The 72,089-nt window shown below is 45.0% G+C and overlaps 1 protein-coding gene across 1 annotated transcript; it reads right to left on the reverse strand.

Annotated features, from left to right (window-relative positions):
• Positions 1-11,878: 11,878 nt before the first annotated feature.
• On the reverse strand, positions 11,879-47,863 carry LOC126106714 (cuticle protein 79-like). Its single transcript, XM_049913095.1, has 4 exons — positions 47,809-47,863; positions 19,842-20,088; positions 18,168-18,559; positions 11,879-11,972 (listed from the first exon to the last, which is right to left on the reverse strand). The coding sequence occupies exons 1-3, from the start codon at positions 47,818-47,820 to the stop codon at positions 18,177-18,179; spliced, it is 642 nt and encodes a 213-aa protein (XP_049769052.1). The 5' UTR covers positions 47,821-47,863; the 3' UTR covers positions 11,879-11,972; positions 18,168-18,176.
• Between the last annotated feature and the right edge of the window lie 24,226 nt (positions 47,864-72,089).

Genomic DNA, 72,089 nt, shown 5'->3' on the forward strand with positions numbered 1-72,089 from the left:
TGGTTGTTGTCTTGCAAACGTCCCCATCCATTGACTCAGGGATCGAGACGTGGCGGATAAGATGCCTGTCATCTCGACTGCTAGTGATACGAGGCCGTTGGGATCCAGCACGGCGTTCAGTATTACCCTCCTGAACCCACCGATTCCATATTCTGCTAACAGTCATTGGATCTCGACCAACGCGAGCAGCAATGTCGCGATACGATAAACTGCAGTCGCCATAGGCTACAATCCGACTTTATCAAAGTCGGAAACGTGATGGTACGCATTTCTCCTCGTTACACGAAGCATCACATCATTTCACCAGGCAACGCCGGTCAACTGCTGTTTGTGTATGAGAAATCGGTAGGAAATTTTCCTCATGTCAGCACGTTGTAGGTGTCGCCATCGGCGCCAACCTTGTGTGAATGCTGTGAAAAGCTAATCATTTGCATATCACAGCATGTTCTTCCTGTCGGCTAAATTTCGCGTCTGTAGCACGTCATCTTCGTGGTGTAGCAATTTTAATGGCCAGTAGTGTATGTATACTAATCGGTCTAACACATACATTAAAACTGTGTTACGAACGCACAGCTTCTATTCTTATGATTTAGAATGGATTGAACGTAGAGAAGCAGATGAAGGCAGTGGATTAACAGCAAGATACCAAGTAATCCTGCTGATACTTTTTACTGATGCGGACACTTTCAGTCGCTGCTGGCACCCGTGGCTTTGTGGAGGCACATTCTCAAGAACACTTCACTTCTCTGTGAGTGACTGGTGTGCTGTGATAGTTGTTTCGCTTGCTTTGTTAACGTATCGACTTGTAGAGCCTAATTGTACAGACTGAGTTGAAAACCAGCTTGCCGCATTTTTGTAAGAGGTTCCTTTAGCTACGAATGTTGAGTACTTCCCTCCAGTATGGCGGAGCCCCTGCACATTCGAGTCATCATGTCGCAGATCGTCTAAACGGGACGTTCCCTGGCAAATGGATGTTCCTGGGCTGCTCCTGTAGATTCGAACATGTGGAAATGGTTGAAAGGCGAAGTCTACAAGAAGAACCAAACAGACGAGAGTAACTGATCGGTCGTGGATAGTGCCGCCGTCATAAGAGAACGCCAAGAGGAACGCAGAAGCTGCGCGTGGTGTCTTCAAGACAACTCGGAATTCAGACAATAAGAAATTCAGCCTTCAGTTGCAAGGTAAAATTTTTTAGTTTACCTAGGTTTCTATGCCAATAACGGTATCTTCTTCAGAACATATAAATTAACCAAACGCACATATATTAAACATTGAAATACATCATCAGTCTAAAGATTTCATAATAAGGAAAATCGTGATACAAAAATTAAATTATTTTTAGTGCCGAACGTTGGCCATGTTGAAACATCCCCTTATAAAAATTAATGAATTACTGTGGTGATTATTTGATTTTCAAACAGCTGAGCAGAACTGAACCTACTCAGACATTTCTCTCTTTACTTATTCCGATCAACACTAAAGTGACACACAATATTTTTAGCGCAAAGCAATCTGACTTTTAATAATCCCTACAAAAGAATGGCCCTTTCATGAACCACTTACCTCAAAAAAATCTTCGTTACTCGAACTACTGCAATACAGCGAGCGCCAATACTGCCAGCTGAATAAAAGATTCTAACTACTGAAGGCACTAACTACTGATCGGTATAGTCGGCAAATGAAAGATTTTGATAGAGAACAAACAATGTATTTACCTTAATAATGTTCAAAAGTCATCATATATACAGGGTGTCCCAGCTATCTTGTCCACCCAAAATATCTCTGGAACAATAACAGCTATTAGAAAACGACTTTCACCGGTATCAATGTAGGGCTGGGGCCCATGAACGTACATATTTTGAAACACTCTAAAACGAAAGCATATGTCTTTTTAACACAAACATGTTTTTTTTAAATGGACCTCCTATATTTTTTCTTCAGCAATCCATAGCATGACAAAGCACATACACAATGGCGTTGATTGCATCGCAATATTCCCATTACATCCCGAGATATTGAGACGCGAAGTTGACGCTTGAAACACCCGACATGCGCTGCTAGCGCACGTCCTGAGGCTCAGGCGTGAACCCCATGCTGCCCGTAATCGCTATGTAATTGACATGCGTAATCACACTTCCATACTGTTGTATGCATGTTTACTCATAAGCTATTTCTGGCATATCTAATCACGACACAGATCGATTCTAACCCCATTGAAAATATCAGACATGTCCTGCCATCTGTGAGTAAGATATAGAACTTTTTGCATTCCGTAAGAATCGTGCCATCGCAGACTAGAATGAATTGTGAAAGAATCGTGAACGAATCGTAGGAATCGATTCGCAATGTGAGATTGAATCGTAGGAATCGAATCGGGAAAAAGAATCGTGTTGCCCAACTCTACTACGCAACGCTACACGCTGTTCTCATCCAGCTGCCCAACACTACAACAGCGAATATTACAACAATGCAAACCAGCCACAGACTGCACCAGTGTTGCCAATTTAGCGACTTTGTCGCTAGAAATGGCGACTTTTGCCTTCGTCTTAGCGACCAAAAAAAATTTTTAGCGACAAAAATTATTTAGCGACTTATTTGGCGACGTTTGGAGTACTGACGACTTTTGAAGTACGAATCAAAACTATTTTGGGCCAGTATTTTCATCAACAAAACTAAGATTTTAACTATAGAATGGGTACTACACTGACTTTGTTCTAGATTTACTAAGTTAAATTAAGTTCTTAGCAGATCATGTAGCATTGTTCAGCATTTAGCACATTTGTGACGACTCAAATCATCTTTACATGTGTTACCTTAAACATGCTTTAAAAGACGTACAAATAGCAATAAAAGCTTATGAAGGAGAAGACAATGACACCACTAAATTACTAGATACACTTCTATTTCTCCTGCAGTTACTCGGACAAAACATAGTTTTTCCAACTGTTGATTTGTTGACAAGCGAATGTATGTTCACAAATCCGAACCTTGGTTTTACGTTTGAACAGAAATTGTCCGAGTCAAGTTTGTCTGAAGAAAATAAAGTTTATTTGAAGAAGAGATGCATTCAGTTTAGTCTGAAACTCATAAAAGAAATTCAACAAAGACTGCCAAGTAACGCTACGATCCTGAAAAAAAGTCAATGCTGGATGTTGAAGAAACACTACAAGTGAATAAAAATAATGCTGTAGCGGATGTAGCCAAAGAATTGGGTTTTAGCGGCGATTTCATAGACGGTATGCTGCAAGAATGGCATAATACCAACTTCATTGTGTGGAATAACACTACTAACACTGTTCGATTTTGGAGTGAGGTTTTGCAGTATAAAAATGCCGCAGGAGAGAATCCTTTTTCTTTGATTTCACAGCTAGCAATGACAGTTGTATGCCTACCGCATTCAAATGCAGAAGTGGAAAGAATATTCAGTTCCATGAACATTATAAAAACTAAACAACGTAACAGATTATCGTTAAAGTCAATTAATGCTTTGATCATATTGAGAGACCAGATGAAGAAACAAAATAAAGATTGTGCATCTTTTGACATATCGTCAGACGTATTGGAGCTTATTGGAACAAAGAAAAGTTACTCTTTTGCGACAAAACCAGTCGAACTGCAACATCACCTTTTGAGCGATGTTCAACACTCTACATCAACTACAATTCTGTTAGAGCATGAAGCAGAAGAGTTATTCGATCTTCTGAGTGACAACGATGAATAGTTCACATACTGGTATGTGTATATTTTGTAACCTAATTTGAGTTCTTGCTTTCTTTTATTGCAAATATAGTTGTATATTTCTAGTATATTTGACTACTGTGATTGAAACAACAATTTATGTGTTGCGTCAATTATGATAACATGTTTAATTAAATGTTAGCGTATTTTATATGTATGTTCTTGCAAGCGATGCGTCATTTAATTAAGACAACTCCCGCTCTCCCCCATCCGTCCCCCCCCCCCCCCCCCCCACACACACTGGCTTACTGCGCCATTCACAGCACGAAATTTTCAGTACACCCATAGTAAAATCAGTTTTAGCGACTTTCTAGCGACTTTTGATATTGAATCTAGCGACTCGGGTTTTTTCGAGTTGGCAACACTGGACTGCACACAGCACAGTCAGTGATTTTCATACAGAGCGCTACGTGGCGTTACCAACATAAAACCTATACAGTCTACTTACAATGTTACAGAATAAAGACGCATAATCATAAGATTATGTCTGTCGATACTAAAAACTATAAGAAAATCGTAGACGGAGGCACGCCGGGCCAGAAATAAGGGTCACACGTAAGCAACAGGGAAACTAGGTGTCGCGAGCAGATAGTTTCGCGGCAAGGCTCGGCTAGCGACCAAGCGTATGCGCGAGCTCAAGCGCAAGCGACAAGCTGTCTCAAAATTACTTAGAGCAAACGTAAATAATAAACAAAATGTGACAGGAACAGTCCTGCAAAGGGACAGCTGCCTACCTAGTGGTACAGTACGTTAACGAATATTCCTAAGAACTGGCTACTAAGTCAAGGCAAGAAAATTTACATTCATATATTATAATCAGAGGGCAAAACTCCACTACAGTAACTAATAAATTAGTATGGGAGACACAGGCGCGCGAAGCATAAAAGGCAAATTAAGAACCACCTCTGCAACTGGTGTCATTACCAGTATAATGTATATAAAGACAAAATGTACAAAGGCACTATAAAAAGAGACAAAGCAGATAGGAAACAGCATCGGCCATTCGAAGCGGACCGTGGGTCAACTTCACTGGAGTAAAGGTTGAAATCCGACATAATTTCTATTTCTTTGTTGCAGGCGATCATTAAGTAAATTTTCTCAATCAGTAATAAGATGTTTAAAAATTTTCAGTTCTTCAAGGGTGTCTAACTTACATCCTTTGACTTCATTATGCAAAAGTTCTGCAACTTTTAGAGGCTTGGTGTATATAAGATCACTTGTGCTGAATGTCCCTGTTCTTACATTGGCCAGACAGGAAGGGCCCTGTCTGTTAGGTTTGAAGAGCATCTGCCGACTAGAAACGGTGATGGAACACGTGGATCTACATTTGCTGAACATCTTGTCCAAATGGCCCATTCTCCCAAGCCTCTGACAGATACGGAACTTTTGTTTAATGAAGTCAAAGGATGTAAGATAGACACTCCTGAAGATTTGAAAATTTTTAAACATCTCATTACTGATAGAGAAAATTTACTTAATGATCAGCTGCAACTAAGAAATAGAAATTATTTCGGATTTCGACCTTTACTCCAGTGGAATCGACTCACGGTCCGCTTCGAATGGCCGATGCTGTTTCCTATCTGCTTTTTCCCTTTTTTATAGTGCCTTTGTACATTTTGTCTCTTTATATTTTGTATTATACTGGTAATGACACCATCGTTCCCAAGACAATGGAAATGTTTGCGAACTGAGGCAATGATTTCATCTAGGAAGGCAAAAGGCATCTGTATAACGGTAATGGTTCCCGGGTTCGATTCCCGGCGGGGTCAGGGATTTTCTCTGCCTCGTGATGACAGGGTGTTGTGTGCTGCCCTTAGGTTAGTTAGGTTTAAGTAGTTCTAAGTTCTAGGGGACTGATGACCATAGATGTTAAGTCCCATAGTGCTCAGAGCCATTTTTTTTATAACGGTAATGGAGACACAATTTTTACTGTAAAGACACTGGACAAGTGCGAGGCAGTTCATCTGTAAGTTTTGATGGGTGAATTTGCGGGGATCAAAACGTGTGACATATATTGATTGTGAGGCACTTAATTTGGCACAAAACAGACAAAAAGGAAATCCATCTTTCGATAAACAGCTTATAACAACAGATAGCCGATATATATGTGTAATATCGGGGGTGAATGCCAATATAATGGAAAAATATTGAATTTCCTTCCATCTACTTCACCACGCTTTCTGCCAGAATTGATATAAACTCTTCACACGCTTGAACAGAAAAATACGATGTGCTCCCTTTTCCTCTGTCTCCATAAAGTTCCGTATGTTTAGTTACGAAACGATCTAATTCTGCTATTAGCTGCAGTGCCATCTCGAAATTTCCGCAATGTGTTGACCTAAACCCATAATTGTGATCTCTGCAAGACAGGCTTCCTATGAACAAGTTTCTGAACACGGCAACAACTCATTTCAAAAAGTGCCTCCAAGATTTTACTTCATTCTCAAGTTGTGATGTTAGTTTCTTATCTATCCTCCCCGTGATTAGCCCTCTAACTTTTAAATTTAGCACACATTTCCTATTTTCAGCTGAAATTTCGTGGTAAGTATTTCGGGACTGATCGTTTTTTCAGTCATTAAATCAGTTTGGATTCCGGAGCAATGTAGGAACACGCGATGCAAGATCATAGATGATAGGTTAAGAGAGGCAAATCTCCATTTATAGCATTTGTAGACTTAGAATAAGCTCCTGACAATGTTGACTGGAATATTCTCTTTGAAATTCTGAGGGTAGCAGGGGTAAAATGCAGGGAGCGAAAGGCTGTTTACAGCTTATACGAAAACCAGATGGCAGTTATTAAGAGTTGAGGGGCACGAAAGGGAAGCAGTGTTTGATAAGCGAGTGAGACAAGGTTGTAGCCTATCCCCGATGTTATCCAATCTTTACATTGAGCAAGCAAAAGAAAAATTTGGAGTGGGAATTAAAGTGCCGCGAGAAGAGATAAAAACTTTGAGTTTTGCCCTTGACACTATATATCTGCCAGACAGGAAATAACTTGGAGGAGCTGTTGAACGCAAAGCTCAGTATCTTGAAAGGAGGATATAAGATGAACATCAACAGAAACAAAATGAGGATAATGGAATGAAGTCGATGCTGAGGGAATTAGATTAGGTAGTGAAACACTTAAAGTGCTAGATGTTTTGCTATTTGGACAGCAAACTAAGTCATGATGGTCGAAGTAGAGAAGCCCGCATCTCGTGGTCGTGCGGTAGCGTTCTCGCTTCCCACGCCCGGGTTCCCGGGTTCGATTCCCGGCGGGGTCAGGGATTTTCTCTGCCTCGTGATGGCTGGGTGTTGTGTGCTGTCCTTAGGTTAGCTAGGTTTAAGTAGTTCTAAGTTCTAGGGGACTTAGGACCACAACAGTTGAGTCCCATAGTGCTCAGAGCCATTTGAACCATTTTTTTTTTTTTTTGAAGTAGAGAAGATACGAAATGTAGACTGGCAATGGCAGAGGAAATTGTAAATTTGTGGTGAAATCTTATGAGACCAAACTGCTGAGGTCATCGGTCCCTAAGCTTACACACTACTTAACCTAACTTACACTAAGGACAACACACACAGTCATGCCCGAGGGAGGACTCGAACCTCCGACGGGGAGCGCCGCGCGAACCGTGACAAGGCGAACTAGACCTCACGGCTACCCGCGGCGATGCCAATGGCAAGAATAGCATTTCTGAAGAAATGAAATTTGTTAACATCGAATGTAGATTTCAGTCTTGCTAAGAAGTCTTTTTCTTAAGGTGTTCATCTGGAGTGTAACGTAGACGATAAACAGCTTAGACAAGAACAGAAGAGAAGCTTTTGAAATGTGGTGCTACAGAAGAATGCTGAAGATTAGATAGGTCGATCATGTAACTAATGTGGAGGTACTGGATAGAATTGGGGAGAAGAGGACTTTGTGGCACAACTTGATTAGTAGAAGGGATCGGTTGGTAGGACATGTTCTGAGGCATCAAGGGATCACAAATTTAGTTCTGGAGGGAAGCGTGGAGGGTAAAAATCGTAGAGGGAGACCAAGAGATGAATACACTAAGCAGATTCAGAAGGATGTAGGTTGCAGTAAGTACTGGGAGATGAAGAAGCTTGCTCAGGATAGAGTAGTATGAAGACTTGCATCAAACTAGTCTTCGGACAGAAGATGTTCCTCTAAACAGTAAACACGGGACACAAAAGATACTTCCCTTACTTTGAGAGTATACCAAATATAGCTTTTGTTGTTTATAGCCACGCCTCATAGTTCTGAAAAACAAACCTTTATTTACGTACCACCGAAAGTCATTACATTAACTTTATGAACTGCAGAAGGCCGAATTCTGTGCCGTAGACCTTGTTTAGGGATATGATCGAGAAAGAATGAATTTATTATCCATATCGCACGATCGTCAGAAACTATATCACTATCATCGTTCACATTATATACGTCATTTGAGCCAACTGAAATGATTTCTTGCGCGCCGTTACTATTGTTTCCTATAGCGTAAACGCTTGACTAAGATAAATCACTCGCTGCACTATTTTCGATACTTATTTTTAGATTTATAGAAGGCTTTCGACACAGTTCCTCACAAGCGTGCCTATGGAATACCGCCTCAGTTGTACGACTGGATTCGTGATTTCCTGTCAGAAAGGTCACAGTTCGTAGTAATAGACGGAAAGTCATCGACTGAAACAAAAGTAATATCCGGCTTTCCCCAAAGGAAGTGTCCTAGGCTATCTATTTTTCGTGATCTATATTAACAACATAGGAGACAATCTGAGTAGCCGTCTTAGATTGTTTGCAGACGATGCTGTCATTTACCATCTTGTAATGTCATCAGATGACCAAAACGAATTGCAAAATGATTTACATAATATATCTGTATGGTGCGAAAAGTGGCAATTGACCATGAATAAAGAAAAGTGTGAAGTTATTCACATGAGTACTAGAAGAAATCCGCTAACTTTCGATTACGCGATAAATCACACAAATCTGAAGGCTGCAAATTCAACTAAACAGAGATTACAATTACAAATAACCTAAATTGTAACGATCGCATCGATAATGTTGTGGATAGAGCAAACCAAAGACTGCGATTCATTGGCAGAACATTTAGAAGGTGCAACAGGTTTGCTAAAGAGACTGCATATACCACGCTTGTCCGCCCTATTCTGGAGTATTGCTGTGCTGTGTGGGATCCGCATCAGGTGGAACTGACAGATGACGTCGAAAAATTTCAAAGAATGGCAGCTCTTTTAGTTTTATCGCGAAATAGATCAGATAGTGCCACACACATGATACGTGAATGGGAGTTGTTGTTTTTTCTTCAGTCCTGAGACTGGTTTGATGCAGCTCTCCATGCTACTCTATCCTGTGCAAGCTTCTTCATCTCCCAGTACTTACTGCAATCTACATCCTTCTGAATCTACTTAGCGCATGCATCTCTTGGTCTCCCTCTACGATTTTTACCCTCCACGCTGCCCTCCAATACTAAATTGGTGATCCCTTGATGCCTCAGAACATGTCCTACCAACCGGTCCCTTCTTCTTGTCAAGTTGTGGCACAAACTCCTCTTCTCCCCAATTCTATTCAATACTTCCTCACTAGCACTAGTTATGTAATCTATGCATCTAATCTTCAGCATTATTCTCTAGCACCACATTTCAAAAGCTTCTATTCTCTTCTTGTCCAAACTATTTATCGTTCATGTTTCACTTCCATACATGGCTACCCTCCATACAAATACTTTCAGAAACGACTTCCCGACACTTAAATCTATACTCGATGTCGACAAATTTCTCTTCTTCAGAAACGCTTTCCTTGCCATTGCCAGTCTACATTTTATATCCTCTCTACTTCGACCATCATAAGTTATTTTGCTCCCCAAATAGCAAAACTCCTTTACTACTTTAAGTGTCTCATTTCATAATCTAATTCCCTCAGCGTCACCCGACTTAATTCGACTACATTCCATTATCCATGGGAGTAGCAGTCATTAAAACAAAGGCGTTGTTCGTTGCGACGGTATCTTCTCATGAAATTTCAATCACCAGTTTTCCCCTCCGACTGCGAGAAGATTCTGTTGGCACCCACCTACATAGGGAGAAATGATCATGACGATAAAATAAGAGAAACCAGTGCTAGCACAGAATAATTTAAGCGCTCATCTTTCCCGCGTGCCGTTCGAGAGTGGAAGGGTAGAGAGACAGCTTGAAGGTGGTTCATTGAACCCTCTGCCAGGCACTTTATTGTGAATAGCAGAGTAATCACGTAGATGTAGATATGATTAGTACTAACACCAGACAACTGCACAATTTACAGTTCAAACAGAACTGCCAGCCAATGGCTGGCTATTTGAATGAGTGGCGGTATTTTCTCTGGATTTCAAGTTTGGAAGGGAATTGCTGAGTGTCTGAACTGGCTACTCCTATGACAGTATTGGTGGCCTCTCCTATCACGAAGGAACGAGATTCCATCGTATGCCATATAAGTACGCACGATACTGAATAACGGTCACACTTTCACGACCTAACGTCATGTCAAAAACAGACGCTGTCCTTTTTCCGTTGCTTGACCAGATCGTTCATGAAATTTGAGCTGATTGTTGCCAGTGTTATTCATATTCATTTCGTTGCAAGTAAAGTCTTGTCAAGAGCTATGAATAAAATGTTTTGAAATAATAGTAACAGCTTATAAATCATCCCTTAAAATAAGCCGCCCCTTAAATTCCTCTGTTCTAGGCAGCTCCCTAGACTGCAGTGACCTAAATACGCCTCTGCCAGCGAGTAAACAATAGAGCTCTCTTTCTCTCCCTCTCTTTCTCTCACTCTCTCTCTCTCTCTCACACACACACACAGACACACACACACACACACACACACACACACACACACACACACACACACACGCTGACGCAACCTTTAGTTCACATTTTTTTGAATATCCAAGATAGTGGGCACGTAGTCCATATTACTCGCATAGGTTGCAGATTACCTGATACGTTCGTAATAGACTCCGGAAGGTTTTCAATTGTTACTTCTGTACGTGTGTTCCTCGTATAAGGCACACAAATTATAATTCTCATTAAAGTGATAGTGAAGTATTATTTTCTCTCCACACCATTCCATACGCTGATACCGACATGTCTCACGATTCACATCGGATCGATAGTGAAGTATTATTTTCTCTCCGCACCATTCCATACGCTGATACCGACATGTCTCACGATGCACATCGGATCGATAGTGAAGTATTATTTTCTCTCCGCACCATTCCATACGCTGATACCGACATGTCTCACGATGCACATCGGATCGATAGTGAAGTATTATTTTCTCTCCGCACCATTCCATACGCTGATACCGACATGTCGCACGATGCACATCGGATCGATAGTGAAGTATTATCTTCTCTCCACACCATTCCATACGCTGATACCGACATTTCTCACTATGCACATCGGATCGATAGTGAAGTATTATTTTCTCTCCACACCATTCCATACGCTGATACCGACATGTCTCACGATGCACATCGGATCGATAGTGAAGTATTATTTTCTCTCCACACCATTCCATACGCTGATACCGACATGTCTCACGATGCACATCGGATCGATAGTGAAGTATTATTTTCTCTCCACACCATTCCATACGCTGATACCGACATGTCTCACGATGCACATCGGATCGATAGTGAAGTATTATTTTCTCTCCACACCATTGCATACGCTGATACCGACATGTCTCACGATGCACATCGGATCGATAGTGAAGTATTATTTTCTCTCCGCACCATTCCATACGCTGATACCGACGTTTCTCACGATGCACATCGGATCGATAGTGAAGTATTATTTTCTCTCCGCACCATTCCATACGCTGATACCGACATTTCTCACTATGCACATCGGATCGATAGCAGCACGATAAGTGCCGAAACAAGAATACCAGTTGTATCGTAAAGTGAGACACTGATGGTACGTAACGCTCTTCAAATTGGTCTAATAAACTCCTAAGAACATTGCTTTAAAGGGTACCAAAGTACAAAGAAGTGAAATAAAAACAGTGGGAATATGTTTTGGAATTAATTATTATTATAAAAAAATGTCATCAACGAGCAACAATACTGTACACAAACATAACGATTGATAACAAGATGATGGGAGGAGTATTCCCTGAGAGATGGCTGTGCGACGGATGGGGTGCAGAGGCGCAGATGTGGCGAATGTCAGTCAGTCGGACCTCTTTGAAGTGACCTGCGAACAGAAGACAGACAGTAGCTGGTAAAATCAGCCGAAAGCCAGTAAACAGATACTGTACAACAGTGCGCTGCATTCCTACAAAAGCCGTTAATTTAGTGACATTTATACTCGTATCAATGTTAAGCAAATGGGTTGAACTGTGTATTTGTGATCCTGGCACAGTACACAGCAAGAGAACATTGTGCTGGATAATGGCGTGAAAGCTGAAATCTAGATTGTACAGAAGAAAAATACAGTAACACACAAATGGCGGTGTGTATTCTTTCAAAAAATAGTGTACGAATGTCGTTCAGCACCATCGAAAACATTTTAAGCTTCTAGGACTTAACAAGAACAGGAAGTATAACAGCAGAACTTGTAAGTTTAAACGCTACATTTGACTTTGTATGTAACCGTACTGAACATGTGTTATTTCTTACAACGAAACTGCATTTGTTCAGTTGCACATAGATATAATCCGAAAATCAAGAACGAAGTATTTATCACCTGTTGAACATTCTGAGTGCCATTGGGCCATAGAGCAAACACAATGTTCACATGAGAATATTCTAAATGGTAATCAAAGTCACGGACAAACTCAGGAGATAAATCTGTGGCCCACGTAGATACAATGAATTTTTTAAGTACTATTTGTGCCTTGTTTTTAACTATAGTTGATACATCATTTCAAATTTGCAATTAGGTTCAACTCCCTGGCCAGATAAACTGCGCAGAGAAAGGGTCTTCCACGTTCAGCCCAGTGTGCACTGCCTTCAGATTCCTTGCCAGATGAAAACTGTGTGGCAGACTGGGACTCGAACCTGGAACCTTTCATGGGCATCTGCACTGGAGAAGGTGGTTCCATTGGCCATCGACGCGAAACAATTGCATGAATGTGATGTGTCCGTTCCTTCACGCTGTGCATCCATATAATACACTACTGGCCATTAAACTTGTTACACCACGAAGATGACGTGTTACAGACGCGAAATTTAACCGACAGGAAGAAGATACTGTGATATGCCAGTGATTAGCTTTTCAGAGCATTCACACAATGTTGGCGTCGGTGGCGACACCTACATCGTGCTGACATGAGGAAAGTTTCCAACCAATGTCTCATACACAAACAGTAGTTGACCGGCGTTGCCTGGTGAAACGTTGTTGTGATGCCTTGTGTAAGGAGGAGAAACGCGTACCATCACGTTTCCGACTTTGATAAAGGTCGGATTGTAGCCTATCGCGATTGCGGTTCATCGTGTCGCGACATTGCTGCTCGCGTTGGTCGAGATCCAATGACTGTTAGCAGAATATGGAATAGGTGGGTTCAGGAGGGTAATACGGAACGCGGTGCTGGATCCCAACGGCCTCGTATCACTAGCAGTCGAGATGACAGGCATCTTATCCGCATGGCTGTAACGTATCGTGCAGCCACGTCTCGATCCCTGAGTCAATGGATGGGGACGTTTGCAAGACAACAACCATCTACACGAACAGTTCGACAACGTTTGCAGCAGCATGGTCTATCAACTCGGAGACCGTAGCTGCGGTTACCGCTGACGCTGCATCACAGACAGGAGCGCCTACGATGGTGTACTCAACGACGAACCTGGGTGCACGAATGGCAAAACGTCATTTTTCGGATGAATCCGGGTTCTAGAATGAGATTTTCACTCTGCAGCGGAGTGTGCGCTGATATGAAACTTCCTGGCAGATTAAAACTGTGTGCCGGACCGAGACTCGAACTCGGGACCCTTTCCTATGGCGGGCAAGTGCTCTACCAACTGAGCTACCCAAATACGACTCACGCCGTGTCCTCACAGCTTTACTTTTGGCAGTACCTCGTGTCCTACCTTCCAAACTTAACAGAAGCTCTTCTGCGAACATGGACGGGGCGTGAGTCGTGCTTGGGTAGCTCAGTTGGTAGAGCACTTGCCCGCGAGAGGCAAAGGTCCCGAGTTCGAGTCTCGTTCCGGCACACAGTTTTAATCTGCCAGGAAGTTTTTATCCAGGTTCTGTTTACTGCATCATGATGGTCGCATCCGTGTTTGGCGACATCGCGGTGAAGGCCCATTGGAAGCGTGTATTCGTCATCGCCTTACTGGCGTATCACCCGGTGTAATGGTATGGGATCACGTCTCGGTCACCTCTCGTTCCCGTTGACGGCACTTTGAACAGTGGACGTTACATTTCAGATGTGTTACGACCCGTGGCACTACCCTTCATTTGATCCCTGCGAAAGCCTACATTTCAGCAGGATAATGCACGACCGCATGTTGCAGGTCCTGTCTGGGCCTTTCTGGATACAGAAAATGTTCGACTGCTGCCCTGGCGAGCACATTCTCCGGATCTCTCACCAACTGAAAACGGCTGGTCAATGGTAGCCGAGCAACTGGTTCGTCACAATGCGCCATTCACTACTCACTATGAACTGTGGTATCGTGTTGAAGCTGCATGGGCAGCTGTACCTGTACTCGCCATCCAAGCTCTGTTTGACTCAATGCCCCTGTGTATCAAGGCCGTTATTACGGGCAGAGGTTCTAGGCGCCCAGTCCGGAACTGCGCGACTGCTACGGTGGCAGGTTTGACTCCTGCCTCGGGCATGGATGTTTGTGATGTGGTTAGGTTTAAGTAGTTCTATGTTCTAGGGGACTGATGACATCAGAACTTAAGTCCCATAGTACTGAGAGCCATTTATGCCATTACGGCCAGAGGTGGTTGAAAATGGCTCTGAGCACTATGGGACTTAACTTCTGAGGTCATCAGTGCCCTAGAAGTTAAAACTACTTAAACCTAAGTAACCTAAGAACATCACACACATCCATGCCCGAGAAAGAATTCGAACCTGCGACCGTAGCGGAAGCGCTGTTGCAGATTGTAGCTCCTAGAACCGCTCGGCTACCCCGGCCGGCCAGAGGCGGTTGTTCTGGATACTTATTTCTCAGGATCTATGCACACAAATTGAGTGAAAATGTAATCACATGTCAGTTCTAGTATCATATATTTGTCCAATGAGTACCTGTCTGTCATCTGCATTTCTTCTTGGTGTAGCAATTTAAATGGCCAAGCAGAAGGAGGGAAAAATACCTTTGCATAAAAAAGGGGATAGATCTGAAGTCAACAATTACCGTCCAATCTCCCTTCTAACAGATTTATCCAAAATTGTTGAGAACGTAATGTATTCAAGAGTAGCTTCACATATCTGTAAAAATGAAGTACTAAAAATATGTCAGTTTGGTTTCTAGAAAGATTTTTCAACGGAAAATGCCATATATGCTTTCACCAATCAAATTTTGAATGATATGAATAACCGAACACCACCCATTGGGATTTTATGTGATCTCTCAAAGGCTTTTGATTGTGTAAATCATGAAATTCTGCTACACAAGCTCAAATATTGTGGCATGAGTGGGACAGTGCACAAATGGTTTAATTCGTACCTAACTGGAAGAATGCAGAAAGTTGAAATAAGCAGTTCTCATAATATGCAAAGATCAGCACGTTCCTCAAACTGGGGAACTATCAAGAATGGGGTTCCACAAGGGTCGGTCTTGGGTCCTTTGTTGTTCTTAATATATATTAATTACTTGCCATTCTATGTTCATGAAGAGGCAAAGTTAGTTCTCTTTGCTGATGATACAAGTATAGTAATCACACCTGACAAACAAGAATTAACTGATGAAATTGTCAATAATGTCTTTCAGAAAATTACTAAGTGGTTCGTTGTAAACGGACTCTCACTGAGTTTTGATAAGACACAGTACATACAGTTCTGTACAGTAAATGGTATGACGCCATTAATAAATATAGACCTTAATCAGAAGCATATAGCTAAAATAGAATATTCAAACTTTTTAGGTGTGTCGATTGATGAGAGATTAAATTGGAAGAAACACATTGATGATCTGCTGAAACGTTTGAGTTCAGCTACTTATGCAATAAGGGTCATTGCAAATTTTGGTGATAAACACCTTACAAGGAAACCTCCCCATCGCACCCCCCTCAGATTTAGTTATACGTTGGCACAATGGATAGGCCTTGAAAAACTGAACAAAGATCAATCGAGAAAAGAGGAAGAAGTTGTGTGGAACTATGAAAAAATAAGAAAAATATACAAAGTGAATAGTCCATGCGAAGATAAGCAACATCAAGGATAGCGTGAGCTCAGGAGCGCCGTGGTCCCGTGGTTAGCGTGAGCAACTGCGGAACGACAGGTCCTTGGTTGAAGTCTTCCCTTGAGTGAAAAGTTTACTTTCTTTATTTTCGCAAAGTTATGATCTGTCCGTTCGTTCATTGACGTCTCTGTTCACTGTAATAAGTTTGGTGTCTGTGTTTTGCGACCGCACCGCAGAACCGTGCGATTAGTAGACGAAAGGACGTGCCTCTGCAATGGGAACCGAAAACATTTGATCGGAAGGTCATAGGTCAACCGATTCCTCCACAGGAAAAGACGTATGATAGATGCTATACGACACTGGTGACGGCATGTGCGTCACATGACAGGAATATGTTGTCAACCCACCTAACTTGTACACTTGGCGAATGGGTAAACAGATTCTTCTACCTTGCCCGAGTTAGGTTTTCATGTGGATGTGATAATCACTCCCAAAAAAGTGATGAAAACGTAAGAGTTTGTCACATAAACTGCAACAAATGAAGGCAACAGTTCCACAGTCGCACAGTTTTCCCTGTGCTCTGTCAAAACATATACTTTTAACGCTTTCAAATTTTTCCGTGTGTAGACCGTCAAATCCTGCATATGTCCAAGCAAATCTGAACATGTCCTGGAATTTTGGAGAGCGAAGTTGATTATGTGTGAGTACCTGAACTTTGATAATTGTCTGAAAATAAAAAATAAAACTTTTCGCTCAAGGGAAGATTTGAACCAAGGATCTCTCGCTCCGCAGCCGCTCAGGCTAACCACGGGACCACGGCGATCCTAACCTTCCGTACTCCTTGATGTTGCCTTTCTTTGCATGGACTACTCAGTCGGTATACAGGGTGATTCAAAAAGAATACCACAACTTTAGGAATTTAAAACTCTGCAACGACAAAAGGCAGAGCTAAGCACTATCTGTCGGCGAATTAAGGGAGCTATAAAGTTTCATTTAGTTGTACATTTGTTCGCTTGAGGCGCTGTTGACTAGGCGTCAGCGTCAGTTGATGCAAAGATGGCGACCGCTCAACAGAAAGCTTTTTGTGTTATTGAGTACGGCAGAAGTGAATCGACGAGAATCCGCAGGAAACAACTCAGTATGAACATGACTCGCCTAAGGTGAACGTTTTCTGTGCCATTTCAGCCAATAAAGTTTTTGGTCCCTTTTTCTTCGAAGGTGCTACTGCAACTGGACTACAGTATCTGGAGATGTTAGAGAATTGGCTGTTCCCTCAGCTCGAACAAGAAGCACAACAATTCATATTTCAGCAGGATGGAGCGCCACCACATTGGCACTTATCTGTCCGTAACTACCTGAACGTCAACTACCCGAGGCGATGGATCGGCCGCCAGGCAGCCCGTGACAGAGCACTTCATCACTGGCCTCCAAGAAGCCCTGATCTTACCCCCTGCGATTTTTTCTTATGGGGGTATGTTAAGGATATGGTGTTTTGGCCACCTCTCCCAGCCACCATTGATGATTTGAAACGAGAAATAACAGCAGCTATCCAAACCGTTACGCCTGATATGCTACAGAGAGTGTGGAACGGGTTGGAGTATCGGGTTGATATTGCTCGAGTGTCTGGAAGGGGCCATATTGAACATCTCTGAACTTGTTTCTGAGTGAAAAAAACTTTTTTAAATACTCTTTGTAATGGTGTATAACAGAAGGTTATATTATGTTTCTTTCATTAAATACACATTTTTAAAGTTGTGGTATTCTTTTTGAATCACCCTGTATTTTGCTTATTTTTTCACAATTCCACACAACTTCTCCCTGTTTTCTCGACTGATCTGTGTTCAGTTTTTCAAGGCCTATCCACTGTGCGAGCTTATAACTAAATCTGAGGGGGGGTGCGATGGGGAGGTTCCCTTGTTAGCAAATTAGCTTACTACGCCTATTTTCACTCATTGCTTGCATATGGCATCGTATTTTGGGGTAATTCATGACTGAGGAATACAGTATGTATTGCACAAAAGCGTGTGATCAGAATAATAGCTGCTTCAGTGGCGGTCCCGCCCACAGTCGGGCTCAGCCGGGGAAGTGGTGGACGTACCTGTTGTGCTCAGTGCCAGCCGCCGTGCTTGACGTAGTGGTGGATGTGCTTGACGACGGGGATGGTGACGGCGTACGGCCGGGGCACGGGCACGGGCACGTGCTTCTCGATGTGGACGGGGTAGGGCCGCTCCACGGGGACCGGGACGGGGCGCTCCACGGGGACCGCCACCGGCCGCTCCACGGGGATGGCCACGGTGCGCACGACGGGCACCGCGATGGGCTGCGGCACCTCCACGGGCACGGGGTACGGCTGGGGCACGGCCACCGCCACCGGGTGGGGGACGGCCACGGGCACTGGCTGGGGGACCCTCACCTCCACCTGCTTCACCACCGGCACCGCCACCGGCCGCTCCACCTCCACGTGCTCCGAGATGGGGACCGCGCCGGCCGCTGCAACAGACACGCCACCGGGCATCAGCGCACACTCGCTTCGGAACAGTCAGCGGGTGGCAAACCCAGATGCTCTGGGCTGGGCTCTGTACCTGCTGCTGAAACGTCACCACCACCTAACCTCAATACACCACTCGACATACTTTGGTACCCCTCCGTGTTCTTCGACAGCTGCACTGCACCTGCCACTAGAACTAAACGTCAGAGCTCATTACACAACTCAACACACTCCAAGAATCTGAATCATTCTGGCTGATGGCACAAAGAGAAGAGAAGAGGTTTCCATTCTGAAGGAATGGGGCACAGCAGGAAAGCCCTACCGAGAAGAAAATATCAGACTTCTGGTTAAACCTCTGTGCCCTGCACACCTTCTGCAAGCTCCTGCAATCCTCTCACATGGCCAGTATACCTTTTCACTATGTGCATAAAGTGTTGCATTCAGATCAGTGGTTAAGTTCAAATCGTTCAAATGGCTCTGAGCACTATGGGACTTGCCGGCCGCGGTGGTCTCGCGGTTCTAGGCGCTCAGTCGGAACCGCGCGACTGCAACGGTCGCAGGTTCGAATCCTGTCCTTGGGTTAGTTAGCTTTAAGTAGTTCTAAGTTCTAGGGGACTGATGACATCAGAAGTTAAGTCCCATAGTGGTTGAAATGGCTCTGAGCACTATGGGACTTAACATCTGTGGTCATCAGTCCCCTAGAACTTAGAACTACTTAAAGCTAACTAACCCAAGGACATCACACACATCCAAGCCCGAGGCAGGATTCGAACCTGCGACCGTTGCAGTCGCGCGGTTCCGACTGAGCGCCTACAACCGCGAGACCACCGCGGCCGGCAAGTCCCATAGTGCTCAGAGCCATTTGAACGATTTGAACTTAACCACTGATCTGAATGCAACACTTTACGCACATAGTGAAAAGGTTTCCGACGTGATTGTGGCCCCACGACGGGAATTAACAAACTTCGACCGCGGAACGGTAGTTGGAGTCAGACGGATGGGACATTCCAGTCCGACTATCGTCCGGCAAGTAAATATTCCGAGATTTACAGCGTCAAGACTGTGCCAGGAAGGCAAAATTCCAGACATTACCTCTCGCAGAGGCCACCAGGCTTCACTTCACGGCCCAGAGTCGCGGCGTTTTCGTAGCGTTGTCAGTGCTAACAGACAAGCAACACTGCACGAAACAACCATAGAAATCGCTATGGGACGTACTGCCAACGTATCTGTCAGTCAGAATACGGATAAAAAAAAATCACGTAGACGTGTCAAAGGGTGACGTACCATATCCACCTCCGTATCCGCCGCCGTATCCGCCGCCATATCCACCGCCATACCCAGCGCCGTCCAGCCCAACGCCCTGGCCGCCGTCGTGAATGACGCCTCGCTTCTTGACCACGTGGTGGACCTCCACCGGCTCGAACTCCACGTGCAGGTCGTACTCTGGAACCGGACCGGACTCCTGAGACAGGCAGCTGCCCGGCACCAGCGACAGCACCAACGCCGCCATCAGCACGGAGTTGTACAGCACCTGTCGTGGGAAAAAGAGAGGACGCGTGTCATGCCGAGGTCCACAAGACGCAGCAAGGGCTACGTCCACCTGCGTCAACACAACGCAAATACACTGGAGCGCCAAAGAAACTGCTATAGGCATTGTAATGTTGATGCATTAATTTGTTCTGAAAGTGGTGCTGATATTCAAGACAATAAAAGCGGGTTACGAGCTGTGAGCTATCTGGGGAAGTTAACCTTGCATTACTGAGCAACTGTTTCACCAGGTATCCAGTCTAGCTTACCAAATTCCCAACCAGACTAACATTAATTATAATCTTTTAATAGTTATCTTACGACAACCGGTGATGTATATACACTCCTGGAAATGGAAAAAACAACACATTGACACCGGTGTGTCAGACCCACCATACTTGCTCCGGACACTGCGAGAGGGCTGTACAAGCAATGATCACACGCACGGCACAGCGGACACACCAGGAATCGCGGTGTTGGCCGTCGAATGGCGCTAGCTGCGCAGCATTTGTGCACCGCCGCCGTCAGTGTCAGCCAGTTTGCCGTGGCATACGGAGCTCCATCGCAGTCTTTAACACTGGTAGCATGCCGTGACAGCGTGGACGTGAACCGTATGTGCAGTTGACGGACTTTGAGCGAGGGCGTATAGTGGGCATGCGGGAGGCCCGGTGGACGTACCGCCGAATTGCACAACACGTGGGGCGTGAGGTCTCCACAGTACATCGATGTTGTCGCCAGTGGTCGGCGGAAAGTGCACGTGCCCGTCGACCTGGGACCGGACCGCAGCGACGCACGGATGCACGCCAAGACCGTAGGATCCTACGCAGTGCCGTAGGGGACCGCACCGCCACTTCCCAGCAAATTAGGGACACTGTTGCTCCTGGGGTATCGGCGAGGACCATTCGCAACCGTCTCCATGAAGCTGGGCTACGGTCTCGCACACCGTTAGGCCGTCTTCCGCTCACGCCCCAACATCGTGCAGCCCGCCTCCAGTGGTGTCGCGACAGGCGTGAATGGAGGGACGAATGGAGACGTGTCGTCTTCAGCGATAAGAGTCGCTTCTGCCTTGGTGCCAATGATGGTCGTATGCGTGTTTTGCGCCGTGCAGGTGAGCGCCACAATCAGGACTGCATACGACCGAGGCACACAGGGCCAACACCCGGCATCATGGTGTGGGTAGCGATCTCCTACACTGGCTGTACACCACTGGTGATCGTCGAGGGGACACTGAATAGTGCACGGTACATCCAAACCGTCATCGAACCCATCGTTCTACCATTCCTAGACCGGCAAGGGAACTTGCTGTTCCAACAGGACAATGCACGTCCGCATCTATCCCGTGCCACCCAACGTGCTCTAGAAGGTGTAAGTCAACTACCCTGGCCAGCAAGATCTCCGGATCTGTCCCCCATTGAGCATGTTTGGGACTGGATGAAGCGTCGTCTCACGCAGTCTGCACGTCCAGCACGAACGCTGGTCCAACTGAGGCGCCAGGTGGAAATGGCATGGCAAGCCGTTCCACAGGACTACATCCAGCATCTCTACGATCGTCTCCATGGGAGAATAGCAGCCTGCATTGCTGCGAAAGGTGGATATACACTGTACTAGTGCCGACATTGTGCATGCTCTGTTGCCTGTGTCTATGTGCCTGTGGTTCTGTCAGTGTGATCATGTGATGTATCTGACCCCAGGAATGTGTCAATAAAGTTTCCCCTTCCTGGGACAATGAATTCACGGTGTTCTTATTTCAATTTCCAGGAGTGTATATATATATATATATAGAATTTAAATAAAAAGAAATAAATCAGTTTATATTTAGACATTTATTTTAACGTTGATCATTGTCCCGTTAAAATTTCAGCATATTAAACTTGATTCATAACTAAACTGGTGCCTTATTTAGGATTGTGAAAATGTGAGTTTGTAATCTTACGGAACACATCAAATATGGAGCCAAGATTGGGACACTGCATACAACACTGCATTCATATAATAACGCACGAAGAATGTTGAAACATATCCAAGAGGAAATTAACCACAACCAACCGATTCAATTTTCACCCAAAGAAGTTACGTTCGTAGCGCAATCCTGTCTGTCGTGAAATTACCACACACTGGTATACTAAATTCGTACTAACTCTCTGTGAAATCTTCCCGAAAAGAATAGCTGAGGGCTACTTTGATGATTACACCACATGCTTCACGGGGTCAAGTTGCTTTACACAAAGAGTTTAGCTCCACAATAATTTTGATAATTAAAATAAATTACATCGAAACGCAAAAGAAAAACCTCGAACTGGTTACTATTGACTTACTATTAACCCAATGGTCAAACAACTGTATAAGCACGTGGTACTGGTCTCACAAAGTACACCCCACGTGGGTTGAACATAAAGAAAAGTTGCTATATTGGAAAATATTGTGAAGACGAGACGTTATAATCTCACACACATTCGCATTTGAGATAGATGATTTTAGTTAGAGTTACGGATCCTCAACACGTGGTTCCACTTTACTCACAAAGTAGTGACAAAGCAACTACTGGAAGATATTCTGAACTTCACACTCGAATTACACTGCGTTGCAATTTAAGATAACATTAGAAATTTTAGAGCTAAACCTGAAATAAAGGTGATTAAATTTTCAGTTAGGCTGAACTTAACAAATCCATTGTCCTACTGACTTAGCAGAGACGCGCTTAGCCGGAGATCTTACCACTTCAGACGCTCGCCGCGGACTGACTGGCGTGGGCCTCTACCGAGGGTGCTTCACAGATACAAACGGAAGTGACCAGAGAGGCAGCTTCCTATACCAACATGACAAGGGATGGACAGGACCATACTAAGAATAGAAACCTCTTTGCTTTTAGAAAGCGTAGCTACCTGTTCCGACGTTGGTCCTACTGTTCTCTAGCAGACCGGCTTGTCTGCTACCATCGAGCATGCAACTAGAAATGCATTTGCTCATTCATCCTTTCACACAGAAGGGAAGGGGGATGACAGTATCTTATCATATACAGTATATAAAAGAAAGCACATGTAGGTTCGGTATGAGACTGTGTGACATGAATTACATATAAACTGTGTTTTAAAATGTAGTAGTGTGACAGATCGTTCTTGTTTATGTGTAAAGGTAACACGTTCCACTGCTCAGTCTCCTCCCAGACAGAGTCAGAAACAGCACAGTAAATTTAGAAGTGGAATGTATGCCGTAAATGACATCAGTTTTAAAAAATTAACATGAAAAGAATCCAACAGAGACCTTTCATAATGCGTATCCAAATACAGAGATATGTAAACAGGCAGAATACGGCGCTGCGGTCGGCAACACCTATATAAACAACAAGTCTCTGGCGCCGCTGTTAGATCGGTTACTGCGCTACAATGGCGTGTTATCAAGATTTAAATGAGTTTCAAAGGCGTCTTATAGTCGGCGCACGAGCGATGGGACACAGCATCTCCGAGGTAGCGATGAAGTGGAGATTTTCCCGTACGACCATTTCACGAGTGTACCGTGAATATCAGGAATCCGGCAAAACATCAAATCTCCGACCTCGCTGCGGCCGGAAAAACCTCGTGCAAGAAAGGACCAACGACAACTGAATAGTATCATGCAATTTGACATAAGCGCACCCCTTCCGCAAACTGCGGCAGATTCCAGTGCTGGGGCATCAACAAGTCTCAGGGTGCAAACCATTCAACGAAACATCATCGATATGGGTTTTCAGAGCCGAAGGCCCACTCATAACCCTTGATGACTGCACGACACAAAGCTTTACGCCTCGCCTGGGCCCTTCAACACCGACATTGGACTCTTTATTTTATTTTATTTACACGTCAAGTTCCGTAGGACCAAATTGAGGAGCGAATCTCCAAGGTCATGGAACTTGTCAGTACATGAACTTACAACATAAAAGTAATAACAGATAAAAATAAATGTTCATGAACCTGAGAAAAAGTCAGACCATAAGTTTAAGTAAACGCTATCAGCAATACAATAAGAATCAGCTTAATTTTTCAAGGAACTCCTCGACAGAATAGAAGGAGTGACCCATGAGGAAACTCTTCAGTTTCGATTTGAAAGCGCGTGGATTACTGCTAAGTTTTTTGAAGTCTAGTGGCAGCTTATTGCAAATGGATGCAGCAGTATACTGCACACCTTTTTGCACAAGAGTTACGCAACTCCGATCCAAATGGAGGTTTGATTTCTGCCGAGTATTAACCGAGTGAAAGCTGCTTTGAAAATAAACTAATAATGGTAACAAGAAACGACAATGAGGAATATAGATATTGAGAGACCAATGTCAAAATACCCAGACTCGTGAACAGAGGTCGACAAGAGGTTCGTGAACTCACACCACCTATTGCCCGAACCGCCCGTTTCTGAGCCAAAAATATCCTTCTAGAACGGGGAAGAGTTACCCCAAAACATAATACCATACGACATAAGTGAATTAAAATAAGCAAAGTAGACTAATTTACGGGTCGAAGTATAACTCACTTTTGATACCGTTCGAATAGTGAAAATGGCAGTATTAAGTCTTTGAACAAGATCCTGCACCTGGCCTTTCCACGACAGCTTACTATCTATCTGAACACCTAGAAATTTGAAATGTTCAGTTTCACGAATCATATACCCGTTCTGTGAGATTAAACCGTCAGGTTTTGTTGAATTGTGTGTTAGAAACTGTAAAAAGTGAGTCTTACTGTGATTCAACGTTAGTGTATTATCTACAAGCCATGAAGTGAGGTCATTTACTGCACTACGTGAAACCAAGTCAGTGTTGCACACAACATCCTTTACTACGAAGCTAGTGTCATCAGGAAACAGAAATATTTTAGAGATTTTAGAGTTACCCATAATACTAGAGGGCATATCATTTATATAAATAAGGAACAGGAGCGGCCCCAACAGTGATTCCTAGGGCACTCCTCCCCCACCCCCCACTTGACAGTATCCCACTGAGATCCCACATCACAGCAGTTATCAAAATTGTGAATAATGACCTTTTTGCTGCCTGTTGCTAAAGTAAGAGGTGAACCAATTGCGAGGTACTCCCTTTATTCCGTAATGGTCCAACTTCTGGAGCAATATTGTGAGATCAACACAGTCAAATGCCTTTGTTAAATCGAAAAATACGCCAAGCGTTCGAAACTTTTTGTTTAGCCCATCCAGTACCTCACAGAGAAAAGAGAATATAGCATTTTCAGTTGTCAAACGACTTCTAAAGTCGTTATATATATATATATATATATATATATATATATATATATATATATATATATATATATATATATATATATATAAGATAAGTCGTAGGGTAAGTATTGCCTCACGTGTTCCAACATTTCTACGTCGGCTTCTATCAGTTTTTCCATTTGCCTGTAAAGAATTCGCGTTAGTATTTTGCAGCTGTGACTTATTAAACTGACAGTTCGGTAATTTTCACATCTGTCAACACTTGCTTTCTTTGGGATTGGAATTATTATATTCTTCTTGAAGTCTGAGGGTATTACGCCTGTCTCATACATCTTGCTCGCCAGATGGTAGAGTTTCGTCAGGACTGGCTCTCCCAAGGCTGTCAGTAGTTCTAATGGAATGTTGTCTACTCCCAGGGCCTTGTTTCGACTCAGGTCTTTCAGTGCTCTGTCAAACTCTTCACGCAGTATCGTATCTCCCATTTCATCTTCATCTATATCGTCTTCCATTTCCATAATATTGTCGTCAAGTACATCGCCCTTGTATAGGCCCTCTATGTACTCCTTCCACCTTTCTGCTTTCCCTTCTTTGGTTAGAACAGGGTTTCGATCTGAGCTCTTGATATTCATGCAAGTGGTTCTCCTTTCTCCAAAGGTCTCTTTAATTTTCCTGTAGGCAGTATCTACCTTACCCCTAGTGAGATAAGCCTCTACATCCTTACATTTGTTCTCTAGCCATCCCTGCTTAGCCATTTTGCACTCTCCTGTCGATATCCACACCATATCGAGTACGAAAGTCAAGATGAACAGTTATTACTGACACACACTGCGCAAAACGTAGAACGCCTTCTGTTGTCCCGACGCCATTTTCACTAGAACTGGGGTGGGCACACACTGCTGCTATCTACCGGGAACTATGTAAAAGTCGAGAGTTTGCTCTTTCCAGCAGTACGTTGTTAACGTACATATCTCAAATAAGATAGTAGTTATGTATCGAAGGTTCTCGGGCGTCCAGGCGGATCCGATCGTCGAATTTCCACGATATTTCGGCGAATATGGAATGCACCACCTGATGATGGCGGAACGGTTATTCGCCGAAATATCGTGGGACTTCGACGATCGTATCCGGCTGGACGCCCGAGAACCTTGGATGCAGCACATTCGCCGGGAAAGCCACAGATCACAATTATAGTAGTTACGATTTTTTTTTAATCGGATTTGTGGTGATCGGAAATGGTGCTGGAGAGGAGAAAGTGCCCACTCGCTTCACGGAGCAACTGGAAAGGTGCGTTCAATCAGTCGGTCGGCAGCTCGGGGGAGCGCGCCGGTGGATTTCTCACGCCCCGGAGAAAGTGTCCGGAGATGGAGGGGTCTGGCTGGCGGCAGGTCCGCCTTTCACGGGCGGCAAGAGCGGCCGTTTATCCGGCCACGGCCGCCGCCGCCGCCGCCGCCGCCGCCTCGGACACGGGCCGGCTCTTCTCGGTGTTTTTGCTTTTTTTCCCGGCCGAGCAGCGAAAGTGGTCGCGCCGGCGGTCAAGGTGAGACCTGGCCTGGGCTGGGTTGGGCCGCCCGCTCTCCTTTCACCGTCACTCGGCTGACCGAACACCTCGGCGGGCCTCGCTCTCTCACACGCGGCGTCTGACGCCTCCTCCGCCGTGTGGGCAAAAGCCTTGCGTCATGCCTTCAACAGGGCGCCGACCTCGGCGATGAAATTTCGGGAATGCGGCCGCCACCTGCTGCTCTGCTCCACCGCAAACCACAGGTCAACACTTGATCCGTTGCCTCAAGGGTCGAGTTGGATAACGTTGACGTTGCGCTCGGTGATTTTTGCGGCGTCACTTCCCGCTGTTTCACGATGAGGAACCACTTTGTCATGTGAAATACAAAATAAGTTCCACGTGAATTAAAACAAACAAGAAGCAACTGTGTATGGGACCGGGACTAAAGCAGGAACTACACTACTGGCCATTAAAATTGCTACACCAAGAAGAAATGCAGATGATAAACGGCTATTCATTGGACAAATATATTATACTAGAACTGACATCTGATTACATTTTCTCGCAATTTGGGTGAATAGATCCTGATAAATCAGGACCGTAATAACAGCCTTGATGCGCCTTGACATTGAGGCAAACAGAGATTGGATGGCGTGTACAGGTACAGCTGCCCATGCAGCTTCAACACGATACCACAGTTCATCAAGAGTAGTGACTGGCGTATTGTGATGAGCCAGTTGCTCGGCCACCATTGACCAGACGTTTTCAATTGGAGAGAGATCTGGAGAATGTGCTGGCCAGGGCAGCAGTCGAACATTTTTTCTATCCAGAAAGGCCCGCACAGGACCTGCAACACGCGGTCGTGCATTATCCTGCTGAAATGTAGGCTTCTGCAGCGATCGAATGAAGGGTAGAGCCACGGGTCGTAACACATCTGAAATGTAATGTCCACTGTTCAAAGTGCCGTCAATGCGAACAAGAGATGACCGAGACGTGTAACCAATGGCACCCCATACCATCACGCCGGGTGATACGCCAGTATGGCGATGACGAATACACGCTTCCAATGTGCGTTCACCGCGATGTCGCCAAATACGGATGCGACCATCGTGATGCTGTAAACAGAACCTGGATTCATGCGAAAAAAAGACGTTTTGCCATTCGTGCACCCAGGTTCGTCGTTGAGTACACCATCGCAGGCGCTCCTGTCTGTGATGCAGCGTCAAGGGTAACAGCAGCCATGGTCTCCGAGCTGATAGTCCATGCTGCTGCAAACGTCGTCGAACTGTTCGTGCAGATGGTTGTTGTCTTGCAAACGTCCCCATCTGTTGATTCAGGGATCGAGGCCAGGCTGCACGATCTGGTAAAGCCACGTGAATAAGATGCCTGTCACCTCGATTGCTAGTGATACGAGGCCGTTGGAGTCCAGCACGGGGTTAACGGCAGAACTTGCGAGACGCCAAATTGTACGAGGGGTGATCAATGAATAACGCAACACACTTTTTTTTCTGAAAGCAGGTTGGTTCCATTCGGGGTTCCAGTGCATCAAATTATCCCCAACTCTTCTGGTTACAAAACGTTGTTTTTGAACATAATCTCTGTTCAATGCGACAGCCTTATGCCAGCTTACTCGGGGGGGGGGGGGTGGCTCTACTACTCTAATGGTCGACATCAGAGGCAACGTCTTGCTGCATCAGTAACCTCCCCATCATCTATGTAACGCCTCCTACAGACGGCACCGTTCATTGAACCATACACATGGAAGGTTCGAGGTCCAGGCTGCAGTGTGGATGAGGAAGAACAGTTTTGTGAGCTGCCCTCTGCTCTTCAGACCTCTGTGAGGCATTTCCTCGAATCAGAGTGTCCTCACGTTCCAACAATGCAGGAGTCACAGCTGTGTGCGGCTGGCTGGTAAGCGAGAGATGAAACAGGTTTGCGTGGGATGGTGACAGACGCCTCGCACAACGACTCACTGTGCTTTTGTTCACTGCCAAGTCTCTGTAGACATTAAGCAAGCGCCTATTAGTGTCTCGCTGTCATGGAAGAGGAGAAGTTCATTCGCATTTTTGAGGCGAGCAGCTCGAATGAGAGTGTCCAGACGTTCCAGCACTGCAGGGGTCACAGCTGTGTGCAACCAGCGAGTACGTGGAAGATTGGACAGGGTTGTGCGGCATTGTTGCCATGGTGACATATGCCTCGCCCAACGACTCACCGCGCTTTTGTTCACTGCCATCTGCGATGCTATGTTTTTTCGCCAAAAGAAACTCAATGACAGCTCTCTGGTGGGAATACACTTCTGCTGTAGACGCCATGTTGAAGGATGCGTGCAGTGCTGCCACCTACTAAAACTTCATTAAACCATAGGGACTTAATCAGTAATATTCCACGATGTCTCACAGTAAATGCTGCATTTTTTCAACCGGCCTTGGCCGAGGAAGGAAAGTGTTGCATTGTTTGCTGATCGCTCTTCGTATTTGTTGTGTTCACTTCAGGCACCTACAAGCTTGTTATAAATGACTGAAGCTATGTCATAAATTCACTCTAGTTACATTAGTTGATATATTGTCACAAAACTGAACACCTGCAGAGAAAACCTCGAAAATTTTGTATTGTTGCAGCCTCACTTCGGATTCCTGCCACGACAACGTAACTGTGAGCAGTTAGGCAATATGGCGGCCGTGGTGGGGTTGAATATAAGCAATTTATGTCACGGCCTCCACCCTCTCCTGACCTAACCACACGAGATTTTTTTGTGTAGGCTCATGTGGCGGAATCAGTATTGACACCCCCCCTACCAACAAACCTGCCAAAACTGCGAGCGCTCATCAACAGTCCTTTTGAAGACACTGGTACGGATATGCTTCGCTGAACTAGGGAAAACTTTATTATCGACTTGATGTCTGCAGAATCAAAATGGGGGCACAAATGGAACACTTGGAATATTTCAAATGCAAAAGTACTCGTCTCACTACGAGAGACATTCACATCTACTCAGAGAGGAACTGTAGTAACGATAAAAACAATATACCGATTTAATAGGATCACAAACACACGTATTGCACTCTTGTGTCTTATTGATATATTTCCCTCTGCTTAAAATAAATGTGCGATTTGAACAATTAATTTTTTCTACTGACATAATACTGTCGCACATCTATGCAGTCTTCAGATTCAGTGTCGGACTGAAATCGATATACGGGTTGGGGCGGAGATCCCGGACATACACACATATACTCTCATTTATACACACTGAAGAGCCAAACAAACTGGTACACCTGCCTAATATCGTGTAAGGCCTCCGCGAGCACGCAGAAATGCCGCAACACGACGTGACATGAACTCGACTATTATCTGAAGTAGACTTTATATATATATATACACACATATTGAAACTTATGTGCAAGGGAGTAATACGTTGCCCGACTTAGTCTTCCGGAACTTCAGTAATAAACTCCTTCGCAATGTGCAGCGTCTGCCACTACAGACAGACACAGCTACACAGTAAACTTGAAAATAGCGTACGTGAAGCCGGCTAGAGTGGCCGAGCGGTTCTAGGCGCTGCAGTCTGGAACCGCGCGACCGCTATGGTCGCAGGTTCGAATCCTGCCTCGGCCATGGATGTGTGTGATGTCCTTAGGTTAGTTAGGTTTAAGTAGCTCTAAGTTCTAGGGGACTGATGACCACAGCAGTTAAGTCCCATAGTGCTCAGAGCCATTTGAACCATTTTGAGCGTACGTGACGGCTGGCACTTTCCTTATCAAGACGGACTGCACAGAATTCTTATGATGTGTATCCTATCACAACTTTATCGGTATAAATCATGCAAAGTGTGCGCTGGTCACGGACGAGGGACAAGTGAATATCGTGGAAGCTCTTACACTTAGTTTCCTGCGAGGCGTATGTCTCTGCAATGGAGAGGTTAAGGTACCCGCTGAAGTAGGCGCGAGTGGCAATAAGCAGTAAGCTGGGTTAGCAAGCCATTAGCCTGCGTGACCCGGCGAGTTGAAGCGGAAATGAGAAGCTGTACTAATTAATATTGATAGTCGTTAGGTAGAGCCAGTAAATGGCAGAGAGTGCTTCTTACCGATTTCCAATTCCATTTGCGTATTGATCGACAGAAAAATGACAGTGTCCTTGTCTCTGTTCGCAACCTAATTTCTCCTGTCTTATTCTGATAATCGCTACGCAAACATACGCTGGTGGCAACGAATTGGCCGCCCAGTCAGTTCCTCAAGAGGGTTTCGCGAGAAATACGCCGTCTCTCTCCTATTAAATTTCCGAAGCACTTTTGTTACACTTCCGTATCGGCTACACAGAGCTGTTACGATCCTACACTCATGCTCATAAATTATGGGTAATTGCAGAATGTGGTACCACACAAACGGGCACCACACAAAACTGGCGCTAATAACAAAGGCACATAGGGAACACACACGACAGAGAGTTGTAAGTCCACGGTATTGGTGATAAGTTGAGAAAACCGTCCCGAAACACATGTGCTACAAAACGCCACTGTTTCCTGCGCATGTACCCCGACATCAATATGGGATATCATCACCATGCACACGTACGCAGGTCGCACAACGGGTTGGCATACTCTGGTTCAGGTGGTCGAGCAGCTGCTGGGGTATAGTCTCCCATTCTTGCACCAGTGCCTCTCGGAGCTCCTGAAGTGGCGTAGGGATTTGAAGACGTGCAGCGATACGTCGACCGAGAGCATCTGAGACGTGCTCGATGGGGTTTAGATCTGGAGAACAGGCAGGCCACTCCATTCGCCTGAGATCTTCTGTTTCAAGGTACTCCTCCACGATGGCAGCTCGGTGGGGCAGTGCGTTATCATCCATCAGTATTGACCACGAAAGGCGCGAACTAGTAATCAAATGTCGCGATCTCTATCGCTCTAGCAAGATGGAGCAAAGCGCTAACCGGGAATCACAAGGCCGATCGAAGTACGCCGGTACTGCGTACGTAATTGCAGTTGTAGCCGGTGTTGTCGACTGCCTGCAGTGCTCGATGGGTTGTTGTGCACATGGCCCAAGGAGCTGCAGTTACGATGCTTATGAAGGACGTGCTCCTGTCCGTTTACCGGACAAGTAAAGCTGCTATCACCCTGGCCTGCAGCAGACGATACAGGGAGATAGGACTGCCTGGCTAAGGCAGTCAGAACACGAGTGTTTCTTTCCAGCTGGAGTGTAGCGCGAGTTTCTGCTACTCTGCAACAGCGGCTGGCCAATCACCCTCTTGCAACAAAATTTTCGTCAATCTCTTGTATTTCCTCCAAACATCAAAGGAATCATCAGCCCACGTCGCACAACTGCAGCAAATGGGTGGCTTCTGGAAGGCGTTTTAAGTTGAAACGTTCTCGAGGCTTCTCCGTCGCCAACGCAACCAGCGGAGTTTTTCTGCAGAGCCTACGCCAAGACCGGGGCTTTTAAGGAGCACACCTCGCTCGTAGCAACCCCGGACTCGGCTTCTGCGTTAATACGGCGCCTCGGCCGCAAAAAAACCTGAGCCTGGGCCAGATTTCCACCCAGTGGTGGAATCGCAGCTTTTGAGGTTTTACGGTGCGCCATGAGGGCGCCACCCCATCCCCGTCCTATACAAAGCCTGCCGCCTGCAGGGGGTTGGGAGGGGGCGGGGGGAGCGTGTCGGCTGGCATTCTCTCGGGCTCTCCTTGGAGGTCGCTAGAAACCGCCCTGGACTCTCTGACTTCGCTCGCCACATTGCGAAGGGCGCGTTGTGCCACGCTCACAGAAACCGCAACTAACTCAATTATTTCGATCTGCTACAAAATTTGCTATTTGCGCGAAACGAGACATTTAATCATCCCATGCTCCACTTGTCTAGTCCCGGGAGATCATGACTAGAAATACGAGGGCAGTTCAATAAGTAATGCAACACATTTTTTTTGTGAAACAGGGGTTGTTTTATTCAGCATTGAAATACACCAGGTTACTCCCCAATCTTTTAGCTACACAACACTATTTTTATTCAATGCTACGGCCTTACGCCACCTTGAAATGAGGGCCTGTATGCCTGCACGGTACCATTCCACTGGTCGATGTCGGAGCCAACGTCGTACTGCATCAATAACTTCTTCATCATCCGCGTAGTGCCTCCCACGGATTGCGTCCTTCATTGGGCCAAACATATGGAAACCCGACGGTGCGAGATCGGGGCTGTAGGGTGCATGAGGAAGAACAGTCCACTGAAGTTTTGTGAGCTCCTCTCGGGTGCGAAGACTTGTGTGAGGTCTTGCGTTGTCATGAAGAAGGAGAAGTTCGTTCAGATTTTTGTGCCTACGAACACGCTGAAGTCGTTTCTTCAATTTCTGAAGAGTAGCACAATACACTTCAGAGTTGATCGTTTGACTGTGGGGAAGGACATTGAACAGAATAACCCCTTCAGCGTCCCAGAAGACTGTAACCATGACTTTACCTGCTGAGGGTATGGCTTTAAACTTTTTCTTGGTAGGGGAGTGAGTGTGGCGCCACTCCATTGATTGCCGTTTCGTTTCAGGTTCGAAGTGATGAACCCATGTTTCATCGCCTGTAACAATCTTCGACAAGAAATTGTCACCCTCAGCCACATGACGAGCAAGCAATTCGGCACAGGTGGTTCTCCTTTGCTCTTTATGGTGTTCGGTTAGACAACGAGGGACCCAGCGGGAACAAATCTTTGAATATCCCAACTGGTGAACAATTGTGACAGCACTACCAACAGAGATGTCAAGTTGAGCACTGAGTTGTTTGATGGTGATCCGTCGATCATCTCGAACGAGTGTGTTCGCACGCTCCGCGATTGCAGGAGTCACAGCTGTGCACGGCCGGCCCGCACGCGGGAGATCAGACAGTCTTGCTTGACCTTGCGGCGATGATGACACACGCTTTGCCCAACGACTCACCGTGCTTTTGTCCACTGCCAGCTCACCGTAGACATTCTGCAAGCGCCTATGAATATCTGAGATGCCCTGGTTTTCCGCCAGAAGAAACTCGATCACTGCCCGTTGTTTGCAACGCACATCCGTTACAGACGCCATTTTAACAGCTCCGTACAGCGCTGCCATCTGTCGGAAGTCAATGAAACTATACGAGACGAAGCGGGAATGTTTGAAAATATTCCACAAGAAATTTCCGGTTTTTTCAACCAAAATTGGCCGAGAAAAAAATGTGTTGCATTACTTATTGAACTGCCCTCGTAGAACGATTCCGTGTACTGTATGCGAATTGCGTAATTGTGTATTAAAAATGTAAGGTGGGCGAGCGATGTGGGCCTTGCACTCATTGTGGACAGGCCTCATAGGTTGTCACCTGGCCAAGTGTTGCTCTTAGTTCTACAGCGTCATGCTGTGGACACGCCTGTGTTCCAAGGAGGTTAGCAGCCGTCTTCACAGGTCTGCAGCCATGTGGTACCTGGTTCCATAAACTCGAGCAGCCTGTCTCAACTGAAATACTTAGCGATTACAATTACAAATAACCTAAATTGGAACGATCACATAGATAATATTCTGGGTAGAGCGAACGAAAGACTGCGATTCACTGGCAGAACACTTACATGGTGCAACAGGTGTACCAGACTGCTTACACCACGCTTGTCCGCCCTATTCTGGAGTATTGCTGTTCGGTGTGGGATCCGCATCAGGTGGGACTTACGGGACGGATTACATCGAAACAGTACAAAGAAGGGCAGCTCGTTTTGTATTATCGCGAAATAGGGGAGATAGTGTCACAGACATGATACGTGAATTGGAGTGGCAATCATTGAAACAAAGGCGTTTTTCGTTGCGACGGGATCTTCTCATGAAATTTCAATCACCAGTTTTCTCCTCCGATTGCGAAAACGTTCTGTTGGGACCCACCTACATACGGTGAAATGATCATCACGATAAAATACGAGAAATCAGGTCTCGCACGGAAAAATTTTAACTGCTCGTTTTTCCCGCGTGCCGTTCGAGAGTGGAACGGTAGAGAGACAGCACGAAGGTGGTTCATTGAACCCTCTGCCAGGCGTTTTATTGTGCACAGCATATTAATCACATAGGTGTAGATGTAGAAGTAGATGTAGATGTAGAAATGGGCGCCTAAATTACCCGCTCTTAATCCGGTAAATAATATGGGGTCTGTTTGGAACAACAAGTGAAACATAGCAATCGAGATTTCCATACTTTTGTAGCTCTATCGGATGTAATCATGATTGAGTGTCTGTAGCTGGATATGGCATTCCAGAAGAACTGACGCCATTTATCAAGGCTACCGGCGGCGTTACACGGTATTAGCTTGACCTCTCCTGAGGTGACCATTTTGTTTTCTGTTGTGCTTGTCATCAAACACTGAGGCTGCTAGCAATAAAGCGATTTGTGGGTCTGCAGTCGTGTACACGGAACCTGGTTTGACGTCACTACGTGGATGCAGTAACCTTTTTTTGCGAGCTGATCTTCAACTGCGCTTGCTCTTTCATCAGTACAACCTCACTTTTTCCTCCCACTCACTTTCAAATTCCTCGCTATAATCTGTGGGTGATACCTTTAGTGTACGCCCTCAATAATCACTTTGCTGACATAACTATTGCGTTCTTCTTTTTCTTAAAGTGTGTTTCCTCTCACAACCTCTTTTTTTCGTGTCTTTAATTCAAGGCCTGTCGATTCAGAGAAAACGAGCAATCTGTAGTCGTATTATGTTACTGACAACCCACATTAATTTTTACAATATATTGATAGTTGGTTTAATTAAAATTTTTCGTAGTGCAAGGACGAATGCCATCACGGGCGTTTGGATTCAGAATACAAGTCCCTATCACTTCTTTACCGTTCCTAATTTGATGCATCGATAATTGTCGAAAACGCTATTGGAAAGGTATTTTTTTCGCTTTTTTTTTCACTCTGTGTCGCAAGAAGCTGCTACATTTAGGGACAATACAGCATGCAGTATGACGGATTTTGGGACGGATAAAATGATTTTAACAAAATAGAATTTGAGGAATCTTGTTGACGCCGGCCGTTGTGACCGAGTGGTTCTAGGCGCTTCTGTCAGGAACCGCGCAGCTGCTACGGTCGCAGGTTCGAATCCTGCTTCGCGTATGGATGTGTGTGATGTCCTTAGGTTAGTTAGGTTTAAGTAGTTCTAAGTCTAGGGGACGGATGACCTCAGGTGTTGTCCCATTGTGCTCAGAGCCATTTGAACCAGTTTGAACCTTGTTGACAGTTAATCAGAAAATCAGTAAATAAATATATTTCTGACACTGTTGTGTCCATTAAGAAATATATAACCGAGCACCCAAGGAATGAGAATTTGCATGGTCATTATACATGGAAAAAATACAAATTTCTATACCGAACTAGTAAAAACGAATCTCAGAGACGGAAATTACATTCTGGTAAAAATATTTCCAACATCTTTCTCCAAGAAATGAAAGCAGCAAGTGCGTACTAAAGTTGTAAGCAAGCGGGAGGGGGGGGGGGGGGAATCGACGGGAAGGGTTGGACTTTTTGAAGCTGTCCTGCCTGTACTGCTAGATGCGAAGTGTGACGCAAGTCTAGGCGCCACACGTGCGCATCCTGTTACAGACAAGTGTTCTATGAAAGAGACAATAGGTCGCGAGGTGACGTGAGATGATAATGACTTTGACAGTGGAATGCAGTCCGCAAAGTGCTCCTCCAGGACATCAAACACTCTCCTGCTTGGATGGGGTCGAGCTCCGTCTTACATGAACCACATCTTTTCGAAATCAGCGTAATTTAGGATAATGGGGATGAAATCATCTTCCAAACCTTCACGCACCGTTCGATAGTCACCGTGCCATCAAAGAATATCCCACCGATTATTCCGTGACTGGACATTTGCACAGCACGCAGTCACTCGTTGAGGGTGAAGAGACTTCGCGATCGCGAAATGCGGTTTATGAGTCCCCAAAATGCGCCAATTTTGCTTATTGACAAACCCATCCAAAAGAAAGTGGGCTAAACCGAACTATACATACGCACTGTAAGTCCCATCGTGCCCCCACGGACAGCTGTGTAGTCAAAGTTCTAACTCAAAACGATCACAATTTATACGGATTTTATTTCATATAGTTCAATAATTGTCGTCCTGTACCTACAAAATTATGTCTCTGTACGATACATACTTCACGGGGTATGACGTTTTAACATTGAGATGCGTAAAAATGTAGCTTGTGCTCGAAATGGGGTGGAAACCACCCAGACTGCAGTCATTTACTGTTCGATAGTGAGAGCACTTATCGACTTCCAAAAAAACTTTATTTTCAAATCATTTAAAAGTTTTTCTCGCTTACATGTTTAACGTAAAACGTTTAACACGTTAACTCGTTTATAAGGTAAAGAGAAGTTTGAAGCTGTTTTGTACAAGTGACTTCGATCTTTTAAAGACTCGGGGGTTACTTTTTTCTTCCTTTTTTTTTTTTCTTTACAATCCTCGCAAACTTTAGCAATAATATTTAGTGACAGTCGATTGCCGGCCGGTGTGGCCGTGCGGTTCTAAGCGCTTCAGTTTGGAACCGCGTGACCGCTACGGTCGCAGGTTCGAATCCTGCCTCGGGCACGGATGTGTGTGATGTCCTTAGGTTAGTTAGGTTTAAGTAGTTCTAAGTTCTAGGGGACTGATGACCTCAGAAGTTAAGTCCCATGGTGCTCAGAGCCATTTGAACCATTTTTGACAGTCGATTACTTTTTTTTTAAAAAAAGAGACATCTGTTATATCGGCATTCTCGTCCTAATTCGCTACATGTGCGACTTCGCCGGCCGGAGTCGCCGAGCGGTTCTAGGCGCTACAGTCTGGAACCGCGCGACCGCTACGGTCGCAGGTTCGAATCCTGCCTCGGGCATGGATGTGTGTGATGTCCTTAGGTTAGTTATGCTTAAGTAGTTCTAAGTTCTAGGGGACTGATGACCTCAGATGTTAAGTCCCATAGTGCTCAGAGCCATTTGTGCGACGTCTCTAATAATCGAAAGTGGTTAGTCATATTGGCAGACAGATGTGTTTCTTTCGAATGCGTTACAAAAGAATCGTGCGGCTGGTGAACGAGAAAGATGAGGGGAAGTATTGTAGTGTGTGTCAGACTGCGATGTGAATGTATAATCTTTCCGTGTTCGAGAAAGCTGAACGAAACGTGTGTGCATAGACGACGGCGCAATGGAAACGCCGTTTTGCGCTGGCGTAACCGAAACCGAGCGTGAAATAACAGCGTACGCGGTGACCCGCATTCTGGGTAGGGAACTGCGTGTGGTGTGCGATGGTCACGGACGAGGGACAAGTGAATATCGTGGAAGCTGTTACACTTAGTTACCTGCGAGGCGTATGTCTCTGCAATGGTGAGCACGCGCGAGTGGCATTAAGCAGTAAGTTGGGTTAGCAAGCCATTAGCCTGCGTGACTCGGCGGGTTGAAGCGGAAATGAGAAGCTGTACTAATTAATATTGACAGTCGTTGGGTAGAGCCAGTAAGTGGCAGAGAGTGCTTCTTACCGATTTCCAATCCCATTTGCGTATTGATCGACAGGAAAATGACAGTGTCCTTGTCTCTGTTCGCAATCTAATTTCTCCTGTCTTATTCTGATAATCCCTACGCAAACATACGCTGGTGGCAGCGAATTGGCCGCCCAGTCACTTCCTCAAGAGGGTTTCGCGAGAAATACGCCGTCTCTCTCCTATTAAATTTCCGAATCACTTTTGTTACACTTCCGTATCGGCTACACATAGCTGTTACGATCCTACACTCATGCTCGTAAATTAAGGATAATTGCAGAATGTGGTGCCACACAAAGGGGTACCACACAAAACTGGCGCTAATAGCATAGGCACATGGGGAACACACACGACACAGATCTGCAAGTCCACGGTATTGGTGATAAGTTGAGAAAACCGTCCCGAAACACATGTGCTACAAAACGCCACTGTTTCCTGAGCATGTATCCAGACATCAATATGGGATATCATCACCATGCACACGTACACAGGCCGCACAACGGGTTGGCATACTTTGGATCAGGTGGTCGAGCAGCTGCTGGGATATAGCCTCCCATTCTTGCACCAGTGCCTGTCGGACCTCCGGAAGTGTTGTAGGGGTTTGAAGACATGCAGCGAAACGTCGACCGAGAGCATTCCAGACTTGCTCGATGGGGTTTAGGTCTGGAGAACAGGCAGGCCGCTCCATTCGCCTGGTATCTTCTGTTTCAAGGTACTCCTCCACGATGGCATCTCGGTGGGGCTGTGCGTTATCATCCATCAGGAGGAAGGTGGGACCCACTGCACCCCTGAAAAGGGGGACCTACTGTTGCAAAATGACGACCCGATACACCTGACCTGTTACAGTTCCTCTGTCAAAGAGATGCAGGGGTGTACATGCACCAATCATAATCCCACTCCACACTATCAAACCACAGCCTCCATACAGGTCCCTGAGGACATTAAGGGGTTGGTATCTGGTTCCTGGTTTACGACAGATGAAACCCCGGCGAGAATAACTGTTCAGACTATACGTGGACCCGTCCGTGAACATAACCTGGGACCACTGTTCCAATGACCAAGTACTGTGTTCTTGACACCAGGCTGTAACCAGGGATAAGTGGTATGCACCTTGCAGGTCTCCGGGAGAATAACCCATGTCTGTTCAGTCGTCTGTAGACTGTCTGTTTGGAGACAACTGTTCCAGTGGTTGCACTAAGGTCTCGAGCAAGGCTACTTGCAGTACTCTGTGGCCGTCTGCGGGCGCTGATGGTGAGATATCGGTCTTCTTGTGGTGTTGTACACTGTGGACGTCCCGTACTGTAGCGCCTGGACACGTTTCCTGTCTGCTGAAATCGTTGCCATAATCTTGAGATCACACTTTGTGGCACACGGAGGGCCCGTGCTGCGACCTGCTGTTTGACCAGCCTCCAGTCGCCTCCAGCCTCCAGACTCTTCATAACGTTACCAATATGTGTTCTTTGAGCCATTTTCAACAAACAGTCACCATTAGCACGTCTGAAAAGGTCTGCACACTTACTCGCTGCACCATACTCTGACATGCACCAACACACCTCTACGTATGTGGACTGCTGCCAGCGCCACCGTGCGAAGACCGCAGGTTAAATGCACCGCATGGTCATACCGCAAACCGCCCATCAGAGCTTTGTTTCACCATGTACCAGCATTATCCTTAATTTATGAGCATGAGTGTAGTTACACGTCCTCGAATTCTGTTGTCATGCCCGCTTGATAACGACTCCAAACACTAGAACTATACACCAGAATTGATTACACTAGTCTCTTGTATGTAATATCAGTCACAGATCTACTCCACATTCCCAGGACCCTTCCTACAAATCTAAGTCTGTTCTTCGCCTTCCTGCAGTCACTCAACTTCGACACCTTACTGTACACCACGGCGTCATCCGTAAACAACCACAGACAGCTGCCCACCCTCTCCGCAAAATCATTTACGTATATAGGGAACAACAGCGATCTTATTTCACTATTCTGGAGCACTCCTGACTGTACCCTTGTCTCTGATGAACACTCGCCGTCGAGGATATCAAACTGGCTTCTATTATTTAAGATGTCTTCGAGCCATTCACAAGTCTGTGAACTTGTTCCACATGCTCTTACCTTCTTTAACAGACTGCAAATGGGACACCGTGTCAAATGCTTACCGGAACTCTAGAAATATGGAACCTGCCTCTTGCCCTTCATCCATAGTTTTCAGTATATCAGGTGAGAAAAGGGCGAGATGAGTTCCGCACTACCGATGTTTCCTCAAACTGTGCTGAATGGAGGACATAAGCTTCTCAGCGCAGTGTATGCCGACTCCATACATTGCGCGCCCAACATCAATCTTGAGATTAAGCATCTGCTCTTCAAAGTACCCATGGGAATTTTCAGACGCGTAACGGAGCATGGTCTGCGGTATCACGTACCTTGACAGACTGATCGAGGCCTCAGCTGAAGAAATGAAAAACTGTTGATCGAACAGTCCAGATTCCACTCAAGTCAGAAACCACCGGCAGAAGACTGCCTGGATCCATTAACTCATGGACACCTGCAATTTCCTGTTCATTACGAAGAACCAGTTCTGCGTCAATCAAAAATATCTTTCGAGCCAGTTTTATTTTGATCGCCCTTTAGAGGGTGTTCCAAGGGGAACGATCAATATGCAGAGAAATGGTAGTAACCATCATGCGAAATAGAAACGTATAGCAAACATGGGCTGTAATACGCGCATTTTAAGAGCTATGAGCACTTTTTCATCTTCACTAATGTCAGACACATGTATCCCACATAACTTTGCTACCTCACATACACTATGTGATCAAAAGTATTCGGACACCCCCAAAAACATATGTTTTTCATATTAGGTGCATTGTGCTGCCACCTACTGCCAGGGACTCCATATCAGCGACCTCAGTAGTCATTAGACATCGTGAGAGAGCAGAATGGGGCGCACCGTGGAACTCACAGACTTCGAACGCGGTCAGGTGATTTGGTGTCACTTGTGTCATACATCTGTACTCGAGATTTTCACACTCCTAAACATCCCTAGGTCCACTGTTTCCGATCTGATAGTGAAGTGGAAACGTGAAGGGACACGTACAGCACAGTAGCATACAGGCCGACCTCGTCTGTTGACTGACAGAGACCGCCGACAATTGAAGAGGGCCGTAAAGTATAATAGGCAGACATCTATCCAGACCATCACACAGTAATTCCAAACTGCATCAGGAGACACTTCAGGTACTATGACAGTTAGGCAGGAGGTGCGAAAACTTGGATTTCATAGTCGAGCGGCTCCTCATAAGCCACAAATCACGCCCGTAAATGCCAAAAGACGCCTCGCTCGGTGTAAGGATCGTAAACATTGGACCATTGGACAGTGGAAAAACGTTGTGTGGAGTGACGAATCACGGTACACGATGTGGCGATCCGATGGCAGGGTACGGGTATGGCGAATGCCCGGTGAACGTCATCTGCCAGCGTGTGTAGTGCCAGCAGTAAAATTCGGAGGCGGTGGTGTTGTGGTGTGGTGGTGTTTTTAATGGAGGGGGCTTGCACCCCTTGTTGTTTTGCGTGGCACTATCACAGCACAGGCGTACATTTATGTTTTAAGCACCTTCTTGCTTCCCACTGTTGACGAGCAATTCGAGGATGGCGACTGCATCTTTGAGCACGATCGAGCACCTGTTCATAATTCACGGCCTGTGGCGGAGTGGTTACACGGCAATAACATGGACTGGCCTGCACAGAGTCCTGACCTGAATCCTACAGAACAGCTTTGTGATGTTTTGGAAGGGCGACTTCGTGCCAGGCCTCACCGATCTACATGAATACCTCTCCTCAGTGCAGCACTCCGTGAAGAATGAGCTGCCATTCCCCAAGAAACCTTCCAGCATCTGAATGAACGTATGCCTGCGAGAGTGGAAGCTGACATCAAGGCTAAGGGTGGGCCAACACCATATCGAATTCCAGCATAACCGATGGAGGGCTCCACGAACTTGTAAGTAATTTTCCACCGGGTGTCCGGATACTTTTGATCTCATAGTGTATTTCCGAAACGAAATGAAATGTGAAAAATACAATTAGGTAGGGATGGACCTCTGTCAGGGGCTCAAACAGTGGGTAGGAATGCACAATCCCTACAAGTAAACGAACATCGACTTTCAACAAAAGGTTACGTCAGTTTAAATGGGACATTTTTTTTTCTACCGAAATAAAAAGGGACGTAGAATTAGTGATGGCAGACTTGGTTTCACTGCTCTAAACTTTACACCTTTTGGAATACTTAGACTTTAAATAATGGAAACTGTGCCACACTTTCTGCCGTATTGCTGCAATGCCGTAATGCGGGTTGCCTACACTGTTCTGAAGCTCACTGTAGGCATCCTTGTTGCTCTGCGCAAAACCGGAGAAACTGTAGTGCTGTGGCCAATCTTTTAAAGTTTACGTATTTAAGACGGTATGAGGTCTGGAACAGTGAGAACAAGTCTGCCTTCATTGACTGTGCCTCTAGTTTTCATTTCCGTAGGAAAAACATACATGCATCGTTATATATATATATATATATATATATATATATATATATATATATATATAAACGTAACTTTGTGTTTGTTTATAATCATGAATTCTGTATTACTGCTCATTGTAAGAGCCCATAAATCGGGCCCGCATTTCGTGGTCGTGCGGTAGCGTTCTCGCTTCCCACGCCCGGGTTCCCGGGTTCGATTCCCGGCGGGGTCAGGGATTTTCTCTGCCTCGTGATGGCTGGGTGTTGTGTGATGTCCTTAGGTTAGTTAGGTTTAAGTAGTTCTAAGTTCTAGGGGACTGATGGCCATAGATGTTAAGTCCCATAGTACTCAGAGCCATTTGAACCCATAAATCGGTGCACCATGGCCAGTTGCATTTTTCACATTTTGTTTTGTTTCGAAATACATTCTGACCCATCATGTGAAACATGGTGGCGCAGGGTCCGCAGTAGTGGTAATTACATGGAATCAAATACCATCACCAGTTGCTCTTCTATTTTCTTTCACCACTAGCGGCTTAGGCCACCAAGGCCATTCTCAAGCTATTGTGAGTCTTGGGTGGTGGTAGCGCAAAGACTGGCTTATTATTTTCGAATGGAGAGGGTATTCACAGGGGCGTCATTGTGTTTAAGGTTCTGGAACGGTGCTATACCACGAAAATTGAGGGCAGGGCCTTACAGATGCCATTACGAGGACAGAAATCTCACTACAAACTAGAATTTGTCCACTTTAATCTGTTTGGTTTGGGAACGGCTATGAATTCGTCAAAAAATTACGCGATCGCTCAGCTGATTTGGTCCAGGATCCAGTGACCATTGAACATCATATATATGGTGACCTCTAGCATCAATTCAAATTTGGCGTCTGATGGCGGTGTTTCTGCTACTTTTAATTATTATAAAACAATTGTATTTGCAGTTGGCTATGTCTTTTGCAGTCGGCCTGGCACCATACTCATCTGTTGGAGCTGATGGTTTATCTGGTGAAGTCGCCGGATGGAACAAAAAGCTTAGCAGAACTCAGTGACAGGAGGCTGCTGCTGTGAGTGCAAATAAAGTTGTTCTTCAAATGAAGAGTCCAGAACATTGATCAATGGTAGGCAGTTGTCTCCTCTACCTAGTTGGACAAAACAGGTGAAGCTCTTATCAATACACGAAAGATGCTGTAAAGAAACATTGTAGTACCCATAACGACTTATGGCTTGAGCGCTGGGAACTTGGTATAAAAAATAAAAACAAACTGAGAGTTGTAGAAATGGATCATTTAAGAAGATCGTGTAGAGTATCTCGGCGAGATCACGTAAGGAGAAAAAAAGTTAGGGAAATGACTCAGACTCAAAAAAGCGTCACAGATGGAATAAGAGAACGGAAGCTCGGTTGGTATGGACTTTACAAATGACAGATTTCCAAAGAAGATCTTGATGGGCACCCTCAAGGTAGAAGGAGAGGCGTAAGACTGAAAGTTACCTGATGAGAGGGGCTACAGGAGGACATGAGAGAAATAGAAGAGGACTAGGAAGAGTGGAAATGTTAGAAAGCGATGTCAACAGACATGTGGGATGTGGCGAGAGGAGAGAGGGGGCGCTTTAGTAAGCATGGTCCTACTAGAAACTGGTCTGGCGTTGCCTTCCTCCAGCTTTTGGGCTGATTTACTCCCTGGACCATAGAGAAAGTCGGCATATTTCACAAACATTCCCAAAAGTGATAACTGACAGCTAGGAGTCCTTGGACTGCCCAGGGGTCGAACCTGAGACTGGACCGCTTAGCCACCGAGCTCTCAAACAAGATTGAAGTCCCTGCGGAGCAGCTGATAGTAGGGATGGAAAACATTGTGACCGCTGCCCATCGCGACATTGATTGCTATCTGATCGCGTTGTGGGCACATTGCGCGGTAATGAAACTCTGTAAGCCGAGCAGAGACGAAGGGGGATCATTCGAGCGACGTTGTTGTTGATGTTGTTATGGTCTTCGGTCCGAAGACAGTTTTGATGCAGCTCTCCATGCTACTCTATTCTGCACAAATCTCTTCATTTCCGAATAACTACTGCAGTCTACATACTTCTGAATCTGCTTGCTGTATTCATGTCTTGGTCTCCTTGTACGATATTTACCCTCCCCCACCTCCACCTACACACATTTCCCTCCAGTACTAAACTGGTGACCCCTTGAAAAGACTTCCTAACACTTGAATCTAAATTCGATGTTAACAAATTTCTCTTCTTCAGAAATGCTTTTCTTGCCATTTAACGTCCTCTTTACTTCGGCCATCCGACCGCAAATAGGGAAATCCACTGACATAAGCGAATATGACAAAGAGTAGACAGTTACCGTGTGACGGCTGTGAACGAGCATCGCGGAAACGGTGAAGTCGGTCGACTATTCGCGAGCTACTGTCGTGAGGGTGTCCGCAAAGAGGATGAAGGACGGTGAAAGCACTAGCAGGTGACCAAGTGATTGACGTCCACAAATCATCTCAGAACTTTAAAGGTCGGAGGCTTGCCCGTTCTGTAAAATAAGACAGACGGCGATCTGTGGCAGAGTGCACGGTACCGGTGCAAGCACGTGTGTCCCAGAGTTCTCCACTGTGACATCGACGACATCATTTACGATTGCAGGGGTCATGCGACAATCGAGATTCGACTATACAACAATGGAGACGTGTCACGTGGTCGGATGAATCGCGTTTCTTGTCACACTAAGTCGATGAACGTGTTCAGGTACGCCATCATCCAGGAAAATGGCTCCTCCAAACTTCCAACGTGCCATGGGTGAATACCGGTGGGTTCAGCACTATTCTAGAGAGGACATCCGCCTGACCTTCCGTGGCTCCTGTGGTAGCAACCAAAGACACAACAGCTGTGGACTATGTGAACATTCTTGCACACCGTTTGCATCCCTTCATCCTTGACGTCTTCCCCGGCGGCGACATCTTCCAACACGATAACTGTCCATATCATAAGGCCAGAATCGTTCTACAGTAAGGTGAGGAGAGATTACGTTGATATCGTGGCCAACAAATTTGTCCGATCTGAACCTCACGGATCACGTCTGGGATGCGTTCACAGATCACCAGCACGTTATTTGAGGAGCTGCAGGACCTAGTGCCACATACCTCCAGGCTCTTACCAACGGATTTTCGGATCCATGGAACGCAGTTGTACTGGATTCCAAAGGTGGATCCGCGCGCTGTTAAGCGAGTTGTCATAATCTTTGTCTCACAATATACAGGGTGGTTATAATGAAACTTTCCCCATTTACCACGTTATAACACGGAAACTAATTACCGTACGAGTACCAAACTTGGTAGTATTACTGTCGAGAGTGTGAGGTGGGTGATTTCCATGCGTCACAGCGCTACCTTCCAGTTCCAACTATGGCCACCAGGTGCCATGGTCAGTCACCGTGGTTCACTGTCTCACATGCCTGACCAGTCACAGTGCACTTGTCGACGTGTCAACGTGACCCTGGACAAAATGGCTGTGAGCACTATGGGAATTGACATGGGAGGTCATCAGTCCCCTAGAAATTAGAATTACTTAAACCTAACCTAACCTAAGGACAGCACACACATCCATGCCCAGGGCAGGATTCGGACCTGCGGCCGTAGCGGTCGCGCGGTTTCAGACTGAAGCGCCTAGAGCTGCACGGCCACACCGGCCGTCTGACCCTGGACAAAAGGAGCAGGGCATTATTGGTGAAGCTCTGTTATCGAGACAACAGTAATGCTGCAGCTGCACTTCGAGAATATCGAGGGCTGAGAGGATTACAGAGGGCTCCTCTTTCTCCAGCTGCTGTGTAGAGCGTGATGAAGAAGTTCGATTCGACTGGAGAACTGGACGGTGCTTTGGAAAGAGTCCGTCGACCATCAGCGGTTTCTGCCATAGCAACAGCGATTTCATCAACCACTTGTGGTGCAAACCACAGCTGGCTGATGAAATCGCTGTGGCTACGGCTCGCAATTCCCGATCGTCAGGCAGCGCACGTGCCGTGTCACGACAGTTGAACATCCCGTGGTCCACTGCACAGAAGTTGTTTCGAACCATTCCAAAATGCTATCCGTACCAGATCCATATCGTACAGCAGCTTGCACCACAGAACGCACAACGACCTGTTGACTTCGCTCTCCACTTTCTCGCAAGCATTGAAGTCGATGAAGACTGCCCCTGGACCATCCTATGCCCAGAGAAGCTCATTTTACTCTGATGGGTGAGGTGGACATACAGAGAGCGGGGATCTTCACCTCCAGTCACTGTGCATGAAGTGGCTCTGTATGGTGAATGTGTCACCGTACGGTGTAGCTTCATGGGTACACTCATCATTGGCCCTTTCTTTTTTGGAAAAGGTTGGCGTTTAAGGACTGTGTGACTGGCCAGCGTTACAGCGATATGCTTCGCCAGCGTTTCATACCCACCCTACAGCAGAAAGACGAACTGGACGGTTTTCATCCAAGATGGGGTCTCAGCGAACACCGCTCGTGAAGTTCACCTGCTTCTCCGAAACACATTTCGGAATCGTTTTCAAATGCTTAGCTGGCTCTATCAACTGATCTCACTACCTGTGATTTCGGGATGTGGGGCCACCAGAAGGACAGGGTTTACCAGGGGGATATTCACACACGTGCCGATCCGAAGTGCAGCATATCAAGAGAGGCAGCCCGCATACCTATGGACACGCTTTGTTCTGCTGCGCAGAATGGAGTCTTGCGCTTTCAGACTCTGCGTGACACTGATGGGCGCCATGTTGAGCCCCTTTTGTAGCAGTAATGGTGCCAGTGTGTAATGGAATGAAGCACTGTAGCAGCATATGGAATTGCTTCTGCATTATTTCTCTTCCCCATGTCCTTGACATTTATGCTGCCAAGCTTGGTGCTCACACGGTGTTAAATAGGGAAAGTTTAATTATAACCATCCGGTAGGTCGACTTTGAGAGCGGGCTTCGTCAGCCTGCGGAGCTGAAGTGCGGGGGTCTTCGGTGGGACAGTTTCTGCGGCGGGATGCTGGCGCCGCGCCTGTACTCACGTGAGTCCTCATGTCGGCTGGCTGAGTTGGGCTGAGTTGCTCGCTGCAGGCGGGAGGATAGCGACTGCTGGCGGCCGCGGCTGGCGCCAGCGATTTATACTCGCTGCAGCCTCGCTTGCCCCTCCCCTTCCCGTCGACACGCGATCCGCTTCCCCTCCTCACGGCCGCGCCGCACTGGCGTCTGCTCGTTTGGAGCGGGTTTCCGCTCCCTGCTCGGGAGCGGCGGACGGAAGGAAGGAAGCGGGCAGCTGAGCAGAGCAGCGGCGGCTACTTTCTCCCGCGGCCTGCCGCTCCCAGCAGCGTGTCGGCCGCAGCAAGTGGCGGTCAGCGCTCAGAATCGTCATCTCTCCACTCTTGCGCTGGCGAGCGATGTTGCGGCAGCTGACGGGTAGCAGTGGGCCAAAATGTCGGCTCGTGTGAAATGCGGGGTGCCACAGGGTTCTGTTCTCGGTCCGTTGCTTTTGTTGTTACCTCGTAATGATCTGAAGTCTCAGACAGTGGACAGGAAAGATAGATTAGGCAGAATTGGTGGTGGAGTGTTTGTGTCTGTCAGTAGTGGTTTATCTTGTAGTGAAGTCGAAGTAGATACTCCGTGCGAATTGGTACGGGTGGAGGTTCTACTTAACAGCCGAACTAAGTTAATAAGTGGCTCCTTCTACCGACCCCCAAACTCCGATGATATAGTAGCTGAACAGTTAAGAGAAAATTTGAGTCTTGTAACAAATAAATTACCCCACTCATACGGTTATAGATGGTGGGGACTTCAACCTTCCCTCAATGTCGTTGTTGTTGTGGTCTTCAGTCCTGAGACTGGTTTGATGCAGCTCTCCATGCTACCCTCTCCTGCGCAAGTTTCTTCATCTCCCAGTACCTACTGCAACCAACATCGTTCTGAACCTGCTTAATGTATTCATCTCTTGGTCTCCCTCTACGATTTTTACCCTCCACACTGCCCTCCAATGCTAAATTTGTGATCCCTTGATGCCTCAGAACATGTCCTACCAACCGGTCCCTTCTTCTTGTCAAGTTGTGCCACAAACTCCTCTTCTCCCCAATTCTATTCAATACCTCCTCATTAGTTATGTGATCTACACATCTAATCTTCAGCATTCTTCTGCAGCACCACATTTCGAAAGCTTCTATTCTCTTCTTGTCCAAACTATTTATCGTCCATGTTTCACTTCCATACATGGCTACACTCCATACAAATACTTTCAGAAACGACTTCCTGACACTTAAATCTATACTCGATGTGAACAAATTTCTCTTCTTCACAAACGCTTTCCTTGCCATTGCCAGTCTACATTTTATATCTTCTCTACTTCTACCATCATCAGTTATTTTGCTCCCCAAATAGCAAAACTCCTTTACTACTTTAAGTGTCTCATTTCCTAATCTAATTCCCTCAGCATCACCCGATTTAATTCGACTACATTCCATTATCCTCGTTTTGCTTTTGTTGATGTTCATCTTATGTCCTCCTTTCAAGACACTGTTCATTCTATTCAACTGCTCTTCCAAGTCCATTGCTGTCTCTGACAGAATTACAATGTCATCGGCGAACCTCAAAGTTTTTATTTCTTCTCCATGGATTTTAATACCTATTCCGAATTTTTCTTTTGTTTCCTTTACTGCTTATTCAATATACAGATTGAATAACAGTGGGGAGAGGCTACAACCCTGTCTCACTCCCTTCCCAACCGCTGCTTTCCTTTCATGCCCCTCGACTCTTATAACTGCCATCTGGTTTCTGTACAAATTGTAAATAGCCTTTCATTCCCTGTATTTTACCCCTGCCACCTTTAGAATTTGGAAGAGAGTATTCCAGTCAACATTGTCAAAAGCTTTCTCTAAGTCTACAAATGCTCGAAACGTAGCTTTGCCTTTCCTTAATCTTTCTTCTAAGATAAGTAGTAAGGTCAGTATTGCCTCACGTGCTCCAATATTTATACGGAATGCAAACTGATCTTCCTCGATGTCGGCTTCTTCCAGTTTTTCCATTCGTCTGTAAAGAATTCGCGTTAGTATTTTGCAGCTGTGACTTATTAAACTGATAGTTCGGTAATTTTCGCATCTGTCAACAGCTGCTTTCTTTGGGATTGGAATTATTATATTCTTCTTGAAGTCTGAGGGAATTTCACCTGTCTCATACATCTTGCTCACCAGATGGTAGAGTTTTGTCAGGACTGGCTCTCCCAAGGCCGTCAGTAGTTCTAATGGAATGTTGTCTACTCCCGGGGCCTTGTTTCGACTCGACTTCAACCTTCCCTCGATATGTTGGCAAAAATACTTGTTCCAAACCGGTGGTAGGCAGAAAACATCTTCCGAGATTGTCCTAAATGCTTTCTCCGAAAATTATTTCCAGCAGTTAGTCCACGAACCCACGCGAATTGTAAATGGTTGCGAGAACACACTTGACGTCTTAGCCACAAACAATCCAGAGCTAATAGAGAGCATCATGACTGATACAGGGGTTAGTGATCACAAGGTCGTTGTAGCTAGGCTCAGTACCGTTTCTTCCAAATCCACCAGAAACAAACGCAAAATAATTTTATTTAGAAAAGCGGATAAAGTGTCACTAGAAGCCTTCCTAAGAGACTATCTCCATTCCTTCCGAACTGACTATGCAAATGTAGACGAAATGTGGCTCAAATTCAAAGATGTAATAGCAAGAGCAATTGAGAGATTCATACCTCATAAATTGGTAAGAGATGGAACTGATCCCCCATGGTGCACCAAACAGGTCCGAACGCTGTTGCAGAGGCAACGGAAAAACCATGCTAAGTTCAGAAGAACGCGAAATCCTGAAGATTGGCTAAAATTTACAGACGCGCGAAATTTGGCACGGACTTCAATGCGAGATGCCTTTAATAGGTTCCACAACGAAACATTGTCTCGAAATTTGGTAGAAAATCCGAAGAAATTCTGGTCGTATGTAAAGTACACAAGTGGCAAGACGCAGTCAATACCTTCGCTGCGCAGTGCCGATGGTACTGTTATCGACGACTGTGCCGCTAAAGCGGAGTTATTGAACGCAGTTTTCCGAAATTCCTTCACCAAGGAAGACGAGTGGACTATTCCTGAATTTGAAACACGAACAGCTGCTACGAAGAGTTTCTTAGAAGTAGATACCTTAGGGGTTGCGAACCAACTCAAATCGCTTGATAAGGGCAAGTCTTCAGGTCCAGATTGTATACCTGTTAGGTTCCTTTCAGATTACACTGATACAACAGCTCCCTACTTAGCAATAATATACAACCGCTCGCTCACCGATAGATCTGTACCTACAGATTGGAAAATTGCGCAGGTCGCACCAGTGTTTAAGAAGGGTAGTAGGAGTAATCCATCGAACTACAGACCTATATCATTGACGTCGGTTTGCAGTATGGTTTTGGAGCATATACTGTATTCAGACATTATGAATCACTTGGAAGGGAACGACCTATTGATACGTAATCAGCATGGTTTCGGAAAACATCGTTCTTGTGCAACGCAGCTAGCTCTTTATTCGCACGAAGTAATGGCCGCTATCGACAGGGGATCTCAAGTTGATTCCGTATTTCTAGATTTCCGGAAAGCTTTTGACACCGTTCCTCACAAGCGACTTCTCATCAAGCTGCAGGCCTATGGGGTATCGTCTCAGTTGTGCGACTGGATTCGTGATTTCCTGTCAGGAAGGTCGCAGTTCGTAGTAATAGACGGCAAATCATCGAGTAAAACTGAAGTGATATCAGGTGTTCCCCAGGGAAGCGTCCTGGGACCTCTGCTGTTCCTGATCTATATAAATGAGCTGGGTGACAATCTGAGCAGTTCTCTTAGGTTGTTCGCAGATGATGCTGTAATTTACCGTCTAGTAAGGTCATCCGAAGACCAGTATCAGTTACAAAGCGATTTAGAAAAGATTGCTGTATGGTGTGGCAGGTGGCAGTTGACGCTAAATAACGAAAAGTGTGAGGTGATCCACATGAGTTCCAAAAGAAATCCTTGGAATTAGATTGCTCGATAAATAGTACAATTCTCAAGGCTGTCAATTCAACTAAGTACCTGGGTGTTAAAATTACGAACAACTTCTGTTGGAAAGACCACATAGATAATATTGTGGGGAAGGCGAGCCAAAGGTTGCGTTTCATTGACAGGACACTTAGAAGATGCAACAAGTCCACTAAAGAGACAGTGTACACTACACTCGTTCGTCCTCTGTTAGAATATTGCTGCGCGGTGTGGGATCCTTACCAGGTGGGATTGACAGAGGACATCGAAAGGGTGCAAAAAAGGGCAGCTCGTTTTGTATTATCACGTAATAGGGGAGGGAGTGTGGCAGATATGATAACGCGAGTTGGGATGGAAGTCATTAAAGCAAAGGCCTTTTTTCGTCACGGTGAGATCTATTTACGAAATTCCAGTCACCAACTTTATCTTCCGAATGCGAAAATTTTTTGTTGAGTCCAACCTACATAGGTAGGAATGATCATCAAAATAAAATAAGAGAAATCAGAGCTGGAACAGAAAGGTCTAGGTGTTCGTTTTTCCCGTGTGATGTTCTGGAGTGGAATGGTAGAGAGATAGTGTGATTGTGGTTCGATGAACCCTCTGCCAAGCACTTAAATGTGAATTGTAGAGTAATCATGTAGATGTAGATGGCACTAAAAATGCCACACGATTAAGAAAGAAAATTGACCAATTGGGAATAGGACTTGCACACTGAGGGTTACACTGATCAGCCAAAACATTCTGACCACCTGCTAAACAGCTTGTTTGTACGTATGTGCAACGAAATGCGTCACTGATTCTGCATATCAGGAACCCGACAGTTGGTAGCTTTGTCGGAGTGTGTGGCAATAGATGTCTATCCACAGGTCATGTAATTTACGTAAATATCCGGCTAATGATTTGTATATGTGGTGATGGTGCCTGATACTGACCCAAATGGGTACCACACCGCGCTGCAGTATTCCAGAAGAGGACGGACTTCTTTACTTCTACCAGTACCTCGTCTCCTACCTTCCAAACTCTCCTGCTAAGCCATGTCTCCGCAATATCCTTTCTTTCAGGAGTGCTAGTTCTGCAAGGTTCGCAGGAGAGCTTCTGTAAAGTTTGGAAGGTAGGAGACGAGGTACTGGTAGAAGTAAAGCTGTGAGGACGGGGCGTGAGTCGTGCTTGGGTAGCTCAGTTCGTAGAGCACTTGCCCGCGAAAGGCAAAGGTCCCGAGTTCGAATCTCAGTCCGACACACAGTTTTAATCTGCCAGGAAGTTTCATATCAGCACCCAGTCCGCTGCAGAGTGAAAATCTCATTCAAGTGTAATGTAGGCTGTCTCTTTAGTGGGTTTGTCGCATCTTCTAAGTGTTCTGCCAACAAAGCGCATTCTTTGTTTCGCCTTCCCCACAATATTATCTATGTGGTCTTTTCAATTTAAGTTGCTCGTAATTGTAATTCCGAGGTATTTAGTCGAATTGACAGTCCTTAGATTTGTGCGATTTATCGTACACCCGAAATTTATTTGATTTCTTTTCGTACTGATGTGGATGATCTAGCACTTTTCTTTGTTTAGTGCCAATTGCCACTTTTCGCACCATATAGAAATTCTCTGTAGATCATTTTGTAATTGGAATTGATCGTCTGATAATTTTACTAGACAGTAAATTACGCCATCATCTGCAAACAATCCGTAGCACAACCTATCTTGCAACACCCACACAAGTTTTTCCTACGCCGGGCACCGTACAGTGGCTTGCAGAGTATCTATTCAAATGTAGACGTATTCCTTTTCGTGCTTCATTTGCTGAATTTTTGTATCTTCTCCTTTAAACAATTAAATTTACTATCTCCTGTGATAAGCAAGGGTTTCGAATAGGACTTTTCTTTTTACCTATTTGATCCTCTATTGCCATCACTATTTCATGTCTCAAAGCTACCCATTCATCTTCTTGTGTATTCCTTTCCCCTGATACAGTCAAACGTAGTGTAATGCTCCATCCGAAACAGTAAACAACCTCCTGTTCTTTCAACTTACCCACTTCCTTCCTCCCTAATTTCCTACCTTTCGGCGATTCCTTCAGTTTTGATCTACAGTTCATAACCGAAAAACTGTTAGCAGAGTTCACATCCGCCCCTGGAAATATCACACAATTTAAAGTCTGGCTCCGGAATCTGTCTTACCACTACGTAATCAGTTTGAATTCGGTCGCCGAGACATCACTTACTTACTTGGCTCTACAGTCGTTGTAGGGCCTTAAGCTCCCAGAGAGTCTGCACCCACTCTTCTCTGTTGGCTGCCTCGGCTCTCCATCTAACTCCCATCCTTCTCCTCCACGTTGTCTAGCCATCTGGTCCTTCATCTGGCCCCTTTTCCTTCGAAAACTTTCTTCACTGTGCTGCTCTCCACCACTCTCTCCACATGTCCCAACCAACATAGTCTATTACTCTTTATTTCTGTCACGATATCTGGTTTGTTGTACAACTCTCTGATCTTATTATTTCTGATTCTTCAAAAATCCCTGTGATTCACTGGCTCATAGAGTTTCCTAAGTATCTTCCTTTCCCAAGTCAGCAACAACTCCCCACCATTTTGTGTCACAGTCCAGGTCTCTGAACCACACATCACCACAGGTCTGACTACTGTGCGATACACAGTCCGCTTCAGATTCCTGCTAAGGCTCCTCGCTTTAAGGAGATACGGAATCGGATTTTGGGTTAAAAAATCGATTTTCGTTTTATTGACGTATTATATTCCGATGAGCTTCCTCTTTAAAAAGACGTATTATACATAGCTCTACTAATTATAAGTATTTCAATTTTCTATATTTGTGAGGTAGGGTACTGCGCTTTAGTTATACACGTCTCTCATGGCTGACCATAAACTTTTTGACAGTACATTTTTGTGACATGAATTCAAATATCGCGCTTTCCAGCGACTCTTTATACACTATTTGTCCGAAAATGTTTCCCTTTGGTTTCCTCAAGTTACGCGTTGGCTTCGTGAGGGGATTGTTTGTAAACAGTGTGCTATACGAAAGTTGTTGTTGTCGAGTTATTTCGTATTTAGTGCTTTATTTTTCCCAGTGAAAATGCCTAGATCTAGAACAAAAGTCTTTAAAAGCGTGTGAACTGGTAAAAGAAAGGAAATGATGATTCATTAGCAAAGCAAAGCAGTTCTTCACCATCACTGTTGGAAAATGTGAGTCTACTTACTACTGATTGGCCGAACGAACTTGCCCCAGATGAAAACACTGCTTCTCATAAAAAAAGTAAGAGATTTGGAAGAGAAAGTGAAAGAAGTTTTTGAACTCATTGGTACGAGTATATTGTTCGAAGCTCTTGAAAACAGTGTGTGCTGCAAAAAATGTCAAGGAAAGGTTTCTCTGAAAGTAGAATCCCATGTTGGCCTGGCTGCCCGGTTTAATTTAACATGCAGTGTTTGTAAGTACGTCTGTAAGTTTCCAAGTTGTGTTTCAGTAACTGTAAATAATGGATACAAGAAAACTGAACTTATAGTGTAAATATTAGGTTAGTTATGGATTGCGAGCAATTGGTAAGGGTAAAGCAGTTGGTGATATGCTATGTGGTGTTCCAAATCTGCCAAGTGTACCTACAAAGTTTGATGCTTACAACTATGTACTGGATCTGCAGTTGAAGGACGTAGCACAGCAGTCAATGCAGATAGCAATGGAAGAAGCAGTGAAAGAAAATGACGGCAGTCGTGACCTCACAGTAGCTTTTGATGGGACGTGGCAAAAAAGGGGTCACACCTCCAACAATTGTGTTGTAACAGCAACTAGTGTTGACACTGGCAAGGTTATTGTTTTCACTTAAAACTTCCGGGCTGATAGGCCGTGGTCGAAGTATAAAACTGTCTCCTGACGTTTCGTCTCCGACTGCGGGAGACATCCTCGGAGGTAAAGCGGCGAACTGCGAAGAGAACTCGAGGAAGCGCTGATTATATAGGCAGTACAGAGGGCACCACTGTCGATCACGTGGCGTCCGCTATGAGATTGTCTCTGGTGATGCCAACATTCTCGACTGAAAGTAATCGATCGTCATGCTTGCGGTGCAACGCTGACATCAAAATTTTATCCAGTTTAACACCTTCGTCTTTCCTGTTAAAATTATTACGATGTTTATCAATCTCGATAGCCTCTCTACACAAGCGTGCATAATAATGCGAGAATTTTGATATGACGCTCGTCTCGCTGAATTTTATTTCATGATCACCTTCCTGGTAAACATGTTCCGCTACGGCTGATTTATCCGTGTGACCCAGGAGGGAATTCCTCTTATGTTCGACTCCCAATGCAATCTGTGACCTTGCTAATGAACGGAAGAAAAACTTTGCCCATGGACGACTGTTGTTCGTCGTTACTCCTGATTCTCTGCCTAGAGCGAAGTGCTCGATCTATATCCTTGCTAGAATAGCCATTCTTCACGAAAGTTGGCCGTAGATGTTCAATCTCATCTTTTAAATAAACAGGTTCACAAAGTTTGTGCGCCCTGTCTACCAAAGTTTTCATTACACCTCTTTTTTTGTCTAGGGTGGTGGTTTGAATCTATGTGTAGATAACGATCAGTATGTGTGGGCTTTCTATACACCCTATGGCCCGACGTTCCGTCCGGTCGTTTAATCACAGACACATCCAGGAAGTTCAATTGCCCATTCCTTTCTGTCTCCATAGTGAATTGGATTTTCGGATTAATGCTGTTTAAATGTGTCAGGAAGGCATCCAACTCCTCTGCTCCGTGTGTCCATACTACGAACGAGTCATCGACGTAGCGATACCATCTGGCTGGTCTCTTACTGTCAGTCTGCAACGCCCGTTGTTCAAAAGTCTCCATAAATAAGTTAGCCACAGCAGGACTGAGAGGACTGCCCATAGCCACCCCGTCAATCTGTTCATAAAATTCATTATTGTATTGAAAGTAGGTTGTGGTGAGGCAGTATCGGAATAATGCCACAGATTGACGGGGTGGCTATGGGCAGTCCTCTCAGTCCTGCTGTGGCTAACTTATTTATGGAGACTTTTGAACAACGGGCGTTGCAGACTGCCAGTCAGAGACCAGCCAAATGGTATCGCTACGTCGATGACTCGTTCGTAGTATGCACACACGGAGCAGAGGAGTTGGATGCCTTCCTGACACATTTAAACAGCATTCATGCGAAAATCCAATTCACTATGGAGACAGAAAGGAATGGGCGATTGAACTTCCATGATGTGTCTGTGATTAAACGACCGGACGGAACGTTGGGCCATAGGGTGTATAGAAAGCCCACACATACTGATCGTTATCTACACATAGATTCAAATCACCACCATAGACAAAAAAAGAGGTGTAATGAAAACTTTGGTAGACAGGGCGCACAAACTTTGTGAACCTGTTTATTTAAAAGATGAGACTGAACATCTACGGTCAACGTTCGTGAAGAATGGCTATTCTAGCAAGGATATAGATCGAGCACTTCGCTCTAGGCAGAGAATCAGGAGTAACGATGAACAACAGTCGTTCATGGGCAAAGTTTTTCTTCCGTTCATTGGCAAGGTCACAGATCGCATTGGGAAAGTTTTAGGCAAGTATGGGGTGGAAACTATTTTCAGACCTACTAGGAAAATAAAAGAATTTTTAAGGTCGGCAAAAGATGCACGGCACCCTTTGGCTACACTGGGGGTATATAAAATTCCCTGTAGTTGTGGACAGGTTTACATCGGTACCACAAAGAGAAGTGTGAACGCCCGTCTTGTCGAACATAAGAGGAATTGCCGCCTGGGTCACACGGATAAATCGGCCGTAGCGGAACATGTTTACCAGGAAGGTGATCATGAAATAAAATTCAGCGAGACAAGCGTCATATCAAAAGCCTCGCATTATTATGCACGCTTGTATAGAGAGGCTATCGAGATTGATAAACATCGTAATAATTTTAACAGGAAAGACGAAGGTGTTAAACTTGATAAAATTTGGATGTCAGCGTTGCACCGCAAGCGTGACGATCGATTACTTTCAATCGAGAATGTTGGCATCACCAGAGACAATCTCATAGCGGACGCCACGTGATCGACAGTGGCGCCCTCTGTACTGCCTATATAATCAGCGCTTCCTCGAGTTCTCTTCGCAGTTCGCCGCTGTACCTCCGAGGATGTCTCCCGCAGTCGGAGACGAAACGTCAGGAGACAGTTTCATACTTCCACCACGGCCTATCAGCCCGGAAGTTTTAAGTGAAGACAATACCGGCCGTGAAAGTTTACATTGTATGATTAAGGTTATTGTTGTCGCAATAATGTCTAAATAATGCAGATGCTAAGACAGGTTGAAAAATGAACATAGTGATGACTGTGTTGCTAATTATTATAGTAGTAGTGGTGGCATGGAGGTTGCTGGGGTGATAAAAGATTTTTCATCGCTCTTCAGAGTGGTATAATGTTCGCTATGTCAAGTATCTGGCTAAATCTAAAGCACTCAAAGAAGTTTTGGAAAGCAAGCCATATGGGAACAGAGTAAATATAAGCAAACTTGAATGTATAGGACATTGTATAGTATTTGTGCAGAAGAGAATGGGTGTCAGGCTGAGATGATTAAAATCAGAAAACTAGATGAAGGGAAAACCTTGCATGGCAAAGGGAGATTGACGGATTCCATAGTAAACCGACCACATTCAGAGTTGGTATGGCCTTGCAATCAGGCAATCAGGCAAATTACAGGCAATCCTGAAGAAATGAGGAAAGCTATATGGGCTTTGTATTTCCACACCGCATGCACAGATGAGCACCCAGAACATTGTCTGTGCTCCAAAGGTGAAAAGAGCTGGTGCAAATACAATGGGGGACTAACAAATGGAAAGAAATATACTCACTACCACAGTTTACCATTAGCCATCATGGAAGAAATAAAGCCCATTTTCACGGATCTGGCTGACAGAAGTCTTCTGATGAAATGTCTTCATGGAAAAATGGAGAACCCCAACGAGTGATTAAATAGTGTGATATGGCATCGTCTCCCAAAAACAGTGTTTCTCGGAATTAATACACTACATTTTGTAGTGTATGAGGCTGTGGCAACCTTCAATCTTGGGAATATAACTAAATGCCAGGTCCTTCAAAAGTTGGGTTTGCGCGTTGGTTACCGCACAGTAAGTTCTATGTTGACTTTAGATCAGCACAGACTAAGGCATGCTGACAATATAATCAAGACATTAGTGAAAAAAGCGTGACAGGTACAGAGGGGTGCCAAAAGCAGTCTTGAAGATGATTATGAAGACTGTGACGGGACTATTAACTATTGATCGGAAATGTTTTAATCTTCTTTCTCCGTTTCCGTAAATTTGTTTTTTACTTCTTCTAGGTACATTATCTCAGGTACTGATGACCCTAGAAGTCTGAAATTTTTATGACTCAGTCACATGGGTTTCTTTTACACACTGAAACAACGATTTTTTAGTTACTTGATTTACAAAAGACTTAGGGGTAATAATCCAGTAAAAAGTGATGGAAAAAATTTACTTAAAATAAATGTAAAATTTTCTGTAATGAAATACTTTGATAATAAACTGTTGATACGGTATTGTTATAACATATCAATGCACATACAGTAAAAATTATATCTCTCTGTCTCCACCTGTTTGTGAGAAAATGTTCCCTACAGTAGGCGTATTTTAACATTGCGGGGATAGGCGATTCCGTATCGCCTTAAACACTTTAACCAGTGCAAAGAAGCTCCTGTTACCACCTGCAATCCTCGCACGTATTTCTTTTCTCATATCATTATTCCCAGTTGCCAGTGACCCAAGATATTTAAAGCTCTCACAGCGTTCATGTTCTTTTCCGTTCAAAGCCATGCTTCTTTCTCCTTCACTGTATCTTTTCTTAGATGTCAACACATTTGGCTGATTAATGCTCAGACCCATCTTCGGACCATGTCTGTCTACTTTTTCAAGCTTTTGACATAAACTTCACTATTATGCCACTCAGATCACTGTAGCACGGCTCTGGTTCCGAGTCACCGATAGTTGTACTGCTGAAACGTGACACCGCCGTCGTGGAAGATATCAAGCATGAAGGGTTGAGGGTGGTTTGGAGCTGTCAGCGTGTCTTCGATTACCATCACGGGTCCCATGCAAGCGCAGGAAAATGTCTCCCATAGCATAATACATCAGGATTGATGGTCACGAAGTAGATGAAGTTAAGGAATTTTGCAGCTTAGGCAGCAAAATAACCAGTGACGTGCGGAGCAACGAGGACATCAGAAGCAGACTGGCATTGGCAGAAAAGGCGTTCCTGGCCGAGATACATCTACTAGTATCGGACGTAGACCTTAATTTGAGGAACAAATTTCTGAGAGCACTGGAACACAGCATCGTATGATAGAGAAACGTGGACTGTGGGAAAACCGAAACAGAAGAGAATGGAAGCATTTTGAGACGTGGTGCGTAGGCGAATGCTGAAAGTTGAGAGGACCGATTGGGCAAGGAGTTAGGAGATTCTGCGCAGAATCGGTCAAGAAAGGAATATGTGGAAAACACTGACAAGAAGAAGGTTCAGAATGATAGGATATCTGTTAAGACATCAGGCAATGACTTCCGTAGTACTAGAGGGAGCAGTAGACGTCAAAAATTGTAGAGGAAGACAGAGATTGGAATACATCCAGCAAATAATTGAAGACGTAAGTTGCAAGTGCTACTCTGAGATGAAGAGGTTGGCACAGAAGAACCAATCGTGGCAGGTCGTGTCAAACTAATCAGAAAACTCATGCAAAATAAATAAATAAATAAATAAATCATCATCATCATCATCATCATCATTTAAGACTGATTATGCCTTTCAGCGTTCAGTCTGGAGCATAGCCCCCCTTATACAGTTCCTCCATGATCCCCTATTCAGTGCTAACATTGATGCCTCTTCTGATGTTAAACCTATTACTTCAAAATCATTCTTAACCGAATCCAGGTACCTTCTCCTCGGTCTGCCCCGACTCCTCCTACCCTCTACTGCTGAATCCATGAGTCTCTTGGGTAACCTTGCTTCTCCCATGCGTGTAACATGACCCCACCATCTAAGCCTGTTCGCCCTGACTGCTACATCTATAGAGTTCATTCCCAGTTTTTCTTTGATTTCCTCATTGTGGACACCCTCCTGCCATTGTTCCCATCTACTAGTACCTGCAATCATCCTAGCTACTTTCATATCCGTAAATAAATAAACAAATAAATAAATAAATAAATAAAATAAAATAAATAAATAAAATAAAATAAAATAAAATAATAAATAATTAATAAAAAATAAATAATTAATAATAATAATAATAATAATAATAATAATAATAATAATAATAATAAATAATTAATAAAATAATAAATAATAAAATAAATAAATAAATAAATAAATAAATAAATGAGCAGTGCCCTTGTGAGGCAAAGTGAGGAACTACTAGATTGAAAAGTAGTGGCTCCGCTCTCGTAAAGTGACATAGGGCCGGGAGAGCGGTGTGCTGACCACGTGCCCCTCCATATCCGCATCCAGTGACGCCTGTGGGCGGAGGATGACACGGCGGCCAGTCGGTTCCGTTGCGCTTTCCAAGGCCCGGTCGGACGGACGAGAAAGAGAGTTATTAAAGACTCTATCTGTGTGGTTCCACTTCCAACAACTTCAGGTGAAATTGCAAGTTGCCATAGCAACGGCAGTGAATGAATGTTCCCTGCACCTGGCGCACGACAATCATCCAGACGACGGTCAAATCCATCTAAATATTTTCGATCGTGTCTGGAGCTACCGCAGATGTGTGGAACAGGTATCACTGTTGTCTGGACATTTTTCGTGCGTCTGGTGGAGGGTACATCTACATCTACATGGATACTCTGCAAATAAAACTTAAGTGTGTGGCAGAGGTTTCCAAAATATCTTCGCATTCGGAAGAGAAAGTTGGTGACTGAAATTTCGTGAGAGGACTCTGCCATAAAAAGAAGCCTTTATTTTTATTATGTCCACTCCAAATCCTGTACCATGTCACTGACACTCTGTCCTCTTCGTCGCGATAGTACAAAACCTGCTGCCCATCTCTAAACATTCTCGATGTACTCCGTCAATCATATCTGGTGAGGATCCCACACTGCGCAACAGTATTCTGAAAGAGGACGGACAATTGTAGTGTAGGCGGTCTCTTTAGTAGGTCTGTTACATTTTCTAACTGTCCTGCCAATAAAACGCAGAGTTTCCCTTTCCCAATACACTATCTATCTGTTCTTTCCCATTTAAGTTGTTCATAATTGTAATTCCCAGGTATTTAGTTGCATTTACTGCCTTTAGATTTGACTGATGTATCGTGTAACGGAAGTTTAACGGATTCCTTTTAGCACTCATGTGGATGACTTCACACTTTTCGTTATGCAGGATCAACTGTCAATTTTTGCGCCATATATATATTTTTTCTATATCGTTCTGCAATTTATTTTGATCTTCTGATGACTCTACTAGTCAACAGACCACAGCATCACCTGCAAACAACCTACGACGGCTGCTCACATTGTCTCCTACATCGTGTGTATTGATAAGGAACAGCAAGGGCCTATAACACTACCTTGGGGAACGCCAGAAATCACTTCTGTTTTACTCGGTGACTTTCCGTCAATTGCTACGGAATTTGACCTCTGTGACAGGAAATCACGAATCCAGTCACGTAACTGGGACGATATTCCATGAGGACGCAATTTCACTATAAGTCACTTGTGTGGTACTGTGTGAAAAGCCCTCCGGAAATCTAGAAATACGGAATCCATCTGAAATCCCTTGTCAGCAGCACTCAATATTTCATGTAAATAAAGAGCTGGTTGTGTTTCACAAGAACGATGTTTTCTAAATCCGTGTTGACTGTGACTCAATAGACCGTTCTCTTCGAGGTAGTTCATAATGTTGGAACACAATGTTCGTTTCAAAATCCTGCTGCATATCGACGTTAATGATACGGGCCTATAATTTAGTGGACTACTCCTTCTATCTTTCTTGAATATTGGTGTGACCTATGCAACTTTTCAGTCTTTGGGTACGGATCTTTCGTCGAGCTTGCGGTTGTAAAAATGGTTCAAATGGCTCTGAGCACTATGGGACTTAACATCTGTGGTCGTCAGTCCCCTAGAACTTAGAACTACTTAAACCTAACTAACCTAAGGACATCACACACATCCATGCCCGAGGCAGGATTCGGACCTTCGACCGTAGCAGTCTCGCGGTTCCGGACTGAGCGCCTAGAATCGCTAGACCACCGCGGCCGGCCTAGGGGTTGTATATGATCGTAAAGTATAGAACCATTGCATCAGCGTACTCTGAAAGGAACTTAATTGGTATATTTGGAAGGAGAGACAGCATTGGTCGTATATTTTTGTTTATTATCGCAAAATCGATTTTCGGTCACTTAGTGACCATCTTCAGTGCTGTAATATATAACTTAAATTAGTAAGCACTGGTGTCAATAAGCTTACGGCGATCACATAGACTCATCGATTTTGCGATAATAAACAAAAATATACGACCAATGCTGTCTCTCCTTCCAAATATACCCATTATCTGGTCGTAGTGCACAGGACACTATGGAGTCGCTAATCAATGAACTTAATTGGTATACAATCTGGACCGAAGGACTTGCTTTTATTAAGTACTTTAAGTTGCTTCACTACTCCGAGGATGTCTAGTTCTAAGTTACTCATGCTGGCAGTTGTTCTTGATTCGAATTCTGGAAAATTTGCTTCGTCTTTTTTGCTGACATTTCTGAAACTTGAACAAAATTTTGATCCTAAACGTAGGAGGAACATGCAGTAAGTGAGGTAACACTTTTTTCTTGAAAGCAGGTTGCTGTTTTTCAGGATTATTCCCCACTGTTTTGACTACAAAACCCTATTTTTCAAGATAACCCCATTCAATGCGACACCTTGTGGTACGTTACTGGCAGGAACTGTATGCTCACATGGTACCACTTTACTGGTCGGCGTCGATGTTTCATTACTCTGACGACGTTGACACACGCCTCGCCCAACGACTGATCGTGGTTTTGTTCACTGCCAGGTCTCCGTAGACAAACTGCAAGCTCCTCTGTATATGTGTGACTGGTTTCCCTTCAAAAGAGACTCAGTGACAGCTCTCTGATTGGAACGCACCTCCAGACGCCATTTTGAAGGCTATGTATAGCTCTTCCACCTAACGGAACTTCACGAAACTGTAGGGGCTGAAGTGGAAATATTCCACTATGTCCCACAAGAAATTCTGCATTTTTTCAACCGACATTGGCCGAGAAAAAAAATGTTTTGAGTTACTTATTGGACGCCCCTCGTATTGTCACTGAATTATTAGTAGGCTTGGGCATCCAAAGTGGTAGGTCACAACTAGGTACGCTCTGACAGGACAGAATGTGCGGTTAAACACGGTTGGAGTCAAATGCCTCAGCGTCGTTAGCTGGTTGGCGTTAATTAGAGGAGCCTTTCCGTGTGTCCTGCTCACTCAGCTACCTGCGGGCCTCCGGCACAGTTCGTCACTCTCTCCTGGAGTCCCGCTCGACTGTTGTCGCTCCAGTGAGCGGCCTGGCAGGTCTGTGCCCCTGAAGCACCTCTCAGGACGACGGTGGGGGCGTTCCCCCGGTCCCAGGGCACTCCGTTTCCCTTCCGCCCCCGACCGGCGACATACTTCGCGAGCACCTCGCCCGAATAATGAGAGGGTCCCCGTGCGCTGTTATTTTACGCTCGTTTTCGGTTGTGGCAGACCGGAGCAATGCTTTCAACTTTGCCAGCGTGTATAGGCTCCTTTCAGTTTTCGTCAGGACTGAAGGAAATCTGCACCGAAATGACGGTGTGCCTCCCAATGCAATACTTTCACTTTATACAGAGTGTTTCAGAAGTGATGGTCAATATTCAGCGATATGACAGCAATGATCACTCGAAACAAAAGAGTCAACTAAAAATGGGATCTAAAATAAACACCTGCAGAACTACACTCCTGGAAATTGAAATAAGAACACCGTGAATTCATTGTCCCAGGAAGGGGAAACTTTATTGACACATTCCTGGGGTCAGATACATCACATGATCACACTGACAGAACCACAGGCACATAGACACAGGCAACAGAGCATGCACAATGTCGGCACTAGTACAGTGTATATCCACCTTTCGCAGCAATGCAGGCTGCTATTCTCCCATGGAGACGATCGTAGAGATGCTGGATGTAGTCCTGTGGAACGGCTTGCCATGCCATTTCCACCTGGCGCCTCAGTTGGACCAGCGTTCGTGCTGGACGTGCAGACCGCGTGAGACGACGCTTCATCCAGTCCCAAACATGCTCAATGGGGGACAGATCCGGAGATCTTGCTGGCCAGGGTAGTTGACTTACACCTTCTAGAGCACGTTGGGTGGCACGGGATACATGCGGACGTGCATTGTCCTGTTGGAACAGCAAGTTCCCTTGCCGGTCTAGGAATGGTAGAACGATGGGTTCGATGACGGTTTGGATGTACCGTGCACTATTCAGTGTCCCCTCGACGATCACCAGTGGTGTACGGCCAGTGTTGGAGATCGCTCCCCACACCATGATGCCGGGTGTTGGCCCTGTGTGCCTCGGTCGTATGCAGTCCTGATTGTGGCGCTCACCTGCACGGCGCCAAACACGCATACGACCATCATTGGCACCAAGGCAGAAGCGACTCTCATCGCTGAAGACGACACGTCTCCATTCGTCCCTCCATTCACGCCTGTCGCGACACCACTGGAGGCGGGCTGCACGATGTTGGGGCGTGAGCGGAAGACGGCCTAACGGTGTGCGGGACCGTAGCCCAGCTTCATGGAGATGGTTGCGAATGGTCCTCGCCGATACCCCAGGAGCAACAGTGTCCCTAATTTGCTGGGAAGTGGCGGTGCGGTCCCCTACGGCACTGCGTAGGATCCTACGGTCTTGGCGTGCATCCGTGCGTCGCTGCGGTCCGGTCCCAGGTCGACGGGCACGTGCACCTTCCGCCGACCACTGGCGACAACATCGATGTACTGTGGAGACCTCACGCCCCACGTGTTGAGCAATTCGGCGGTACGTCCACCCGGCCTCCCGCATGCCCACTATACGCCCTCGCTCAAAGTCCGTCAACTGCACATACGGTTCACGTCCACGCTGTCGCGGCATGCTACCAGTGTTAAAGACTGCGATGGAGCTCCGTATGCCACGGCAAACTGGCTGACACTGACGGCGGCGGTGCACAAATGCTGCGCAGCTAGCGCCATTCGACGGCCAACACCGCGGTTCCTGGTGTGTCCGCTGTGCCGTGCGTGTGATCATTGCTTGTACAGCCCTCTCGCAGTGTCCGGAGCAAGTATGGTGGGTCTGACACACCGGTGTCAATGTGTTCTTTTTTCCATTTCCAGGAGTGTATGAGCAATACTCGATCTTCGATACTGTGAAGCAAATTTCTTCTACTGCAAGCTCTTTGCTTTCCTTATTTTTGGCAGAGGTGGTATGGACCAAAACAAGAAACAAGAATGGCCAGTGAACATACGCCCTAAAATGCATACCTTAAGAGCTATGAACACTTATTCATCATCGCTACTTTGAAACACAACTATTCTAACGAACAAGTGCTCGTAATTTTGAAGGTATGCATTTCAGAGCAGACGTTCACTCGACATTTTTTCTTGTTTTGGTCCATACTACGACTTCCCAAAATACGGAAAGCAAAGTGCTTGCAGCACAAGAGATTTTTCTCACAATATTGGAGATCAAGAATTACTCCTAGCTCATAAGGTAAGCGTTTTAAAGCCCATGTTTACTTGACTTTCTTGTTTCGAATGATCATTCTTGTCATATCCCTGAATACTGCACATCACTTCTGAGACATGCTGTATAACTGTACCAGTAGATGTAGTGCGTGATTAAACAGGTCAAAGACAATTTCCTTAGTTAAAATTTGCTGGTTGAGAGTCCGTGGTCACTATATCAAACTACAGCACGACGTTTCGTCTCCTATTGCTGGAAAAGTCTTCGGCTGTAAAACGTAATCTTCACCTCTGAAGTTGTCACCCGTAGTCGGACATGAAACGTCAGGGAACAGTTTTTACAAGGGCGAGTCAAATGAAAACCTTAAATACTTGTTTAAATATTATTTATTGTGCAGAAGTGGTTAAAATCTGTGTCACTTTTCAACATAATCTCCCCCACGCTCAGTGCCCATCCTCCAGCAGTTACAAAGTGCATAAATTCCTTTAGAAAAAAAAAATTGTTTTCGTAGTCTGGGCAACCACTCATGCACCGCGTGGCGTACCTCTTCATCAGAACGGAACTTCTTTCCTCCCATTGCGTCTCTGAGTGGTCCAAACATGTGGAAATCACTTGGGGCAAGGTCTGGTGAGTATGGTGGATGAGAAAGACACTCAAAATGCAGGTCTGTGATTGTTGCAACTGTTGTAAGGCCAGAGTAGGGCCATCCATTGCCATGTTGCAAAAGGACACCTGCTGACAGCAATCCACGTCGCATTGATTTGATTGCAGGCCGCAGATGATTTTTAGGATGTCTGTGTATGATGCACTCGTGACAATGGTCCCTTTAGGCATGTAATGCTCCGAAATGGCGCCCTTTTCGTCCCAAAAGAGAGCCAGCATAACCTTCCCTGCTGATGGTTCTGTTCGAAACTTCTTTTGTTTTGGTGATGAGGAATGGCGCCATTCCTTGCTCGCTCTCTTCGTTTCCGGCTGGTGGAAGTGAACGCAGGTTCCGTACCCAGTAACGATTCTTGCAAGGAAGCCATCACCTTCTCGTTCGAAGCGCCGAAGAAGTTCTACACAAGCATCAACACGTCGTTGTCTCATTTCAGGAGTCAGCTGCCGTGGCACCCATCTTGCTGTCACTTTGTGAAACTGGAGCACATCATGCACAATGTGGCGTGCTGACCCATGACCAATCCGAAAACATACTGCAATATCATTCAGTGTCACTCGGTGGCTTTCCTTCACTATGGCTTCAACTGCTGCAATGTACTGTGGAGTCAAAACTCGTTGTGCCTGACCTGGACGAGGAGCATCTTCCACTGAAGTCACCCCATTTGCGAACTTACTTGCTGTGACAAACATGCATCACCGTACTGAACCCTCATTAGTCGATGAATTTCAATAGGTTTCACACCTTCCCTACGCAAAAACCGAATAACAGAACGCTGTTCTTCCCTGGTGCAAGTCGCAAGTCGCCATCTTTTTACTGATACTGGGAGGGTATGTTTGCATCTGCACTATGCTGCCACCTACAGGCCATTCTGCACGCTGTTTGTAGCACGCTTACCAACTTACAGGATAACGGCGCGAAATTTCGATTTGTTATTACAAATTTAAGGTTTTCATTTGACTCACCCTCGTACATCGACCACGGACACTCAGCTTGTATGTCTTAACTGAAATAGACACCGGCCGTGAAAGCTAATATTGTATGACTGGACAACAGCTTAATATAATTTCTTTTTTGGCTCTGTATCCGTATCTGAGCTCGAATTTGTCCTGTCATCTTCAGTTCTGTAAAGATGTATCGCCACTACAAACAATAAAATTAGCAAAACGCTTGTTATTGGAATGAAAAGTACGTAATTTTGAGCACTATGAAATGATGAACACACGTCGCCATCACATACTAACGACGCGTACACATGCTCATATTTCCCTTCTTTCTTCGCCTTGCGACATCTGATACAGCTTTTTCTCCGATGAATTATCTGTTATACACTATCTGATCAAAAGTAACTGGACATTTACAATGAGGTGTCTGACTGTCTATTGAGGAATGTCAGCCCATTCTTCTAAAATATACTCTTATACATTTAAAAAATTATTAATTACAAAAGGAAAACACTTCATAAAGTTCCGCAAAATTATAAACATTTGATCACGAACCGGCTTTCGGCTACCCAGGCCATCTTCAAGAGACAATTGAATGTCGGAAAGACAGAAACCAAGTCTTCTGGTCCAGAGTGCGTACCAGTTAGGTACCTTTCAGACTACGCTGTGGCTCCATACTTAATAATAATATCCAACCGATCGCTCGACGAAAGTTGAGTGCCCAAAGACTAGAAAGTTGCGCAGGTCACACCAATATTCGAGAAAAGTAGTAGGAGTAATCCACTAAATTACAGGCCCGTATCATTAACGTCGATATGCAGCAGAATTTTGGAACATACGAGTGTGCGAACATTATAAATTACCTCGAAGAAAACGGTCTGTTGACACACAGCCGCCGGCCGTGGTGGCCGAGCGGTTCTAGGCGCTACAGTCTGGAACCGCGCGACCGCTACGGTCGCAGGTTCGAATCCTGCCTCGGGCATGGATGTGTGTGATATCCTTAGGTTAGTTAGGTTTAAGTAGTGCTGAGTTCTCAGAAGTTAAGTCCCACAGTGCTCAGAACCATTTGAACAATTTTTTGACACACAGTCAACACGGATTTAGAAAACATCGTTCTCGTGAAACACAACTAGCTCTTTATTTACATGAAGTGTTGATTGCTGTTGATAAGGGATTTCAGATTGATTCTGTATTTCTAGATTTCCGGAGTGGTTTTGACACTGTACCATACAAGCGGCTTATAGTGAAATTGCGTGCTTATGGAATATCGTCCCAGTTACGTGACTGGATTCGTGATTTCCTGTCACAGAGGTCAAATTCCGTAGAAATTGACGGAAAGTCACCGAGTAAAACAGAAGTGATATCTGGCGTTCCACGAGGTAGTGTTATAGGCCCTTTGCTGTTCTTTATCTATACACACGATTTAGGAGACAATCTGAGCAGCCGTCTTAGGTTGTTTGCAGGTGATGCTGTGGTTTATCGACTAGTAAAGTCATCAGAAGATCAAAATAAATTGCAGAACGATATAGAAAAAATATGTGTATGGTGCAAAAATTGGCAGGTCATCCACATGAGTGTTAAAAGGAATCCGTTAAACTTCCGTTACACGATAAATCAGTCAAATCTAAACGCAGTAAATTCAATTAAATACCTGAGAATTACAATTATGAACAACTTAAATTGGAAAGAACACATAGATAATGTACCGGGAAACGGAAAGCAAAGACTGCATTTTATTGGCAGGACACTTAGAAAATGTAACAGACCTACTAAAGAGACTGCCTACACTACGCTTGTCCGTCCTCTTTTAGAATAGTGCTGCAAGGTGTGGTATCCTTACCAGATGGAATTGACGGAGTACATCGAAAAAGTTCAAAGAAGGGCAGCACGTTTCGTACTATAGGGGGGGAGAGTGTCACTGAAATGGTACAGGATTTGGGGTGGACATCATTAAAACAAAGGCGTTTTTCGTTGCGGCGGAATCTTCTCTCGAAATTCCAATCACCTACTTCCTCCTCCGAATGCGAAAATATTTTGTTGACACCGGCCTACATAGGGAGAAACGATCACCATGGTAAAATAGGGGAAATCAGAACTCGTACGAAAGGATGTAGATGTTCACTTTTTCCGCGCGCTATAAGAAATTGAAATAATAGAGAATTGTGAAGGTGGCTCGATGAACCCTCTGTCAGGCACTTAAATGGGATTTGCGGAATGTCATCGTAGATGAAGATGTAGATACGCATGACATGCAAGTTACACAGATGTTACTTGTGCAGAAGATACAAAAATGGCAGCTTCTTTACGTAGAAAAACGTTACACTTTTTTCACATAGAAATAACAAATAGAGCAACGTGGAATAACAAAAGGTGTAATATTTTGCTGTGAAAACTTTGTCCTTTTTGTATCTTGTGTAGAAATAATATCTGTACAAGTCACACATCGTGTTTATCTGTGTTTGCGGCATTCGGTTGTCACCTGAAGATAGCTTGAGAAGTCTAAAGCCGGTTCGTGAAGAAATATATACGAGTATAATTCTGCAGAACACTAGGTAGTATTTTTCTTTTTATTATCGTGTTCTGCCAAGCACAGACTGAAAATTCAGTTGCTGTTATAAAGAATTATTATTTAAAGACATTTTGTTTGTTTTACGGTTTGTGTTTAGAACTGGAAGTCGTTTGGATCTCTCGTTACATAATAGTTAAAGAGTATGGATTTAATAATTGAACGACGATATCTGTAGGCAGCTCACTAATATTTCAAAGTGCTATTAGGTCGCCGACCTGCTTTCAGTGGAGTCCCGTGGTTCCTCAGTGACCATTCTAGCAAACCTTCGTGCGCCTTTAATCTAAAGAGTCAGCTTTATCTGTCCTCACAGGAAGATCGGAGTCTGTATAAGTGGAACGCCGACTTTTGGAAGAAATTTTGATGTTAGCTTCCGGCAGGCGTAGGATCTTACACCTGGCATCAGAATGTATAGCTGTACCCTCTCAAGTGCTTCATATTAAAACAACAAATAACTAACTATGGCACATACAGTATTAACAAAACACACTAAGGGTGATAAACTGAGTGCCAGTGGTCAATAATAAAATTCAAAATATTTAGTTAGAGTATAAGATCGTAGCGTTTTTGTTTTCCTTAATGGTATTTCAGTTGCAATGGCTTTATTTATCGATTGTCAGTTCTATTATACTGTTGTTTGAGTTTACATATCGTCAATTTGACATTTGGAGATGGCCAGTGGAACTGTGTCCGCTATAAAATAGAGCGCCAAGTGGAGAAGTCGAAAAAATTTCCAAGACATTCCTCTGTTTAGTTCAGTAGAGGCTTGGCAGCAGCAGAGGCACCCAGAAGCATTTGCAACGTGTGTGGCTGTAATGCTGTTAAAAAGGGCATGGCAAGAAAATGACCTTCTAGTATTAAGGAGGATCATTTTAACGTTAGTGATTCTCGCCGATCAGGAAGACTTTCGGTGTTTGATGAAAATCGCTTAAACGCATTAATCCACAATGATCCATTTAAGTGTACTCGAGAACTGACAGCTGTGATTAACTGTGATCATTGTAACGTCTTGCAACATTTGCATTCGATGGGCAAGGCTTTTATTTAAAATGGCCCTGAGCACTATGGGACTTAACTTCTAAGTTCATCAGTCCCCTAGAACTTAGAACTACTTAAACCTAACTAACCTGAGGACATCACACACATCCATGCCCGAGGCAGGATTCGAACCTGCGACCGTAGCGGTCGCGCGGTTCCAGACTGAAGCGCCTAGAACCGCACGCCCACACAGGCCGCCCGATGGGCAAGGTTCAAAAACTGGCTGTAGGGGTACAGCATGCTCTGAGCCAAAATCAAAAAAGCCAGCGGGTGATTATACAGGGTGTTACGAAAAGGTACGGCCAAACTTTTAGGAAACATTCCTCACACACAAAGAAAGAAATTATGTTATGTGGA

The sequence above is a fragment of the Schistocerca cancellata genome, chromosome 10 (assembly GCF_023864275.1).
Source record: "Schistocerca cancellata isolate TAMUIC-IGC-003103 chromosome 10, iqSchCanc2.1, whole genome shotgun sequence".
NCBI classification, from domain to species: domain Eukaryota; kingdom Metazoa; phylum Arthropoda; class Insecta; order Orthoptera; family Acrididae; genus Schistocerca; species Schistocerca cancellata.

Coding starts and splice junctions, on each gene's coding strand:
- LOC126106714 (XM_049913095.1), bottom strand. Junction 18,560..19,841: donor CGGATACGGAGGTGGATATG/GTACGTCACCCT, acceptor TGTCTGTTGCAG/CGGCCGGCGCGGTCCCCATC.